Below are 55,765 nucleotides of genomic sequence, written 5' to 3'. Positions count from 1 at the left end.
GCAAGGGCGAGTTGATCCATTCGAAACGTCAACTTATATTTTTGCAGATAAAAATATATTTCTATTTTGTATAGCATGCAAATTATTAAAATCGAATTATTTGTTAGCAGATACATCTTATGTTGGGCGTAAGCAAAATGCACATGTCGATCTTTCGACATTTTAATCAGGAAGGGGGGGGTTTCCCCCCCCCCCCCCGTGATTTGGATGAGAAAAATGTTTCGCGAAAAGCTAGTTTCACGAAAAAAGTGAAGACCTTTTTTTTTTTTTTAGCTCATCAATGTAGAAAATTGAGGAGAATTCTTTCAATTTGCTAGGGTTTTTCGCGGAGAAAATTCTTTCGATTTGCTAGGGATTTTCGCCTCAAAAAGTGACTTCCAAAAAAAAAAAAAAAAAAAACGAAAATTTGTCTGATTTGCTAGAGAATTTTTTGTTTTTGAAAAATCACTCCCCCTGTAAAATGTAGCTCGCACATTACTGATTTTAATATAACTACTAATTTTTAGCGAATGAAAAACATTTAACGGTATTAATATTTTACATTTTACATCACTAAATTATTAAAACGATTTGAAAATCCATTTTAATTACAACGATACACTCCCTTTCATTATTTATGATAAAATAAGATTTAAAGGGTGAATATTCAAATCCAAATGATGGATTGAAATGGCCAGTGAACAACGTTCTTTATACATTTTTACGTTGTAAATTTAACGCGTTTGCCCATTCTGTTTGTTATTTTTGTCAATTTTTTTAAACAAAGATCCACATAATCCCATGGAATGTATATGTTTTTACAAATGCATAGTGTCAAATGGATAAGTTTTGTGTTTCAAATCTAACAGCAATTCATTTGTAGCATAACTAAAAAAAAAAAACAATTCATTTGCAAAGCGATTTGGGTTGATTAAAATTTCCTCCATTCATTTTTTCATTTATTTTACAATTTCGAATTTTCTAAATGAATTTGAATTGAATTTGGCATATAACGATTGTCTACTCGTCATGAAATATAAAACTTGCCAATCCAAATTGTCCCCAAATCAATTAAAAATATCTACAAAAACTGATAACCAATTAAAGATTTGTCATGAATTAATCATGAATTATTGTCGGCTTTTTCTTGATAACGAGTTAATACATTTGAGTCGTTGATAATATCTTGTTATAAGAATCCACGGAAATATTCAAAACATCGCCAACTTGGTAGCAGCCTAAAATCCAAATAATTGTTCGTTCTTTTTATTTTCATTAATTTCCACCTGAATGTTACGCTAAGGCAATCGTAAAATAACTCAAATCAAAAATGGATTTGCAATAACAATTGTTCCTGAAGATGTTAAACAAGCAAAAAAGTATAAAATGCATTCTTTAAGTCATTTAACTTTGATTTGACGTTCTCACCATCGAATACAATCCTTTTTATTGCTTTTAAAAGTCTTATTTCAGCTCAACTAATATTAAGAAAAATTGAAATGAAACAGTTACAATTACTACAAGGCTCGAGCCACAGTCAACATAAATTATTTTCTTTTTTAAGGTGGCTATCGAACTCCCCAGGCGCCGCCAATTATTATGTGTGTGTTATTTGAGTTTGGTTAGAATTTTATTCATTCGACGACGATAGTTCAATAAAATAAATAACTGAAAAGAACATATGCTGATCAAAAGAATTATCTTATTGATCGGTTTTCAAGATATTGAATAAACTCATGCGAAATTTTGCAATATAACTATTTGATTGAATACTTGTGAATTTCCTAAGGCAATCCCTATAAATTATCGTCTGAAATTATTCATTGCTGAATGGAAAAACGAACTCAAAACATTTACTGGTTCTACTATAATAGCATCATTCAATGCTTTCCAATATGTGATATCGGTTGTATAAATGCAGTTCACTAATATTAAAATGCACAATATTTTTAATGGTTGAATTTTAAAAAATGAAAAAAGTAAACAGTTTAATGGACAATGTTCAAAAAATCAATTGAAAAGTTTCAGTTTACACTTGTCCCCTTTTTTCAAACCATGTCAAAATGTTGTAAATTATTTTCAATTAATGAAAAGAATCTCTTTCTAACCAGTATTTTTTTAAATTTCAGTAGTAATAATAGTACTTATTATCAATAGGAGTTCTAACAGGTTGTCACTTTTTTTTAAGATAAGTAAATATTTCTTAACATAAAGACAAGAGAACACGATTTTGAATAAAAAGTCGATTTACTCATCTGCAGTTTAAAAAATAAATTACATACATATTAAAAATGGTGAACTATGTAATTAATGAAGATCATGTATATTCATTCAAATTACGTTGGGTTTTAGTCAAATAAAAGAAAGTATATATGCCGACAAGTCTTAGATTAATTATTGATGGAGAATGAAACGCTACATAAATTATTTGATGTAGTGCCTAAGGTATCACGATTCTATTAAAAACATAGATAACCTTTAAGTTAGAAGATAGAGAGACGAGTTTTAATCAGAAAATGCCGCTTTTTGTCATTCACATTCATGAATGCATGTTTGATTCAAATATTGAATACGTTAGAAATTTATCAATTTTGGGTTTTTCTTGTCTCCTTCATTTTCCTAAATTCTTTGTACAATTCAACATGCTTGTTTTGCGTCTTCAAAATACTTCATGTTTGTGTCGGCATTTGCTTTTCATGCATGAATTGAATTTATTAAAGTAGTTAGCTTTCAATTCGGTATTTTCTCTGATGTCTCCCTTTTCGTATTTTGTGATAAATGTTCAACAATGTTGAATAAACTTCACTCAGAAACAACATTACAACTGTATGTTATGAAACAGCATAAGCTTAAGCTGTAAGTGAATCTTGTGAATCTGACCAAGGATGATACCTTGTGTAAACAAAAAAAAAATAGAAAACAAGTATTAAAACAATCATATTTTCCTTGATTTTATATGAAATTCCTCACTTACTCAATGGGTTTTTAATCTGCCTGACTTTCCCTGCATTTCATTTACCCAATACATAAATAAAAACAGAACTGCTGCTCAGACACACATGTGATATTAATAATAATAACAACTGCAACGAACAGCGTTCCTTCGCCTTGGTGGTTTATTCAAATTAACTTAAATAAATATAATTTAATATTATTTAACAATTCATATACATTTTCAATATTTAGATTAATAATTTCATTTGAGATTTCTGTTTCATTCAGATTTCAATTAAATCAGTATCACAATTAGATATTTTCTTTGTAACATATAATAATCATTGAATGTAATAAGCATATAAATAATAGGGTGGAACATTTTTTTGAATTTCATTTAAAAACTTATTTTCTCAAAAACAAAAAAATCGAAAATTTTGTATGGTAGGCACCTTTATTTTTGGTTGAAATTCATGAAACTTGGTGATATTACTTATTTTGGTCAGAAAATAAGATTCACAAGTTTTCATGGTGATTGGGTCACTGCAATTTTTCATGATTTTCCAGTAGAATGTACCTCCTTTCCTTTCAAGTCGCTGTCTTATATGGAACCGCAAGTTGAAAATTCCTTCATATCTTGAATCTGGGGACTATAAGACATGTTTTCTCAAGTGGCCACCAAATTTTGCTAAAAATGTTCCACTCTAATAAATAATTGGTTCATATTTTGTGTAATCGCTTCTTCTAATTGGAATATCAAAAAGCGGCATTGCACGGGTATTATGCGCTGAATCATAATAATTCAAACTGTTTGATATAAGTAAAAAAAAAAAACACTTCTTTGGAAGTTCTCACTGTGACGCAATACTGCACATTAAATCTGAAAATGATCTGATATAAATTTTCAGTGACTTGCATTTTTATATTGCGTTGCCCCTCTCATTTTTAGAAAAATAAAAATGAAAATATCATTGTGATAATGCCCAAGAGGCAACGCAATATAAAAATTGTTTGTGTATTTGATTGCAAGCGTCACTGAAAATTTATATCAGATCATTTTCAGTTTTGATGTGCAGTATTGCGTCACAGTGAGAACTTCCAAAGAAGTGTTTTTTACGTATATCATTTGTTTTAACATTAAATTTAATTTTTCTGTTTGTAATCAACAAAATTTTTTGACTCGCTACGCTCGCCTTAATTTTTCATATTCTTTTATTATATTCAAATATATTGATATTCATCACATTGCAAATCAAAAATATTTTTATTTATCGATTTCTTGCAATGCACGCCAATTTTTTTTTGCTTTCTGCCATACTTTTATCATTTGTTTTTACATTAAATTAGGATTTTCTGTTTGCTCTCGAAATGTTTTTTGCATTTTCAATTGTTTTTGTAAAATTTTGAAACAAAAGGAGAAATTTCTAGGAGTATGTATGGTCACCAAATCTATTCAAAACTAATTGTACCAATGTTTTTATTCATTTTCTTCAATTATCTCAAAAAAATCAAAACAATTTCTCAAAAAGATTGCCCCCATTGGATTCCTTGGGTCCGAATTATGTGATATCAGTTGTTATAATGAACAAAATTTATAAAATCCAAGCATGTTGTAGTTGGTTATTTAAAAAATCTTAAAAAGTTGGCCAAATACACGCTTTTTCGAAGTTTGACCAATTTTGAAAAATAATGGTTTTAAAAAGTGTGCACATTGGTTTAAAATTGGGTGGATTGAACCATCTCCACTGAATTTTTTTCAAAATTTCTTCGTCGTATGCTCAAGGGAGCTCAATATCTTGCCAAAGAGCCAAAAATGACGTATTATTGTTGAAAAATACTCGGTATACCATAATCTGAAAATTCTTCAAAAATCGAAAATTTTCGGAAAAAAAATTAATTTTGAACAAAAATATTTTTTTTACGAACTTTCCCAGACATGAAACATACACCAAAACATCTCAATATTGGTCCCCAACAAACGCTCAGTTTTCCACCAGAAAACTATGTGTGTAATTTTTTTAATTTTGATTGGTGTGAAAAAAGTCATGGTCATGTTTCCAAAAAAAACAACACATGCAGCGCCATCTAGTGATCATTTTCGAAAATTTTTACAATCTGACTTCAGATCTGGATAGCTGAGGTTCGTACCTTTCCAACGACATATAGATCATTACCCAACCTTTCATATGCACAGAAAGTGGGCCATTCGATGAAAAACTGAAAAAGTGCATTCCACTTTTTTTCGAACCGAGACCTCAGACACTTGCGTGACGAAATCGAAAAATTCGAAGAGACATGTATGCTCAGTTTTCCATCTACTTTCGAATAAAATCGGTCTCCGGCGATTTTTCAAAAACTGCGGAAAAAAATTTGCGGACACACAAACATATCATTTCAAAAATTTCGTGTTTTTCGTAAGATTTTTTGACATGATCATATCTCGGACACTTTTCGATCGACTCCAACAATTTTTTTTTTCAACACTATCTACCCGAACTCCAGTTTCCGAATATGCCATTTTTCGGAAATTTGTTTCTGGTTTGGGTGGTCAAAAATGGAAAAAACCAAAAATTTACTTTTTTTTGAAACGCCACCAAGCTATTTTTGAAGCGGTCAAATTTTGAAATTTTTTAATTTTTTTTGCGGATTCTTAATTTGGTGCCCGAGCACTACTAAAATATGCAAAAACCTTTTTCCAAAAGTCAGCGGTATCGATTTTCATTTCTTTACAGTATATATAGAGTGACGCAAAAATATACATATCACATATAAATATGATTTGCTGAGAATAAAAGTGGGAATAGCTGAAACCGCGCTTTCGAACACATGCCTTTTGTGAATGTATGACAAGAGATAGGAGGGAAGGGTCTTCAGCAATATTTTGGACCTTCAAATCCTCAAACATTTCCAAAGACACTTCCCTCTATCTCTTGCCATACATTCACTAAAGGCATGTGTTCGAAAGCGCGGTTTCGGCTATTCCCACTTTTATTCTCAGCAAATCATATTTATATGTGATATGTATATTTTTGCGTCACTCTATATATACTGTAAAGAAATGAAAATCGATACCGCTGACTTTTGGAAAAAGGTTTTTGCATATTTTAGTAGTGCTCGGGCACCAAATTAAGAATCCGCAAAAAAAATTAAAAAATTTCAAAATTTGACCGCTTCAAAAATAGCTTAAGTGTTTTTAGTGCGTCACTTGGTATATGTTGGTATTGCGTCACTTGGGGGACTGCCGTCCCCCGTGATATGACTGAACATCATATCTCCATGAATAATTTTGAAGATGAAAGACACTTGCGCCATCTTGCGTCTCTCCTCAAGCGTAATCATTTGTAGAAACAGCAGTCTATGCTCATATTTTGGAAGTCTATAACCGTCCCAGTTCATCCTCCTGTCGTAGTGTGGATTCAATATTTCCGATCCATATTCGATAATTGGAAATACGAATGTAAAATAAAGGCGCTTAATTATCCATGGGTCGATAAAATTCTTGCTGTAGAACTTTAACCAAGCCAGTCTTGATTTGGCTTTTGCTGTGACATGCTCAATGTGTGATTTGAAATTCATTTGCACATCAAGCAACACCTCCAAGTCCTTTATTACAAATACTCTTTCAATTTGAATGCCACCTATATTGTATTCGTATTCATATTGTGGTGATCCCCGATGATATGATATGATCTTAGTTCTGTTGACATTTAATTTTAATAAATTGTGTCCATAATCATCCGCTACACGATCCAAGCCAATTTAAACATTAATGCAGTCATCTGTTGAGGTGATACATTTTGAAAGTTTTGTATCATCAGCGAATGAAAGTATGCAAGAATTGGTCACGACGAAAGGAAGATCAAAAAAAATATAAATGGTGGATAATTTTTCTATGTTTTGTGAATCAAATAAAAAACCTCTATCGAGGTGACGAAACCAAAATTTGAAACATAAAATTTCTGATATCAATTTTGTGATGAAAATAGTTGGTAGATACTTTTTCTGTGTACTGTGAATAAAAACTTAATATAGTACATTATTTCCTAGTACAATTTTACGTTTCAGATACATACAAAAATTTGCTCATTTTACATAAAGGCCATATTTAAGTAGCTCCAGGTAATATTTCAGTATTTCATGATATTCTATTGATTTCAGCTCAAAAATAATAGTTTGAAAACAATTGAGTATCAAGTTCGTGCTCCCAAAAAATGCTCATGGTCAATATAAATTGAGACTTGAAAACATACCTTGACGCCGGTAAGTCTAAGTTGCACAAATCAAGTCAGAATGCTTTTCGCCCTCATATAAGTTGAATCGAATGCGAATGTTGAATTTGATCGGGGAATCGGGGGATCATGTACATTAGGGTGTTTCCACATGAAAAATATTAAAAAGTGGCTATTATCATTTTGAAGAGCGTTAAATTCTGTATAAGATGATTTGATTTTTGATACTGATTGGTTGCCGATGCCACTTCCTGGACTAAAAACACATTTGTAAATTGATTTCATGTCGCATTCACGCCAAAATCTGTAATTGATGAAAATATAAGATTGAACTAAATTAAAAACGCTCAAAATAATTTTAATATCAAAATAATTGCCTAAATATTAATAAAAGTAACACAAAAACTCACAATTTTACCACAATAAACCAAAACAATGCAAATTCGCCAATTCTCTTCAAAATGATAATAGCCACTTTTTAATATTTTTCATGTGGAAACACCCTAATGTACATACACTTTTTTATCACTGTTCGACCCGACGTTCATTTTTCTTAGTTTTCTTATGATCATTTTGGTATTCAAGCCATACAGTCGTTCGAATGGCTATACTTCCAAGGTGAGTTTTGTTTAATTTTGTCCATAAAAGCATATTAGATCGAAATAACTCATAGTAGCTTTGGTAAAAAATTTGATTTTTCGCCCCGAGATTCAAAATCTTATATGGGAAGTGTGTTTCATTTTCATGCGAATTGCTTGAAACTTCACCAATAGCTAATTTATGATGATTCATTATAATAGCCATTCATTTTTTGTCAATACAATGGAAATGTACTTTTATGTGAACTTCTCAATATTTGGTTAAAAAATCAAAAAAAATTGTTGGGAGGTATGCTTAGTTTTTATCCAAATCGCGCCAAACTTGATCAGTAGCTATTTTATGGTCATAATTATGCCGACAATGACAAAATAAAACTATTAAGAGCATTTACAGCCAATTTAAACCCGTTTTACTTTTCCGAAATTTCATCAAACTTGGTGATATTAAGTATTTTGGTCAGAAAATAAGATTCACAAGTTTTCACGGTGATTATAGGCTACCGCAATTTTTTATGATTTTACAGTTAAATGGTCCTCTTGTATTTTCAAGTCGCTAAATCAAATAAAAAGTTTAAAATTCTTTCATATCTTGAAACCGGAGACCGTAAGACATGTTTTTCCAAGTGGTCACAATGTTATGTTGAAAATGTTCCACTCTAATATACACTTTTATATAAATATTCACTTGTTTTCTTCCATTATTTAAATTTTCTTCGTTTTTACTTTTTCAGTAATTTCCAATGTCTTCGAAAGACAAGAAATCTGCTTTGGTCACACCTAATCCGATGGACATCACTACTCTTTTGCAAAAAGGAGAAGAAGGGAGTCAGCCAAATTCTGATTTTCTCTCCTCTGGCCCGCAAAACATTTCTAACCCAATCGCAAAAGGTCAAATGGGTGTCAGGTGAAGGGGGACCATCAGTCATGGGGCGAATCACGCTAGTGAATACTAGAAAAACTAGTAAATCTAGTGCGAAGAATGACGTCACAAACGAAGCCAACTTCACACCAAAGGCCATATAATTTATATGAAAAACTACTGAGAGCCAACTTCACGCACTAGAATTTTCTACTTTTCTAGAATTTTGTGATTGACCCCATGCCATCAGTCCTGTCTCCGCAAGTAGCACAGGTTACAGGCGGAACCTACGGCTCTGACCGAATCCGGCGTTTGTAATTGAAATATAATCAAGTTTTAATAGAGTTTCTTTGAAAAAATTTAAAAAAAAAATAAATTTTTGTATGGCACCCATGCCTATATGATATTGTAATGACGTGAAACTTTGCACAGGCTATTTTCTCTCAATAGAAATCTTAGGTTTTTAATTTACTAACAACTTTAGTGATAGTAGCAGAAGTTGAAAGAAAAATATCACGAAAGAACAGAAAAACATTTTTTTTTATTTTTAATGCATACAAGAGAATAAGTATTGATTTGCACTAATTTCCTCTGGTGATTTCTAAAATTTATAAATTAATTGCAGATGGACGATTAAGTTTTATTCTAGCTTGAAAACTCTAATATAATAACAAAGCATTTTTGGTCACTTTTTATGTTATACTTTTTGAATCATGCACATGTGAGTGATACGTCTTTTTTGTACGTCTCATCTCAATGAATTCAATGAATTAGCATCCCGCTGTGCGTAAGGTGTTAACTGAATTAAAATGAACGGAAATTGTGTGATGGTGTTGTAGTAACAACGTCATCAGCAATCATCACAGCAACAGCAGCAGCACATGTAAATGAAATGTTTCTACTTCGGTGCACCTTTAGAAAAGGGACAAAGAGTAAAAAAGATCAGATCAAACCCAACACATATTAGCCACTCATGCATGTTTAGTATTCATATTCATACAAATGCATTAGCCATCTATTGATGGACTGAAGCAAATATGGTATCGTGTGTTTTGTAAGCTTGCTCTCTCCATGAAATTGATCTTTATCTGTTCAAGTAAAAGAGTCAAATTCTGTTTCAATGACTTTTGGAGGTATCTTCTTTTTTCATTGGCGGTTTTTTGTGGACATTCCAAGAAATTAAACGTCAATCGCTTATTTATAAATGCATAGTGTATGTGACAATTGCCATAACATTTCAAACAGCATAGACGATTTTTGACTAATCTCCTATTTCCGGAATTCTCTCGTTAGGGGCTGATATTTGGACAAGTCTATTCGAATCATGGGATGCATAAATCCATTCATATGCTGAAGCAAGTTCAACCAAAATTGAACTGAAATGCCTAAAAACTAATAATGAAAAGGCAGAAGAGAAAAAAAAACAAATATACGCATTTAATTTAAATTTATTCACAAAAGCAGATGCGGTTTCATTACGATGCTATATTTGAGTAGTGTCGGTGTTTTCCTTTGATTAAAATCCAATTAAAACAAAAGCACTTTTGTCAAAACCCATAAAACTGCTCGAAAAGTATTAAAATTCATTTACAATAAAAGATTTCAATTAGTGACAATGTGAACGAATAAAAAACATGTCAAGAACAAAATAAAAAAATAGCTGAAAAAAACGAAAGGCATAGAATGGAAGTAAAGAAAATAATGGCCAGTGGCCTGGCCCATACACAAATTTAAAAAAGAAATAAGATAAAACTGCGGGATAAAAGCTTTTTATAATATATAATTTATAACAAGTTATAAAACAAGCAACAAACAAAATTCCAAATGAACACTGACATGAAGAAGAAGATTCTATAAAACAAAGCACACGGAACAGAATACAAATGTCTAATTAATAAATATAATGATTTTCTCTGTATTCGAATCTTCTTGTAATCAGCAAGAATAAAGGAACAACGTGACAAAAAACAAAAGTTCGAACTATAAAAATCAATGAATATCAGAAGCCACATTTTTATCATTACAATATAAGTTCTTAGTTTAAACGATAAATAACTTGTTAGTTGATAATTTGAATTAAATAAATGCATAAAAAATGTTTATACAACTCTCTGAACTGAGAATTAAGATGTATGTATATATTACATAGTAAATTTTACTTTTTTCAACAGAAATATTTTATATAAATATTTCTGTTCCGAAAAAGTAGAATATAATAGATTTTTTACATTATTTTGAAATTTTTCTTTGGTAAATTTATATGTATTTTAAACGTGACAATAGATGTCAGACGCTCTATGTGACTTCAAACAGTCTTTTCATATATATATTATTATATATTGACATCTTCTGCTCTGTCAGAAAAATTACACCGAGGCGCCAATTTATATCTGTCATCATTGGGTTTCCGAATTGTTGTTTGTTTTAGATAATAATTGTATTTTATGATGACCGAATAGAACTGTTATTAGCGCAGTGATGGTACAGTAGTGATGGATTCAGTAGTTCAAACCAATCGCACATAAAAGATATAGTTAAAGTTTCGATATATTTTAGTTCAATACTCCAACATTGAATTGACAAAAGTTTTTTTCATGAGAAACTAACTATACGAGAATTTTGTTAATGCACAAAAACAATGTAATTATATTTGGAACAAATATTTGTTTTGAAGCACAATAAATACAACACATAATTTTGTAATTGAAGAGAATTGAACCCACAATAAAAATTAAGCGAGATCATTTCGTTTTCAAATTTTATGCATTTTGATTTGGAGCTATATAGCTTGGATTGGAGAGTTTTAAAATTTTCAATATAAGTAAAAATTTGATTCTTAAAAAATATTTGAGATAAAAAGGTGAAAAAAGAATACCAGTAAAGGCGATATACATAGGCGATTTGACCAAATAAGGCGTGGTTTCCTACATATTCCCTGGCGAGCAGAAGTTTTCGTGTTTTGTTTTATGTGTTATTTTTTTTCAGTATATGTTTATGTGTTATGTTTTGTACTTTATCATTTGACAATTTATTCTACATTATAGCAGACTTGTCAATGAATACATTTAACACTTTTCCTTGGAATGTATCAGTGTATCCCCGCGAATACTAAATTAATTGTTATTATAAATTCTGTATAATTTTAATAATTATTATTTTTACAAAAACTAAATACCAAAAGTTCTCAGAGACTGGGATATAATAACTAATAACAAAAAAAAGAAGGATAAAAAAAATAAAAATAAGAAGTGCCAATGCAACCGCTAACATCATCTACTTGTTATAGTATTCCAGGGCACCTCATGGGTCAATTGAAAACATATAAATGAATATAATTGTTGAAAAATGTTGAATCGCATATAATGACTGTGTATTTGTGTGCGATTGTGTAAAATGCTAATATTGATCCATTGAAGAGCAAGCAGAGCACGCTGATGGAATGAAGAGCTGGAAAATTGATGTTTTTTCTGTTATGCCATGTATGTTATGTTTTATTTTTGTGGCGGTTGGTATTCATATAGTTTTCTGCTTTATTTTACGTTCCGCTTTGTACAGTGTTACTCTTATGTCTATGCTGGCTTCAGGTCCGCCTTTTTTCCACGAATGCTTGTACACACGATGAAACCGCTCAAATAGCGATTACATTTACATTCGTTCATTTAGATGTGGCATCGACGAGTGAGGCCAATAACTTGTACTTGTTCTGTTTTATTTGAAATATTCAGTTTGCTATTGACGGCTTTTCTTGAGTGAAAGAGAAAGCATCTCCTGTGAAAAAGTGGGGAACAAATTTGTATCATATTCTTTTATTAAATGGAAGGAGAACACGGTTGTTGGTTGCCAAAATAAATGAAAACATTTTTGTATAAGCTTAGCATACAGAAACATGTAATCTCCGCCTGGGGGAAAGAAAATGTGTTGAATGAATTTTCGGTAGCATACAACGAATTCAACATTTTTTATTTGCTCTTCTGAGCCGACCACAAAGCGTGTTGCCTAGTATATGATCATCATTCATTTCACAATGTTTATAACATTAAACTAACATCAAAATTGTTTTATTAATTTTTTTTTGCATCCGTTATTGAGATTGGAATAAATTATTATTCAGTTATTATACACCAAAAAACTAGACTATTTCCTCAAAAATAAAATCAAAATAGTTTATATTTAAAAAAAATGGTTTACTGATTCTCGGTATTTTAATCGAACAGTATGTAAAAAAAATCAGTTTTTCAATAAAAGGGCATGACGAATTCATCAAAACAACTGAATAGCTTTTTGAGTATGTCATACGAACTGAATAGGCTTCACATTAGACGCGTGAACAGCAGCTATACATGCTGCATTTTTGCTCAAAAATAATAATCATGCGCAACACTCACATATGCACAAAACGAAATACTCAAGAAAACGATGAAAACACGAATAACGCGAATGATTATAAGATACATGTAAAGTTCAAAACGCGTGATTACATCATTTGATTGTAGTTGTGGAAGCGACGAACATCATTTTTCACATACGAATAGAGAAGTGTATGTATTTGTGTACTTTTTTTATTAAAAGAAAAGGAGGTGTCAACTGTTCCTCCTATTTACGTGAACGAACTGTCCGCACGTTAAACCAGAGCGTTTGAGTTAGTTGAGTATGCTAAACGTTCGTATAAAGTGCCGCTAATCATCGTATTCTTTGATTGGTAATAACATTCAGTACGGCGTTCAAACGTGTGTTTTCTTCAATTTGTTACAAAAATAAAAAGAATCGTTTGAAGATACTATAGATTGGCAGATTCAATATTTCGTACAAGTTTTGAACGATTTGAATATGTTCTTTTTCTTCTTTTTTCTTCTTTCCAAAACTTCCCTTTATTTTTTTCTGACGCGACATACATATAAACGTTCAGGCTTACATGCGCGCATGAAAATATCCGTGATCGATAAATCGCGCAGCAAAATTATTCATTCGTTTCTGTTTATGTTGTAAACATTGTTGGTTGTGGTACTAACCATACAATTGAATTACCGACACATAGCGTCGAAACGAAGTCGTGACGTGCATTGTTCAGTACATCGTTTAAGCTGTTTCGTATCCTTTGTGTACATCACAGCCAATGTGTGTGTGTTGCGTGCCATGGTTGGTTTTCGCGTTTTGATTGAATTCTAGTTTTGTTAGTGTTTACGTCATCGGCGTCGTCGTTTGCGGTGCATGCTGTGTATCGTATTTTTGAGTTTGTGGCAATTATCTACCAGGTGACATACAACGCAAGCAGTGAAGCTTTGGCTACTGCACCACACTTGTGCTGTTCCCTATTTAATTTTAATCTGTTTCGCCGGATTTTTTATTCTATTGGTGAATGTTACATAATAAAAATTCTTCATTCAAATACTTTCTTGAATTTTTTGAAGTAAGCTAAAAATTTAAAAATAATATGTTATGATGAATATAATGAATTATATGTGATTGAAATATTCGAAATTAGTAAAGTATTTTAAAAAAGAACTACAAATTATATAGACTGAAAATCGAAATTTATTTCCTTGCATTTAATGAACGGTATTGTGCAAAAAAAACCATTAATGACAAAAAAATTCTAAGTGATTTGTAAGATGAAATAATAGCAAAATATTATTTGTGGCTATTCTTTAAAAAAAAACGACTAATATTAGAAACAGGCAATAGAATTTTGAATGTGTGTGTTAAACTTTACAATATTGTACTATTTATTTGGATAGCAGCACATCGATATTATTGAAGGAGCTAAAAAGTGGATGATTGAAACGCTTAATCGAGATCGGCGATCTTTTATTGCCGGCGAAAAAATAATGTCACATTTTCCGTTTCGAGGATCACCTTTACAGGCACAGGTAATTTGTTTATATGATATTGAACATTTATTGTAACAGAAATACTTGAAAGAGCATTCCTCAAAATTATAATTCGTTCCCGTCGGCACTTTTGAATTCAATAATATTTATTCTTGTTGGTTTAACCATAACAAAACTGTGATCAAATTCTAAGTTTAATTTGGTCATTATTTCTCTCTAAAATAAAGATTTTTTAAGCTTAAAATAAACTATGTATTGATCAAAATATTGAAATTCCCCTATTTACATACTATGTTGACATATCAACGCCAATAACCAATAAATAAATAAATTGGAAAAAAAAAAACACTATTAAGTTTGAGTTAAATACCACACACAAGAGATAAACCCCACAAATTATTTTAGGATTCCTATTAAAAAATGAATTTGTTAGGTTTCCTTATAAAATCGCAATATTTTAACAGGAATCCTGATAAATTGGCGCGCTTAAACGTCAAAGCCAACTTCACTGTGTTGAAACAAAACATGTTTTATTATTTAAAGGTTTCCTAATAAAATGTTGCCATATTATAAGGAAACCTTACAAATTAATATTTTAATAGGAATCCTAAAATGATTTGTCAGGTTTATTTTTTGTGTGCATAAAATGTGAGTTGAGATATATATAAAATATATAATATATGAATTTTTTTATAGTTTATAATCTATAATTTTTACTAATTTTGATCTAAATATGCATATCAAATGATTTAATATATCATGAACCTATTAGCTCACATAGACAACAAACAACATGAAAGAACAAAGCGAATACAAATATTAATTAGTTTCAAATTCATCTACATAAGATATAGATACAATAACTGACCAAATCTTTTGAAAGTATTTTTCACCCAAACTGTAGTAATACATATATTCGAAAATTTGGTTTTAACGTTGCAGTTTTTATTTGATCCTTGTTTCAGCTAAAAATCCGAAACATATAAAAAAGAAATTGATATCCAATAAAAGTGTGTAAGTGTTTTTATTTGGCAGTTACAAAATTCCATAGTATATATAAATGTTTGCGTCTGCACAATAAATCTTGATTCAGCTAAAATACAATCAAATAGGCCAATGTTAAGAAGTGTACATTTTTCAAAAAATATCTCAAAACTGAAATCAACATCCGCCCAATAAATAACATCATTTTATTTGTTGTTTCGCTTTCCTCTACGTAGTTGACTGTAGCGTGAAATTGTGAACGAATATTTTTTTATAGTACAGCAAAGATGTTGATGTTGTTTTTATTTCTGTTTCGTTTTTCTGTGAAAAAAAAGTCATATCATTCAATAAAAGAAAACATTATTTTCAGTGGTGAGCAATTTTTGTGGATACGTTCTCGGTAAAATTCGAATATTTTCAGCAGAGTTTCACTCAGCGCTTCTGCCATCCAGAGTATAAAATATATCTTGTTGAGAAAAATATATGCTTGCTGAGAATGGGACATTCCGATTGTGTGACAAAAACAATTTTGATTTTTGAAAATAAGATAAAAACAATAGAAAATATTCTCTGAATAATTTACTCTCGATGAAGATTTGGTTGAATCGTAAAGATCACTTAATTTGTACAATTAATCGTAAATACTTCAATTTTTGTTACCTAGCCTACCAAAATATGTTTAAAATAATGACGAAGCACTAAAAACTATTACCGCATTATAAAATGCGGGATAATAAAGTTCCTATTAGAAAGTTAGATCTTCACGACACTGATGGTGGTCGACATTGGTGTCGGTGGCGTTGACGGGTAAAAGTGAGATATTTTCGCAACGTTTTGATTATATAGAGTTCAGTGGTTTTTGGGGAGATATTTATTTGCAGGCTAGAAAATGCGTATAATCGTATGATGTGAAAAAAATAATTATTCTCTCAACTCACAGAATTTTTGAATAATTTTTAAAAGTAATTTATCCTTATTGTCAGATATATGTTTTTTAGTATTTTTCTAGTCATTGTTGCAAAAAATATGATTAATGCTTGGCTCTACCTTTAGGCGAGGTATTGTTTTTCTCACAACAATATCAACTGGATAATGAGTCCCAGCTCTAGATCAATTTAATGCATTAGATGGTTAATTATGTATTCATGGAATTTAAATATGTCAAATTCTTCCACTTAGATCGTAGTTGAGTCAGTTAAAATTATTGTAGTCAGAGGAATTCTATTACGAATTTCATCACAATCTCAAAAATAAGATGAATTTTTGGAAAGAAATATATCGCTTGCTATTATATTTATAGGGAAATTCAATATAATGATCTTGAAATTTTAACTCACGTTCAATTCCCATTCAAAATGATTATACTTACAAACTGGATCTAGTTTTTGACTACTCTCATGATGCTTTGTTAGAATGCTTTTGTTTTTCGGTTGTTCATGTTATTATTAACTTGTTTCGTAGATATGTCAAAACATATGAAGCTAGGTATTAATTCTGTTGGTGTGCACATTTACTGCACATATATTAAAGACACACCTAAATATATATTCGCTATTCAAATCGATATGATTTTAGTGTTGTTTGGGTTTGTAATACTGCTCGATGTTTGACTAGAAATATACTAGTTGCTTGGATGTAACATGTGAATGAATGAATTCATGTACCGTAAAATTCTTGCATCCCATTCTATGAAGGCCGCTTCAAAAGCATGCCAATTGTTGAGAAGCGGTGGAAGCTTTTGTCGATTATGTTTTGCATAACATTCATAGCTAACCACTGTTTCAAAACCGAGTTTTATGTACAGCACTACATCTAGGTGTATCATATCAAATCGTAGTGCATGTATGTGTATAACTTTACAACGGACACTCACACATTTTGGTAAAACATCATCAACATCAACGACAACAGCAAAAGCAATGGCAACGTCAAATATAAATAATATTAAATATTTTATCATGTCTTACATGGTGATAAAATTTTATTCACATTTTGTAACCGTGCCTGCGCTTGTGAGCTCGTTCTCGTATCTGCACGCGCACATATTTTTTACCATGCCGCATTAAAATGTTTAAGAAAGCGGTGAACGTAAGCTGTTGCAGAGATCGAAAAGAAAACATTATAATTGTACTCGTATTCATGCAGACTTTGGATTTACAAGCAATGTGTTGAGAATTTGAAATTGTTGACGCGCGAAAGTGAAGGAGCGAAATATTTTTTGCGTTGAAAGAATGAGTTTCGCCTTTTGCCGACACTATATAGATCTCAAACTACTCCACAAATCTCCATCTGTATATTTTAGTTATATTCTCATGTGTTTTGGAATCATCCAACTTAAGCATATCGTGAAATGCTCTAGCCTTGTGTTATTTCTCTTAAAGCATTTGCCTTTATTGCTTTTGTCGTAGCCGTTTAAAATGTTGTGCGGATTATTTTTGCACTTATCATAACTAATTATACATTTGAACGTTACATAATTTTTTTTTACATAGGACTCATTTATACCGTAAAACGATAGTCAACAACCAAAATCATCTGTTCAGAGGTACATCAAAAAAAAAGTATAATTGTTGGAAAAATATATTGGGTGTATGCATTAAAAAAGGAAAAATTTTTGCTGAAAAGATACATTTATTTAAAAACAACTGTACAATATTTTTTAACCAATGTATTGCCCATCGTTAGCTATGACTTCGGCCCATCTTCTTGGTAGCTTGTCGATTCCGCGTCGAAAGAATTCCTCATCTTTTGAGGCTATCCATTCATCGATCCATTTTCGCACTCCTTCAGGATTTCGAAACGATATCTCGGACAAACCCATTTGCATCGATCCAAACAAGTGGTAGTCAGAAGGAGCAAGGTCTGGAGAGTTCGCGGGTTGATCAAGCCGATCCCAACCGAAGTCTTGTACTTTTTTTTAACGATGTCTACTCGATGTGGCCTGGCATTATCATCGTGAAACACAACTTTGTCTTGTTTAGACGCTATCCGTGGCCGTTAAATCTTCAATGCATGCTCCATTTTGATTAATTGCATGCGGTAGCGTTGGGCTGTAACCGTTTCACCTGGTTTTAGCAGCTCATAATACACGACACCTTTTTGATCCCACCAAATGCACAGCATGACCTTCTTGCAATGAATGTCTCGTTTTGACTGCGATGGTCCTGGTTGGCCTGGATCAACATACGGTCCTTTACGTTTGGGGTTGTCGTAATAGACCCACTTTTCATCGCCCGTGACAATTCGACTCAAAAAACTATGTTTCTTGTGCTCGGCAAGATGTTTTTGGCATGCTGTGATTTGTGCTTTCAATTGATTTTCATTGAGTTGATGTGGCACCCATTTGCCCAGTTTTCGGATCTTTCCCATTGCATGTAGACGTTTAGAAATGGTTGCCTGCTCGACATTCAACGCCATTGCAAGTTCTTTCTGCGTTTGACATGGATCATCGTCCAATAATGCTTGCAAATCCTCATCTTCCAACTTTTTTGGCTGACCTGGTCGTTCTTTGTCACGAACATCAAAGTCACCACTTTTGAAGCGTTGAAACCAGTCGTAACATTTTGATTTTACGAGAGCATGTTTTCTTTGCAAAAAATAGCTTTACAAAACTTCTCGCAAATGCTGTTTCTTTCTCCAACTTTCAAAATTTTCCATCGCTGAAAAAAAATATGATACGCATAAACAAATGGAACACTTTTTGACTGATTTTGACAGCATTTGAATAGGCCTTTCAAATGACGTATCTGTCATTGATCTACTACAACGCACAAACAAGTGGTGACATCTACCGTGAAATTCCCTTTTTTAATGCATACACCCAATACATTTTTGGGGATTTTTTTGTACTAAATAAGTTTTTCCCGAAATTGAAATTTAAAAATTAACGTCTATCATAATCTGAGATAAACTGGATTGCTCCCGAGAAATTCAAATGCAGATGAGAAAAAAAAAACATTATGGGCTTCTAGAGGATATTTAACATACATACGAAAAACCCGCGGTGGTAGTTAAGAACTTTTTGTAGGTTAGAATTGTTATGAAATGAAAATCATATTTTCTGTTCGTCATAATGAATTTTAGTGGAGATTGCTCTATTTTTTGTTTCTTCAGCTTCATTTTTTTTATTTCAAAAAAGTGAATAATTAAACGGAGGTGAGATACAAGAGATTTTTAACTATCCCAAGAAACGATTGTTTTAATTTTTTCATCTCATAGCAATAGTCAATAATGTCATAAATAATTTGGGATTTTACACATAATAATATAGTGATATTCACTTGATCTACTTCATTGAACATGTTAAGGTATTAAACATTTAAAACTCACTTTGCATTCGATCCTGTTATAGTGTCCTTAATTGAAGCTAATTGCCTCATTACAAATTTTTTGCATAAATGCAGTAAACGCACATATTTTGCCATATGTTAAAACTTCCATTGTGCCACACTTCTGCTGAAAAATAAAAATAATCACATTAAAAAATGCATCTCAAAGTAGATTAATGGTTTCATATGAAATATTATCATAGTTTTTTTCGGAAAATTGGCTCATACAAAAGTCAATTAAAATGATTTAGTTTAATTATCGGGCAATAGAATAACCATTACCAGACATTGGTACAGCATTTAACACGTAATTACGTGGTTATTTTATCTAGATCGTTGTAAAAACATGTTTGCTGTTCCGGTGCGTAGACTTAAATAGAAATGAAAGGTTATATACCAACATTGAACAATCATCTATTGGTAATATTATATGTTTATAATGAAATTTCAATTAAAATACATCCCGCGAATAAATTCAATGTGTATGTCCAGACTGTTCTTCCATTTAAAATGTATGGACAAGAACTTGATAGGTTGTATACTTACCATGGATACTTGAGAATTGTATTAGTTCAAAATATCGCTTAATCTACTGAATACCAAAAATAAAGCGGCATTTATAACGCTTATATATAAAACAAATAACCGATAGAAACCGTTTAAGATTTATTCGAGAAGTATGTCCAAAGAAGAAAAAACAATTGGAATTTCCGATTCATACTACGGAAGACATAAAATAAATTATACATATTGGTCGGTTGGAATTTTATATTGTTTGCGTATCCACTCTTATTTTGTACATATTATGTTAATGTAACATTAAGTGGCGTTTTTGTGGACACAAAAAGCAATATAAAACCACGTGATTCTCAAATATGATGTGCGTTTCGTTATTAGATCGTATATGAATGATCAACTATGCTCACTAAATGGAAGCGTGACAGTTTAATTGATACACGTATTCCACACACCCAATATTAATGCAATAAATATTCGTAGAACATCGTTTATGTTGCAAATTCAATATCAGTATTTTGAAACAGAACCAATCACACTAGTAAAGCTGTTAACACGAATATGGACGTGGTTATATTTGTTTTGCACTCATACTTGTTGTTGCTGTATTTTTTGCTTGTTTCTTTTCTCTTTTCGGTAATTGAAAATATCGCGTTAATTGTATTATGTATAAACAATATTAATATGCAGGCTGTTGAACGGATATTTTTGTCGTTGTAAAAAACGAAGTACATCGTTTATACACTTTTTAATGTTTAAATACCGACGCCAGATCATATCAAATGAATTCAAACACTTTTGAATTTCATAATGTCACCTTTCTGGCCACCAACGTTGCATTAACCCTCTAGTGCATAGCTCTGCCTTTAGGCGGAGTGTATGATTTATTGTCAGAAATATATTTTTTATTCTAAAGCTTTTTACACATGAACTAAAACACATCCAGAAAGGATCAACCTTTCATTTTATATCCATTTGACAATTGGTTTTTAGGTAGATATTTATGTGCAGGCTCGAAAGTACGAAAAATCGCATGTTATGAAAAAATTAATTATTATACACTCTCACACCATTTTACTTTTCCGCACACATAGTGTAAGGTGAAAAGTATTGTAATCGGTCAAAATTTTGAAAATTTCAGAAACATGTTTTCTACCTATTATTGAGGTCAGAGAACACGAATTTGGCGTTTTTAAACATGTTTTTTGTTAATCTGTACGTCGTACGCAAAATTTGTTAGCAAGATTGCACTCATCGTAGAAACTTAATTCAAAATCTGATTTTACAGGATGATTGGGGGTTGCGAGGAATAGAAATCATTAGATTTTGAGCGACTTTGGTTGATGGAAAAAAACGTCATGTCTGGAGTGATACCTATGAAAAAGAGTCCAATTTTCGTCCAAAAGTCATACTTAATGTAGACTTTAACACTCAAAAATATGTATTGGGGGGTTTTTTGGCACCAGAAAACCGAATCCGAGGTTTGTTTTGAGATAAAATCAATTTTTGATACAGTTTCCTTGAAAAAATCACAAAAAAATTGAATTTTTTTATGGGATCCATGTCTGTATGATATCGTAATGAACTGAAACTTTGCACAGGTCATTCTTTTCACAAAAAAATAACATTCTGAAAGCTTGAAGAGATTTCAATCAAAATTAGGGGTACCTGCCATACGTCAAACATATTTTTTGAATCAATTTTAAACTAATTAATCCGCATTTGCTGGGCTCGGGAATTTTTATTCACATAATTTGAAGTATATTCTTTCGATATTAAAAGAATTAATTCATTTTTTTCTTATGTGAAATGTTGTTGTAATTCATACAAACTATAACAACACATCTATGTAAAAAAAATATCTGTTTTTGCTTTGATATGCGACCATTTGATATGCTGTTTTTATTCTAGAGAAATCAAATAATAAAAAATAATCCGAAATAATGCAAACAACAAGACGAAAGAGCAAAATTAAGCTAAAAATAATTTTTTTTTTGACGGAATCGAACTCAAGACCATACGACTCTTAGCGCATGCATTAATCCACTATACCATGGTCATCTTACAGTAACTATGCACACGAATAGTTGTAATGCCACACGAAACACATTTTATTTCTTGCTGTTTACATTCTTTCAGCTTATTTTTTTATTATTGAAGTTTGAAAGATGTTTCTACAACTGTCACGTTCCGAATTTTCCATTATTATTGTCGTAAACAATGGTTTCATTGTATTCAAAAATATTTTCTAATGCATAGCTCTGCTTTTAGGCGGGGTTGAGTTTTTTGCACTTTTTTTTCGAACCACGCATTTTTTTGGATTAACATTATTTTTCCAATCTTAGTTGCAGCTAAATCAACCAAAAAAAAAAAAAATCCCAGCTCTGGAAAAAATTAATGCACTAGAGGGTTAAATATTAAACACAATTCTGGTTTTATCAAAAATCACAGCAAAAAGAAAAACGTTCAAGAAAAAGCTGTATTGTTTTTGCAAAACAAACATAATTCAATTGGAGGTTATGCGTATGATCTGGTGTCAATTCTTAAAACCACTTTATTTTTTAGAGACGGGCTTGAGAAAGACGACCCTGACCCTGCATTTTCATCGTCCTACAATTTGGTCTATCTTATTCCTATAATACATTCAAACTTATTTTTGATATTATTTCGACCGATTTGAAAAACACTCATTTTTGGGAATAATCCATCCCCCTTCCACCCCTCAAAAAATCAAAAATCCAGTCACAATTTGAGAATTTTTCCCCTCCAGAAAGAGTTTTGCCGAAATTAGGACTCTCAAGTATTGGCCCACTTATTTGAGATATGGTTTACGTTTTTCCTCTTCAATTTTTTATTCAAATATGCCCATTCTTTTATTGTTGTAGCTATAAATCTATAAAGTATTAGTAAAGCAACTGATAGTTTACATTAAACTACAACTTTTATGATAGCATTGCTAATTGCTTCATTTATCTGGGATAGTCTGCTAACTATGACAATGGAATGCAAAATCGTTTTAATTATAAACAAATTAGTATAGATACTATAACAAAAAACAAATAAATATGATTGACATACGATATATTTAATATTAAATTGCACTCATCATTAAAACGTATTTATTAATTAAATACGAATGGAAGAATTACAAAAAATATCATCTCTTTCACAATTATCTCGAAGAAATTCCATAATATTTTCACATTATCATCATGTGTTATTTTTCTTAACACATTTTTTATTAATAATTTTACTGAATACACTTGCTACTGTTTGTAAGAAATGTATTTTTGTAAAATGAAGTTATCTTAATTGTGAAAACTTAAAATCTTTGTGAAGTGAATATAATATTCAAGCTATTATTCAGTTTTTTGATGATTAAATGCTAATAACATATCGCGTCATTTCAGTAGGGCCAGTGCTTGAATGCAGGACCAACATATTAAGACAAGTTTTCAAAAATGCCTATAATTATGTATGGATGAATAACACCCATGAAATACACACTTTTATGGACTGGTGTAATGTGCGGAAATAAAGTATTTGTCTTGATCCCATCTATTACTGTGTGATATGGTCGTTGTGAAATGTATATAAAAATAATATTCATTTCAATATGAACACAAGTTATTACAACTCATCCAAACAAAAGAAGTCACCAAAGGTGTAAAACAGATAGAAAACTAACTTCGCGAATAATAATTAACATTGTTTAAATGTAAATTCAGTTGTTGTTTCCTCTTCTTTAATACAACTTGAAACAATAGTAGAACCAGAGAAGAAAAAAACAGAAACAATTAAAAAACTCAACCCGATTCGAAACTCCAATTTTTTCATTCAACTTATTAAATTCAACACTCTCATTTTATTGTTCAAAATACATATTTACATATGTAAATGGTGAGTTGTTGCAGTAAATATAATTCCGACATTTGATTTCAGATTAATAAATATATATACACTTTCCTTTGCGGTTTTTATTTTGTTTTGTCTTGATGAATTTCATTTCTCATCCGAATGCTATTGAAAAATTGACTTGAAATTTATATTGCCATTATTAGTGTCAGATTTCTTTTAAACTTAGGTCGTCGCAATAGTTTTATTTAATTATCAAAAACAATTCAGTTCCTTTATTTGTATGTATATAAAAATTTGCACAGACATAAATATGTTACACATCATAGTCAAACTATGTCTTCTAACTTTTCTAGCTTGTATGGAACTTTGACAAAACTTTCATAATTTTGATGCATATTGTCTTTCATACTAATGAGATCTTGGTTCTTTCAAACAGTTGCAGCGTGTTTAGTGCTCGTTCATTTCAACGGGCAGATGCACGAAAGAAGCACAAACAAACAAAAACATATAATATAAACTAGACGAATTGGATAAAGAGTATAACTTAGCACCAAGATAAAAAAAAAACAACGGCAATAACAGAGCCACTCGAAACTATGTTAATATATTGTTGATTTCTTGAAGTTGCTTCGGAAGTGTTTTGAATATTTTAAACGGTGTCCATTTAAATTTCTTTAGATCGTTATCATATGAATATCATACACACCGTACCATTCGCGCCCGCTATTATTTTCAATAAGAATTTTATGTGCGACTTGCTTTCTTATACACATACACGTGTACATGGCATAATATATTAACTCAATGTAAAACCCTTACAAAGAAAAGAGAAAAATAAAACAAAATAAAATGTGTGACTTTTTCCGTTTCACGAATTTAACAGAAAAAATTTACAAAAGAGAGGATAAAAAAGAACCGCAGAAAATGTGTTCACTTATTTTCATTTTAGTCGTTCCGTTTTATTGCTTCTCCGACTGAGTTACTTAAAGAATAGAAAATAACAAAGAAAAAGAAAAAGGCATTAAAGAAATAAAAATACCAACGTTTGCTCGCATGGTGATTCGAAATAATATTTCTTCAAGTTAACACGTTACCATAATTGCAGACGGAATTACAATCCGCTTTTTTGGCGTTATGAGTATTTTCGATCTTATGTATTTTTTTAATTTGAGCCAGTGAAATGTGTATGCACATTTCCTTTTGAAATCTCTTTGTTTAATAAAACAAAAAAAATCAGCTTAGTTAATTGCTATTTTCGCTGATTAATTAGATATTTTTTATTTCATGCTCATTGATCCTTGTAATTCTCGGTCTAAATTTACAATTTTATACATTTTGTCATTTATTTGTGCATGGAGTGCAAAAAAGTATCATTTAATTGATTAGACGTTACGAATCAATCAAGTGACCAAGTCAAGTGTATATTACAGTTTATTACACAAATTATTTAATTAAAATGAATGAAAAAATTCAAATGTTGCTACAAAAATTACTGCTTATTACTGAAATTGTAAATATCGTAACAAATCGATAAGAAAGGAGCTATGACCTTGATTTTAAATTTGGCATCTTTTGATACAAAAATCATCATTGTTTTGACAAGAATGGCCAAAGTATGTTTTTTTTTGTATGAAAGCTATGTTTTTCTGCTATCGGAATAGATGTTAATTAGGCATGCATTCAGTTTTTCATGAAATATATGTTTACGCATAAATTTACGATATCAGTGATCGTGTTCGAGGCAAACGAATACATATTAATTTTTTTATTTACAAACGCAATGTCCGCCATATATATGGGTATAAAAAATCTCTTAAAGTTTTTTCAACAAAAAACCAATATTTATAAAATGATAAAAGACTGGAAAAAAACTTTATTCGTTGAAAAGAAAAGTAATTTTCACGTAACACACTAAAGTAAAAATAACAACAAAGATCTTGTTCATGACCGATCAGTTTTATAATGTTTTGGCCACAAACGACGTTGCTTTCAAAATGCAGACGGGCCTCACTAATGCCATATTTTGGTTCTTTCTTTCCGGTTGTTATTCTATTTGTTGTAATACGTATGTAAAGTAATACTATACTTATTTGAAATTCATCGGTGGTGTAATAAAAGTTTGAATGACACGTTAAACATGCATTGATTTTAAGTTAGTGATTTGGTGAAAGGATGTATACTCATTATTTTATTTTCATTGCTGTTGTCTCATAAGAATTGATGAAAAATTGTAAATTGAAAAAATCGAAGAAAATTGTCTCTTTCTTACGTGCATAACCTATATTGCTTTTCGTTCATTAATCGAAAGAGCATCTTATTTTGGACCGATTCAGAATCCAACATTTTGTAAACTGATAGAAATTGCAAAAACCAAAAATATTCGAAGTGGAGCAACCAATTTTAACCTTCTAATTATTATTATATATTTTTTTAATGAAAAATTATTTGATTTAACAACCCGTAATAAAACATAAATCATTGTCCATCGGATTTATTTATTTACTTTTCGGCGGAGTAATGATTTGGACATAAATGAATAGGACGTAATTTAATCACTTGACTTGCGTTCGTTTTACGTTATTTCTCTTAATTCAAAGTATCATATAATGTGATGTAATTAATGCACACACAAAACAGTAATAGTAGAATTGTTTAATTGTATTGGTATATTACTATTGTGATCAAAAAATACAAATCGCCACCATCATTTGAGGTGTGATTGAATAGGTAAGCATATGACTACAAGTGATAATCACATCATGTTGAGACTTGACATAGATGTGGGGCTAGGATGTACCTTTTCAGCCTTAAAAGAAATGATGAAGATCCATTTGCAGTTTCTTCTTTTTCAAACAATTATATGAACTTTTTGATCACAATAGTATAGCAGCGTAGTTCACATTTGGTCCATCGCATCGAAATAAGTGTCAACTATGCTGTTGTAGTGACAATTGCATGAAAATACCAATAGATATTTCAACAACTATTGGTAAATTTGAACAATTCTACTATTGCTGTTTTTTGTGTGTGATATAGACATGTGAAAAATCTCTTACTTGAGAGTAAATACGCTTACCAAGTTGTGGTTTGACTTATGGGCGCGACAAATGGACCAATGAATTGACTTGTATGACTTGAGGTGAATTGATTCGTTGTGAACACAACTTGTTTATACAAAACCTAACCTTAAAATTGAACATCGTAAAACCTAAACTAAATACAATATTTTAAACAGGAAGGACGATGCAAATTCAACGCAAAATGTAGTTATCTGTATTAATCACGCGGATGAACATTAATTTTGAAAATAATTAAATGAAATACAGTCCAATGAGGTGAAACCGAAGACTACGCGTACCAATTACGCTAGTCAAACTACAGAGCAGTTTAATAACATAATTTTAAATGAATCAATGAAATTCATTCAAACTTTGAAGTTAATTACAATTCGGTTTATTGCCAGAAATTTGGAAAAAGTACCAAATATTTAGTCTACTACAGAATACGTATGAATAATTTTACCTCCAGAAATATCAACCCTTCGTGTTCTAGCTTAAAAACAGTTGTATTGAGAGATGTAAAAAAGAAACCCATTTAAAGCAAAAGAGGCAAATCCGATGATTTATGATTTTGCTTATTCATAAAATTGAAAATAGAAATGGAATACAGAAAATGCTACCTACTTTAAAACCAAAAATAAACAATAAAACCGTAGACAAAGAAGCCAAACTATTTTAAATCCTGTACTAAGGGTTAATTTATTTATACTAAGATTATAATTAATGCATAATATTGATGGAATTTAATTGTGTGTAATCAATCTTTTGTGTCTTCCGCAAGAACATTTACGTATTCTTCGCATTATTATGAATGAAAAACAAATTTCGTCCGTTAAATTGTGCAAATTGCATTTTTTTTGCAAGCTAATTTATTTCATGAATATTGATGAAATTCTTGTGTTACGTTCGTCGAATCGGCTCGGTCGAATGTGGCTCTTTCAATTTAACCATTTATATTCTTCTACTTTAACCATTTTTTTGTTATGATCTCTACTTAAAACTTATAAGAGATCTGTCGAATTTCAGTTCTCTCTGGGAAATGCTTCTTCCAATGCCATAATATTGAAATTTCATAAATGCCATAATTATTGGTCTTTCCGACTTCAAAAACTCAAATTACAGATACAGACACACTGATGAGAGAAACGTTATTTTCAAATTATCGGTTCAGTAATACTGCCTTTCTCTCAGCACTAAATCAGAAATCATAGACAATTTTGAACTCTTTTTTATGCTTGAGATCTCTTAACGCTATAGTGAAAGAAATTCACAAAAAATTTCAATTTATGGAATTGAAATGTCTTTAGTATTATGGCATTGGACAAAAAAATTCCCATTGAAAACTGAAATTCTACAAGCTTAGTTAACTCCGAATGAAAAATATTTCTTTTATTCAGTAACACTTCGAATTTTTGTAAATGAATTTGTAGAGAAAATTGGTAAAAAATGTGTATTTGTCCAAAGTGACGCACACGAATGTTTAGCTGTTTTAAAAAGTGACGCACACGAATTATTAGTGCAGTTGGCCAGTGGTTTCGTTATCAATTTTCGAAAAATCACTTTTCTTGATTCAATAACAATAAGCATGAGTATAGAAGTCATATTTTGTTGCAAAGCTGAATTTAGATCTCAATTCGAGTAAAGCGGAGAAACATTTCTGAACCTTTAACAAAACATAATAATCATTGTAGTTTCCATTAACTTAGATCTTAATCTGTATGGAAGCTGTAGGTAGTCGTCACATGAATTCATCACATCGCGCCCATTGCCTTGTTATAATAACTTGGATAACAACAGCGACGACAACAACTAAAGAAGAACAGAGAGAAAAAGCAACAAACGAACAAACATATAACACCCAAATACTGACACGCTTGCGGTGCTCATTTATTTGGTTTCTCCAATTTGACTACCATGAATAAACGTAATACTTTTAGATTTAGATAAATCCATCTGCTTCCTAAATTGGAAATAAATCAATATGCAAAATAAGATGAAAAAAGGTGATAGAAAGAAAAAGAAAATCAAAACTCGCTTTGTATAAAAAAGTGTCTATACTTATTTGTGTGAGGAAGATGATTTTTTTCTCGTGTTTGTTGGTTTACTTAATGGCTGATTGTTTATGAGACTCTGGAGTGCTGCTGTAGAAAAGATGACTACAAGAAAGAGCTAAAGTCAAAACAATATCAAATAAACATACAGATATTGTATAGTTAACACATTTTTTTTCGGTGTATATGAAATGAAGTTTTGGTGAGATGATTTATGATTTTACAACAAAATAAATTAATAATAATCTCTTATAGTAATAACTTTAAATGAAAAATCGTGTATATATTTATAAATATGAACATTACATTGATTTAAAAATGTAGACAATTTCAGTTATTGAATATTTCAATACTTTATATACGATCAATATTTGATACAGTTATAATTTGAACTAATTAATCAGCACCCGTACATACGATCAAAATAAATAATTTATGAGCAATTTTATTTAAAAAATTCAGTATTGTGTAAAACAATTAGCAACATTAATGACATACAAATCGCCAATGACCTCTATTTTTGGAAACTGTTAGAAAGAATTAAATTTTTAGGGCCAGCTCAATATATTTCATAGCATACACTCGATATGTCATCCAAAAATATGATGGGTTACAGCCATTATTTTTTTGTCCATTTTAGTTTTACTTCTTCATCAAATTTTTGTCTGTAATACTATGGAATTTTGCTCTAATACTATGAAATTTTGTCAGCTGTGAAATAAAATTGACAACATTTATTTGTAAGTGGTCACAAAACATACCGCACATCATATTTTCGCGAGTCAAATCAAAGTGTTCGGCAAAAAAAATTGTCAACTGTTTTTTTTAAATATTAGGACGGAACCGGATCGTGTTATCAACTTTTTTCATTCGTATTGACGTTTTCGATATTTCGCAAATAAATAAATGTTCAACAAAAGACGACAAACAAATACATGTATATACGAAATGAATCAATATATAAGTACAGAATTTATTATAGCTTGTATGTGATATAGCATTTTTAGCAATATTGTATATATGAAACATTAGATGTATTTAAAGCATAATCTGTGTTTAAATACGTTGTTATATATAAATAAACATAGGCAATACGAATGGTGCAGCTTAGTAACTTCTTGAATTTTGCGCTACTTCACATTTTCTGATGGATCTTAATCTTCTTGTTTTAACAATTTTGAAATTGTATTAAGTTATATGGTTAGCTATTTAACACAATATATTCGTTTCGTGTGATATTAAACACTGTCCATATTCAAATACACATTTAAAAAAACCGGAATATTTTGCTGAAATAAATACCAGCAGCAAACCAAACTAAAACGAAATCTCTATTAGCATCATCATCTAAAATGTTATAAATAATAAATAATATTTTAAATTAGTCAATCCGAGTATTCAGAATAAATTTATAAAAGAGAATATATAAAGCGTTGCTCAACATATTAATTTTCATACTTTGGTTAGTATTAAAGCCACACGATACATCTCATAAAATTGAGTAACATAGTTCGCATCAACAGAAGCAGCTATAATCCAACACCGTTCCGTTTCTTTCCTTCATTTTGCTGTCAAATGGACGGCGCAACCGAATATGTACGCATACGCATTTTCGATTTATCGCTTCTTCATTTCCAAATAAGCTTTCTCAGTTGTTTCATGCAGTCGGTAGTCTTTCGCTGCCAGTTGTGTGTATCAATAAATTTCCAACATATTATGTCTTTTGTGTTATTTAGTATTTGAAGCAATTGATTTCAAATTATTATTTATATCTCTTTCGCTATAATTCAAGAATTAAACTTAACGTAACACTCTTTCCTCAATTCTTATTATAATTTAATTTTGAGTCAAAGCATTTGAGCCTAGTTAGTTAAAATAAATAATACAAACTTTAAAAATAGAGAGTCTTTTGTGTTCCGTATTTTTGAGAACAATCAACTATCAATGTATTTGATATTTCAAACGGAGGAGGATGGTATGTATAAATATATGATTCCAGCGGTGATAATTCATTAAGAAACAACACTTTTCAAATATACAAACACTGGAATTATATATGTATCATGAAGATTTTTAATGATATACTTTTGAATATTAATGTGATGTTTTAATTCTTATCGAAATTATTGGAATATTCCAAAAAATGAATATAAAACAGAAATTTTTCAAGAAAATTTGGGAAACATGAACATGGAGTTCTTTTGAAATAATCCAGATTTATGTTTTAAATAAATTAGTTTGAACATCTTTAGAAAAGACAGTTAGTTCGAATCCGCTATTTCTTCGATATATTGTAAAATGTGTTACATAGAAATGTACAACTTTTTGATCATTTTTCTAAGTTCGGGGAGAACAAAGAAAGCCAAAAATTAAATAAAAACAAATCGACAGGAATATTTCCTTTAGCTTCGAATTTTAAATATCTTTTTCAATTACAACAATTATTTTTATATCAAGATAAAGTATTAGAGCTCTACCATTGAATCGTCACTGGACGCGTCCGTATTTTCATACATCCATTCTTAACAAGTCGCCTTAATATATCTGTTATTTTTATTGTGTACTCCTGAATGAGGAATAGAAGCTATAACAGTGGCTGTCAATTCTGTGTGTGTCCAAATTTCGATAATAATTTCGGATTATTGATGTGTGTTTTTGGTCATAAGATATATTCTTTATATGCTATTCGAACAATGTATTGTATTAACTTAAAAGAGAAGACAATTGGTTAGTAAATAAACATACCAGAAAAAATCCCGATATTTTATGACCTATTCAAGCATTTGTATAAGATTTTGACCGCTGCTTTTCGATAAAGGTGTGCATCAGTTGAATATTATACAGATGAAGGTTTACTATAAGCAAACACTAGTTTTGGTTGTATCATAATTTATACGATAATAACTTAGATAATATAATATATATATAACGATACAAAACATAATTTTTTTTATTTTATTGATTCTTTTTTTGGTTACTGGTGATGGTGCATTCCCTTGTAGTAGTTGTAGCCAAGTGGCGAATAATACTATCAACATTTAACGTATAATATTATTATTTTCTAATACCTTATTCATATAAATCAAATAAATAGATAATTGCTCAGTGTCAATAAACGACTTTTATATATTATTTTGTGTGAAAGACAATCTTAGATAATGTGCCACTTTCAACAATCAAAACAGACGGGATATCAATGGCTAGATACATTTGGGATACGAATTATATGCTATATAACTTAATTTAAATTATATTCGCTTGCAGAGTCATTTTCCTCCATTCAATGTCTATCAAAGTCAAAGGAACTGTAACGCCTTCGGCATATCTTTAACAAGAATGTGTTTTTACACATCAATCAGATCTAACCGACAATATTTAAAAACTTTATTTACCTTTGCTTGATTTTTTTCTATTCATCCGTGGCGGGTTGCTGCACGAATATTTATTTTCATTAAGATTATCCATTGTGTTCGCAAAACAATTTTAGAGACGTGATATTCAGAAGGAACGTTGTGTAATCAAATTTGAAATGTGATATTTTTCACATACTGAGGACTGTATCTGGATCAGTAAAAAAGAGTTCTTTGAAATATCCATTGTCAATGAGAATGAATTTTGTTTTTCAAAGATTTATCTCTGAAAACAAAGACTATTATGTACTTTCAATCATCATGAACTTAATACAATTGATGTTCATTGCATATTTATGTGATCAAATCCAAAATTTTGAGCATATTAAATATTGATAAAAAAGAGAAATAAATCTCATTTATTAAATGATGTTAAATCAAATGGAATTACCTGCATAACTTAAAGTAGTTGACTATTTCAAATGCATTCTCTCCTGTCACTGTTTACACCGGGGGTTCCGCCATATATTCACCATTATAACTTTTATTTAGTTTTTGTGTTGTGTTTTACCATATTATTATAGACACTTTGGTGCTTTTATGCGTTCAACTAATATTTACTTTAACACTATGACCAATTGCAAATCATTCAAGCCTTAAAACTTTACAAATATTTAAAAGTTCACAGATTTCCTTTGCATTTATTTTCTTTCTTCTTCATCGATTCTAAATCGATTGATTCGTTTTATTTAAATAGAAAAAAATAGCAGACGAAGTAAATGGATGAGTTTGGTTGAACCTTCTATCGGAAATAGTATGTTTTTGTAAACGATATCAAAACCATAGAGAACACAAGATGTTTGAAATAAACGCAAAAACAACACCAATATCAACAAAATGTAATTTTGGAAGAGAAAAGAGAGATAGTTGAGTGTTTGTCATCCTATTTAATAAAAATAACACTAGTTAAGTGGTTGGTCAAACATATAGTATGTTGAACAAACCGTGAAATGTGAAATTTATTGAAGTTGAATATGTACCTAGTACACATGTAAATAAACTTAAATTTGAATTCAGTGCGAAGCAAACCAAGTTAAATCTCGGCTGAAAACATCTGCTAGTATATTATTTTAGGTACCAAACAATGAGGATCAAATCATCATCTGTGCAATCGATGTTCTCTAGCATCGCCCATTCCATTTAATCTATCAAGTATTTGGTAAAAATACCTATCAAAAAAATCATTTTGAAAGAAAATTCGTTGATTGTTAACTGTATTTTTAGAGCATATCTTTTTGTGTAAAAATGGTGTTTATTTTTCTCATCAAATCCTATGAAATTTTGTTCATAAAAGCGCAAAAATCTGTGCTTGAAAGAAGTAATTAACTGTATAAAAACGCCACCAAATGTTACAGGAAATACGCAAAGAAAATAAGATAAAGTGGAGAACACGCTTAATATATTTCTATGATTCAAATAGGTCTTTTCAGTTCAGTTTTTTTTATTACTGCATAAAGCGATTAGAGACAGTTTAACGTTTTGACTACACAATCCTGAATGCAACTCGTTTTTTAGGTATCTAATACTTCAATACATGGCAAATAATATAATATAGGAGACACGAAGGATAATTATAGCATTAAAACTGCTGATCTACCCGAACGTAAATAATAGTATATGAAACACAGTAGCACTAACTACAATGGCAAAGAGCAAAGTACAGAAGTGTTCACAGCAAAAATACCAGAAAGATGAAAAAAAGAGTACACAAAAATATAAAGCGGAAAAAGCCTAATCAGATTAGATGTTATAGTTGCACATTTAACTAAATTTATTATTGCCATCAAAGCACCATATTCGTTAATATTGTTTTTCTTTTGTTGTCGGTATTACATATGTGTTGTGTATTATATGTGTGTTTTGTTAAGTTTTGGCGTTTTTTGTGGCCTCTATCTCTCTCTTTCTCTTGAACTACGTGATTGTATTTTTATGTTTAGTTGCGTTCGAATGTCGGACCGACAACCGACCGACTTCTGACTAATTTTCAATCGACAGCTGTCGTTGTCGATCGGCTTTGGAAATAAACTACTCAGTATCGGTCGGACTCGGATGTGGAAAATATGTCCGTTGAAAACACCATTTGGTAGCTACTATTTTTCTTAAGCATTGTTTTCATTTCATGAATTTATGGTTTAGTTTGTCCACAAAATTAAATATTGAAGTTTTGATATTAAAATGCATGATTATCACATATGGCAATTTCTTTGATATTGCAAAACTGAAATGGAATTTATAATTATATGCCAATAGTGCGTAGATCGTTTGCTATGTCCTTTTGATTATTTGTCGATATTTTTTTTTTGTGATAAATAGACAGTAACGTGACGACAAACTGGCATCGTGTCTATGACAGTTTGTGCATTTTTTGTCATGAATGTACACGCTGTGACCTTTTTTCAATTTGCTTCGAAACGTTTTCATTTATAAATGTTATTGTTATTTTTCATTGACATTATTCGGTTTCCATTCAAATTCGCTCATAATCCGATTAGTGTTTGACATGCTTTTGACGAGGAGTTATAGAAATTATTATTATTTTTTATTCACGCCATTCAATATTGTGTTTCTCTTAACTTTTTGTATATTCGTTGCAGCTATTCTTACACCATTTGTTCACTTTTTCAACTGAATATATCTCTATTTCGCCTTTTCTCATGTTTTCTTATCCATTTTCAATTTGATAAGTTTAGCCTTTTGCTATCGCTTAAATGAATGTCCCAAGAATAAACATAAGAAAGAAAAGTTTATTTTGATTCATTTGCCATGAAATAAATGTTTTACATCGAAATCGTTAATTAAATCAAAAACTCAAATAGACGATTAAATCGTGAAAAGGAATAAAAGAGAAAATATGTATGTTATGAAATAATCCACATCAGACGGCATAGTAACGATTGTGATATTTACAAGTCGCGCTTGGGTCGTATAAAAAGAGCACAAAAGACGTGTACAAAAGATTTAATTGAATCATGCTCTGAATAAAAAAAAATGCATCACACATGTACACAAGCGGTTTAATAAGATCTGGTTTTATTTTGGAAAATCTTTGACGGTGTCTCTTCAAGCTAATAATTGCATGTGAGCATTTTGGATAAACGGGTATATTTTTTTAAATTTCATTGAAAAATATGTCATAAAAGTGATAAAAAACAAACAATTGAAGACACCCTGTACATTCATGTTATCGTCGATAAATTGTTTTTCGATTGTAATTGAAATTCGTCGCGTCCATTCGAAAATAAACAGCTGAATCCATTATTATTAATATCACTTTTCTCACATTATTTAATTAAGATTATTTAACAAATCTGTTCATCGAAATCAAAACAGAATACAGAATTAAACAAAAAGTGTTTAAACAGCTAAACAGCGAAACGACTGACTACAAGTTGATGTACATAGTATGAGATTAATTTTTCTTTAATTTCGTTATTAGTCATTTCATTTTTTGTATCGTATTTAATTCGATGACTAGAGTTACTCAAAACAACTGCACAGCAGATTTGAATAAATAAATTTAAATACAACAATGCACAGAAAACGTTTAGTATCTAGTTGTTAAAATAAATAAAACACGTTAAAGGCTATAATGTTCGGCTTGTAAACATTCGTAAGCTAAATGCGTCACACTATGTGAGTGAATGAAATGGCGAACTAAAAAAGAATTATATCAACAATAACTGCAACAGGAGAATCAGTATGAGATAGTTCACCCATATTCAATATGGATTTGTATTGTAAATGTTATAAATAAATTTCATTCGAATAAAGAAGCGAAAGATAGTAAGGAAGATACAAAGGGGGAGGGCGAGGTGAAAAAAACTAAACCAAACTTAATTAAACTAAGCCGGATGATTCGCATGAGAAGTTATAGAAACCACGCCTCAAACAAACGACAAGATCGAATTAAAAGAGGCACAACAGAAGAAGTACGGCGTTGCCTAGGTGCGTGTATACATGATTACAAACAAAACTATTTTCACAACGGACAGTTCGCGCTTATTTGCTCCTTAAATTAAACCCAAAAAAGAATTTGTTTATATATGTAGTTCTTCGTTTGTGTTAATAATGTCGCTTCATTGTTGATGTGAATAGCTGTTCTTTTTTATTTCCATTTAATGTATGTGCTGAAATTATAAATGGCAGTCGAAAGTACAATTGTACAGTGGAAAAACTGCCTTCAAATCAAGACAAGAGAGATGGAAAGCATCATATATTTTATATATATGCAATATGTGCTTGGTTGTGTAGTCAGGTAAAAGTTATTACTCGTTTTCATACGCGCCTTGTTTACCACAATAAACTTGCTTTGACGTTCCCCGCTTTTCTTTCCACCATTCTTTTATTTAAATTTGCTTTAGCTTGAAATGCATGTTGTGTATTTACGAACGATTGAAGCCAAAATAGCTTTGAAATTGGCTTCATATGAAGTGAAATATTTATGCGCTCTTCATTTGAAAGAGAGGAGAGAAAAAAGAACACATTCAGCTATAGAGAATGAATAAGTGAACACGATTCATTGAAGCGCCAATGCAACTACAGAGTAATAAAAATAGCGCGCATTCTTTTGATAATGATATAAAAAGAACAATAGCACAGCAGCAACTGTATAATATATTTACACATTTGTAATAAATAAACAATATAAGCCATAAATTGAACGAATTCGTATGCAATTTAATTCAATCGAAACGCACCCATTGCTAATCATCGCAAACAAAGTATTAGCTAGCCGTCACATCCATGTGATTTAATTGTAACACATTTGAAGCAACATTATTTTAGATTGTGTCTGCCTAAATATGAAGAATTATTATTTAATATATCAAAATGGTGCAAGGGCCAAACAAATCCAAATACATTATCAATAGAAACAAAATATTTTGTCTTATTTCAATAATCATCAATGACTATGGTGGTGTTATTTTTTTGATAAAAAATGGCGCGCAGAAAACCATTTCACCCCGAATAACATACTTGAATTGGTTTTGTCTGTTTTTATGGTAATGATGATGATCCCTGACTATGTGTGCATCCACAGAAATCAACAATAGAATAGACGACGGTAATTGAGAGCGCTCCGAAAAATAAATAAGTGCACAGTTTAAATGCATGGAAGTGTGCGCTGGTACACAATGAGCATAAAATGACTAATCCAATACTACGTATATATTTTGTGTACATATTTTGTGCTATGTACGCACCAATAGCATATTATTCTGAAAATATGCCAGGTTGCGATGAAAAACAAATTAGAGGAGGGTTGGCTGCTATTTTATTTTGATTGTCATTGTGTGTGACTGTTTATATTTCATGTGTACTCCAACTAAAGCATAACCGCAGTAGTGTGTGGATTTCTCTTGATGACTAGTGGTATATCGTTACTGTTACTATGAAATCATCAACGGTCTTTATATTTCACAAAATAGTAAAAGACATATAAAACAAATGTTAGCATTTTCTGAATGAACTCTTATATTCACTGTTTTTTCTAAGGAAAATTATTTGATGAAACGATTTATTTGAAGTGTCTTTGTAATGGAATTCTCAAAATTCTAAGAGTTCAAGCCAAATCACTACGGCAATTGCCTGAAGGTCCCCAATAATTTTCCTGCCTTAAAGATTCTTTTTCATTCGCTATCTGCCAACAAACCAAACAACAATAACGATGAAAACAGCAACAAAATCACCGTAGCTGCAACCACCGTACATGGCGTGTACTGCTCGTAAACGTAGACGTTGACAATATAATACAAATACATATACACTTACACGCTCAGAATCTCATACACATTGTATGTATATGTAGTTGTTATGTATTCTCATCGTATGGCGGTTGACTGATTCTAAATTGACTGCTTTTGCGTTTACTGATTCAACAACACTGATTCGACGTTGCTTCGTGTTTGTGTGCACAATTCTGTATAGTCTATTATGACTTCTAATAGAGAACAGGGAAAAGAAACACGAAAACATTTTGTGAGACGTTCAGTTTGATTTTGGTCGTTACCGTCGCTGTTCGTGTTTTTGTGTTTTTCTGTGCTGTGTAACAAAATTAAAGACAACTTTTCTGCAGTGAAACGACTCCGACCGAATATTATATGTCGAACGTATTTATGTCGCGATTTTTTTATTGTTTCGAAAATTTTAACTTTTATCGACGGTTTAACACAACTTTCAAACGAAAAAATTTAATTTTTCTGCGACGAAAGTGTCATAGATAAAAGTGAATTTATTTTTAAAACAAAATATTCAATTTATTGTTGAGAATCATTCAATGGAAAAGTATTAAAAAAAAGATTTATATAAAAAATAAATTTAAGTTAAAAAGGTTAGTGAAAAAAAAAAAAAACAAAACAAAAAAGTGCATAAAAAGTCAGTTCAAGTGTATTGGCCAAAATTTGTCTTAAATACTTAAAACGTCGACCATATATTGAAAGCTATTGAAAGAGAAAATGTTTTTCTGAAACGGATGAAATATTATGGTAATTTTTTTTTTGAACTGAAAGCTTAATTTAACTCATTGATGTGAATGCCGGTAAAAGTGCAAAAGTTCCGACTTGCATAAAATATATTTATTGATAACTATAACCCTGCTTCAAATACTATTTCTTTGATATGTGTTTTATTCAGTTAAATTGATACACTGAAAAATTATAAAGAACAAAAACTACTCTCTTTACACTCACGTTTTGGATATTTTGAAGAAAGTTTTGTCTGTATTTGTCACGGACTCATAGTTTTTAATAGAGTTGAATAAGTTGAATGTCCAAGCGAGATAAAATAGATTTCTTTACAGTGTTGTTATTCAGTATTTTTTTTAGTTGAAATGCCCAAGTTTTCGATCAATTATTTGCTTAAAATGTTTATAATCGAAAAACAATAGACCGTGTTTTGATTGATCAAACTTCTTTTGATTTTCTTATAGAATACCGTATCCTCAACACCACCATCACCACCTGTTTCTGTAGCAATGGCAGTAACTACAACTATTCCTCCTGGCGCTCGAAGTTCATCACCGTGTTCAGGTAACAGAATTGCATTCTTTTGAATTTGTATTTTGATATTTCTCATAAAGTAAATCGAAGTGTGAATCATTTTACACATATTGATAATTATCATATTTAGTTTAACGATAGAAGAAAGGAACATTTTCGATCCATAACGCTTCAAATATTTTTTTCACTAACAGCCGCTTCAGGGCCACCACCAACAAATCGCTGCTGCGATTCTGGAAGACCGTTGTTCACAGATCCCACAACTGGACAAACCATTTGCTCATGCCAACATGAACAAATGTTGAATTACCAGCGAATTGCCCAAGCAAGTTTAATGGGACCTGGTGGTATGCCTCTATCGATGTATAATTCAGCTGCATATGCCGAGGGTCTTCCAGCTGCAGCTTACATGCCCGGAGTTGGACCAGAGCAATTTCACTACGTAAGTTGAGACTTGGTTTTAAAAAGTTTTTTTTTTTTTGTATTTTCAATGCGCATACTCTCCGCGTTAGAAAAGAATAAAATGAATAGAAAAAATGGAACGGAAAAATTGAAATAGTATATACATTATACAAGTGTTTAATTTTAATCAAATTCTACGTACGTACAAAGCTGTACGTACATGTTAAACACAAACCAAAATAACACGAAAGCATAACATTCTGGCATGCGAAACAAATTCAATCTACATAACCAGTACAAAGCCACTAGTATAATTGCATAAAAATGTACAGCAAAATAGCACCACATATCAATGGTCGTTGCTTGTTAATTGTTACCATACTTCCAATAGCAGGTATACTCCAAAAACATAAATGCGCAGACAGTGTCACATAAACTCAGAAGCAAGAAAAACCATTCATTGATGGTATAGTGTGTAGCATATAAATAAATTGTCATATTACTTGCTCAAGTACGTACGTACGTATATGTGAGCCAAGTAGGAAAATATCTTATACTCTATACTCTGTTCATTTTTATCACATTTATATCTTTTTGACTTTTTGCTATCTACGAATACCGCCCCTAGCGGAGGAGTAAACTTCCATGTGACTGGTCAAATGTTTTATTTTTACTCACACACTACTCAATATGCTTCGTTATGAATGAAAAATGGAATATTGCCAACATGCTGATATGATTGAATTATCGTATTATTTTTATTTATTCGTAGGCCAGATTTCTGTTGTTTGATTTGATGATTTTGGTACTACTTAGAATTTTCGGTGAATTCTCATTTTGAAATGATTTGTATCTTTTATATAATTTTTATGAATTAAAATAAAAAAAATATTCATTTTTTTGGTATTTAAAAAATTATTTTTGATTTTGTTGTAATTTAAATACAGCATAACACAGTGGAAGTATTTTCTCTGTTCCATTTTGGTGTTCCAAACGGTTGAACAACATTGATTCGCCAACACTTGTGGCTGCTGCCCTTGTGTCATCTCATACAAAATACGTCGACCGCACTAATTTTCTTACATTGCGACGATATTTCTTAAAAATCTTATATAAATTAAATGTAAAAATACGATATTTTCAAGATGTGTTTTTGTGATAAAAAAAATTCTATAAGTTATTGCTCTCAATTTCACCTTATATTGTTTACTCGGAATCAGTATTGTACGTTCTTTCATATGAATAACTAGAACTGATATCAAAAGCAATAAGTAAAATTATTTAAAACAAAAAAGTGAAATTGAATGTAAGTGCCAAAGACAATAAGTTGAACTCTACGAGAAAAAAATATGTATTTCGTTTTTAGCTTTTAGATCTTTGTGAAAAATATGAAATGTTGTAAAAGCCACATGGATAAAATGCACAGATTTCATTCTAGAACAAAAATTCCAAAAGAAGGTGTGTTCTTTTCGTTGTTTATTTTGTATTTTATATTAATTGTGAGGCTTTTTGTGATAAAACCTCTCTGGGGCATTACGCATTTGTTTTTATAAAAACAAGTTAAATTAAGTACGTACTCATGAACAGTTGCAAAAATAAACTTTATTTTGTTTATACTTTGAAACCCTGTTCATTTCGGCATCTCTATGAAAATGTTCAAAATTGTTCAATCAAATGCTGAAAAATATAATAATACACTTGCCGATAACCTTTTTTGGAATTAAGTGTAGTTCATTTCATGTATATTTGATTTGACTGTTTGGAACGCATTGATTTTTGAAGTGAGCAAAATTGTTCAAAAGCAGCAAATCGATTAAGATTATTTTCATTCTACGTAAATAACATCTATTAAAAAGTTCATTATACGTTTTGTTTCAAAAATATTATTACATTAATTTATAGTTAAAATTTAAATGAAAAAATAACAAAAGCACAAATGACATCATTTTCAAATTGAATTAAAAAAAAAAAACTCCAATCAGAACAATTGTAAAACAGCTAATTTGAACAAAAAAAAACCGTTTGCTTCATTTTGCTGGTTATCTGAAAACTGGTTTGATGCACAGTTCTTACAGTATTTTATATTTACATTTTAAAATTAGCTTTCTCAAATATCATTTCACGATTACATGTTAATACTAATTATTCTTGTTGGAATGTGTGAATTAATTATGACATTTGAACTCGATCTTTTTGATTATTTTTCTATTTTTTGTACTACATGAGTATTTTACATATAAAAGCATACTCTTCGTTTTATTTTTTAATATTTTTGTGTGTGCAGGCATTTTTTTTATTGATAACAAACTTAATACTTTCATCATAAAGGGAAATCTGATAATCAAAATGTCCCGAGAGCTAAACTGTTTAGAATTATTAACTTATTTGCACAATTTACCAAATAGATTGAAACAAAAAATGATATTTAAATATGTCATTCAAGTAAGTTACGTTCGCCTCGATATTGAAATATCTCAGTTATTCTAATTTTAATTTTGATTTCTACTTTTTCATTTATGAAATGAATTAAGAATTACATATATCAATGGTCAAATAATAATAATGCTGGTGAAAACTGTACAAAGTTCAACTATATTTGTCAATAGATCCCAAAGTAAAAAGATTGCGAGAATATATTCGTCGGATACGAATAAAAAAATGAAATCACAAGCACTCAGACAGAGTTTCCGAACAATAAGCAAATGTTTGCATTGCCTTTACATTTAAAATGTAACGAATCTCTCATAAAACACGTCTCTTATATAACGTCTAATTTCTACATTTGAAAATATATTTTGTATAAATGTAAAAAAATCTTGCACACTTCCAAAACAAAATGTTTAATAAAAAAAATGCGCAGTGTTATATTCAATCTCCAATTTCGTAAAGTTACAATTGAAAATCTGTAAAAGCGTTTGAATTTCACAAAAAGGTTACATAGTCTAGAATACAAATTCTGGATACTAGAATTTTCGTATTAACTTATTATCAAGTTCTTGTACATATAAATATTATGAAGATTTTAATATTTACTTCAGAATTATGAAGGGCTTGTCAATAGGTCATAACAAAATAAAGAGACACATGCGCATGATAATGTTTGTTTTCGTCGTATTGCTTTTGACCATCTGTACGGAGTACGATATGCAAAACACTCATTTTTTCCTTTAAAAAATTATTTTTCATATTGTATGAAAAAGTAAATATGTTTTAATAGTAAAATGAATAATTTCATTTCTAATTACAGACTGGATTGGAGTTGAAAGAAAATTTGGCGACTGGTGCACCCTGGGCTTATCCATATCCATATCCCTATGATCCATCTTTAGGACCATACGCATTTAATGGGTAAGTTTTATTTATTTTCTTATTGGATCAAACGTATTCAAAATGAATTGGAAGAACAAATGCAAAATGAAGAATAGTGCAAATAAAGTAAATTTTAATACAAATTAATGTCCTTGTATGTGTCTTTCTTCTGTAGTCTCAGTTTTTAAAGAACACCGCATTAATATCTCATTTTTTCTATCGAAACACTTGATTTCAAAATGTATATACGAAGTATTTCATAGTAACGTCAAATTTTATTAGTGTAAATCAACTTCTCTATAATGTAGAGCATAAAAAGTTTAACTTTACTTAGAAATTGATATGAGAAATGAAGGTGTAAGGCAATGTGATGCGCGTTCAATACTATGTCTTATTAATACGTTGTTATAACGATACTATTGAAACATCACTTAATTTATTATAGGTATATAGGTTTTGTACCAAATATATACACTCATATGTATAAAAGTAATTTAAATCATACATTTTGGTTTTATCCCGTCGGAGTAGGAGATTTACATCGATACATTAATATATTTTGTCTGGGTGATATATTTTCTTTCTTACAGCATTTCTGACAAGTATGGTCGTAAACGTGTGATCTTTGTTTTGATTTTCAAAATGTTTCGATAAATACTAGACCATCAATTATTATTTAATATTATTCTATATCAGAAAAATGCTTATCTACTCATATGATTATACTGTTATACTCTCTTATTTTTGTTGATTTTAAGAACTGCTCTGAAAAATACATAATTCAGAAAAAGTTATTCGCTGTACTATTTCGATATACAATAATAGAAAAACGTGGAATGGTTTTCAACACCCAACTTAATAAAAGAATAATTATTGTGATAATCATTGCATTATGAACTTTTTGATCGACTAAAAAAGACGACTTAATTTCTAAAATGAAAATCATTTAAAAATTGTCTAGTTATAAATAAAAACATAAGCATTTAACCAAACACAAAAATGGAAATAAAAAGGAAAAAAGCGATAAATAATAAATGAATAAAATTAGCATTTTTTTATGAATCAACTGGACGACATCCATGTAATTGTCACGTGCCTTCGTATGTTATCAGTTCGAGTATAATATATGCATGTCTTTTAATTAACATTTCAACTCTTTTTGTTCTCTATTACTCGCACAAATTTTCGATAGAATCAAAGTACGCATGGCATATTAATTATAACTCATTCACAATGGAAAAGTGGGCATATGAATGTTACTGACTAATGCAAATTCATGATATGAAAAAGAGTGCGTTGTACATTTTAAAAATGATACGAATAAATTTCATTTTCATTTTAGAAGAACAATACGCTGCCTTTCACATTTGGAGTAGATATTTATTTCCAATTACAATCAATGTTTACAATTGCATGTTACCATTAAACTGGTATGACTCGATGACGATGTGACTATTGATAACATTCTTGGTTGTTCAAATTATTTGTTCTAGGTGTAAGAAGGAAAAACGTTATAATCGATTGCATGTGGCACTATCAAAATTCTTTGCAAAATAATATGTGCACCTTTATTTATTTTGAGAGAAAAATTTATTATAAACTATTAACTCATACGCCACACGTTTTAATGGGTGCACTTTTATATTGTAAATTTATAATGTCCAAAATTGTTAAAATATATCGAAGGACTATGAAAATCCTCATTCGAAAGGAAAAAAATAATGAATCAAAACTTCGTTATACTGAATTTTATTACAGTTTTACATATGTAAATAAAATCAATGAGACGGCATTTTATGACTATTGATTGAATAAAGAGCAGTGTCATTCTGATGGATCGAGTTCATTTGCAAGAAAAAACACATCAATAATAAATTCCAATGTATTGTCACATTAGTTTTTGGTTACTGCGCTAATTTGCTTTGTGTGTACTATGGCAACAATATCGATAACACACACCAAAGCAGAAAACAAGAAATCGAAGAAGATTTAATCAAAAGAAAAGTGGTTAAAATGAAAATGAAACACCAAAAAATAATATATCTATATATAAGCATAACCATTCAGCATAGGCTTATCAACGCTTGAACTTTTAAAGTAATAAATGATTTAGCTTTCTTATTTTAAAACGCATTTTGCTGTTATCATCATGACACGAATTTTAATTTTATGTATTTCTTCGCCGATATTTCCTTCCATTCACACAACAATGTTATAATGCGACGCCGTATGTTTATAAACGTATAACAAATAAAATCAACCAACCTTTCAGTTTGAATCGAGATTTTTATCGACAACATATAAATGCTTGTAAATAAAAAATGTGGGCAAGTTCGTTTAAAAAACGAATTCTGCAACAATTTTTTTAGCAAAATACTATCATTAGAAATCGTCAAAATAAAAGTGTATAGCTTCGCACGAAACTAAATTCATTTCATTGTTGGAAGATTATACCTTTTATGTGTTTAATTTATATGAAATGTATGTAAGATAATTCTAATTAAAATCAAGCAATCATTCGAAGATATCCCCAGGACATTGAATAATGCGCTTAAGTTTGTATACGTGTTTTACAATTTATACCTTCTCTCCTTCACATTTCTACGGATTCGTCATCAAATTGCATCATTCAGAAATTCTTGTATTGCTGGACCGTTTATTAAATATATTTCCTATAATGATGATGTACTGTACGAAATGTACTGATTCAATCATATTGATTATATAAAGATGTAGAGATAGAAAAACTTACAACAGAACATTTTATCTTTTCAACGCAATTTTATATTTCGTTCCTTATATGAAATCATGTCGAATTTAATAAAAAAAATTAAAAAATACTATTTCAATGAGATTAAAACAATGAAAAGCATTCTGAACTGAAAAAAAAAACAAGACACGAGATTTCATTTATGATTTGTGTTTGGAAAAATCCGAGTGATAAAAAATCGTATACTATTCCATAGTTTTGTGCAGCACAGGCAAATTGTGGTAAAATTAAATGTTTATCCGTTCATTCCATACATCTGCTTTGACATTTTTCAATTCAATTGTACACTGAGGTAAACTGAATAAAAAACAGCGATTTTATGTCATCGAAACATCCAGCTAAACATCGTAACAACTGTTTTCTTGTTATTCGAGATTTTGTTTCATAGTTAGCAGTTATATTTATTACACATTTTTATTAGTTCAGAAATGTGAATTCATTTTTTAATTCGAATAATTGGAGTGTCAAACAATATACAATTAAATTTATAATATTTTTTCAAAATTTGTAATAATTTGTGTTCTTAATAGATATGGAATGGAATTGAATGGAGCACGCCGGAAAAATGCCACCCGTGAAACAACCAGCGTACTTAAAGCATGGCTAAGTGAACATAAAAAAAATCCATATCCCACCAAAGGTGAAAAAATTATGCTGGCGATTATAACAAAGATGACCCTTACCCAAGTTTCTACTTGGTTTGCAAATGCTCGCCGACGGTTAAAGAAAGAAAATAAAATGACATGGGAGCCAAAGAATCGGGTCGACGATGATGACGCCAACGTGGTAGACGATGATGATGATGACGACGATGATGACGAAAATGAACAAGACGGAAAAAGCAGAAACGGTGAGTATCATTTGAAATTATAGTTAAATCTCAGGTTATCTGCTCTTTGAAAACCAACGAAGATTGATCTCCATATTCAAATTAATAAAATATCTTTTTTTTTTGTTTATTAAGTATTTTAAAGCAATTATTGTTTGTTTTAACATTTTACAATAATTTTGGAGGGATTGATTTTCAAAGTGAAGATTTTTTTTGCTCATCAAAAGTGAGGGGGAGAAAAATATATGCATGGAAAATAGTCATATAGGGTTAATTCCAAAACAGTTCATTTTTATTCTACTACTCTGACCAGGGACCGGGTCGCATATAGGATAATACAAGATATTTATACACGGTCACATGCACACACGAACATGTATTCGCATGCTTCATACATAGCGAACAGCGATGGATATGTTGCGTTTGCGTTTATACTTTGTATATTTATGCTGCCTGCGTTTTTTATGCTAGTATAAAATTATACGCGACCCGGTCCCTGACTCTGACCAGAATCTATAATTTTTTAGTAATTATCGGAGAAAGATATCACTTAAACGCTCAGTTATATAAGGAGATATATTTCAAAACGTTATATTTGGTGTGCAAATAAGTTTTCAACTAGTTTTGTGAGGGTATACTATAGGTTTATATATGTTAATTTAGACTATTTTTACCAAAAACTTGAAATTGTTTACCATTTACTTTAGATTTAAAAGACAGCGGAACTGTTTCAAGTGAAGAAGGTGACATGAATAAAATGCAACGCCTTAATGAATCTAGACCTGGTAGTACATCGCCGGATATTCGATCATCAGGTGCTGGAAATTATCCACTTTATCATCCAGCTGGTTTATATTATCGACAGCCAGTAGATATGAAACATACATCTGGTGGCAGTACAAATCATAGTCTTAATAGTAAGCCACGAATATGGTCATTAGCTGATATGGCAAGCAAAGAAGAAAAACAGCCAAATGATATCAAGCAAACCCCACCGAATGCAACATTGCCGGGATTGTATCCATCCTCTACCGGAAAAATTATATCACCACTTCCAAGTCGCATGCATTACGCGCCATTTTTTAAACCAGACATGGGTAAAGATATTTATCGAAATTTTAATCCACCGCATTTACCTGTGCGGCATGAATATGGAGCGTTTTTAGAGTCATATCAGCGAGCTCTAGAATCCGTACATCCACTCTCATCAGTCATTTCAAAATCCATAGAGAATAATAATCAATCATTTGCTCCACTGAGTCTCACAACAAATAACAATAACTCAAACAGTAATAATAATCATACAGCTGCCCTGGCTGGTGTATCCCCATCAGCCTCAAGTACATCATCGAGACCAGAAAACTCCACACCCGTATCAACGTTACCATCAACCATTGAAACAAACGTAGTCATTCATTAGTATAGTTTCTATTAAATCGTGTTCAGAAACTGACAGATCAAAAAGAAGTGGAAACCTCTATAAAATGTACGTTGTTTTCAAATATTCAACGAAACCTAAGTATTGAATGGATGAGCTGAGGATCATTCCTAGATCTCAAACTCCTTTTAAAATATTGTTTAAAAATTATAAACCGGACTGTAATCTCTTAGTTTATGTGAGTTCACAACCAGTGCAAAGTGTGAAAGAGTAATAAAATACAAATATCTGGCACAATCTAATTTTTAAAAAAAGATTATATTATATAAACATTTCATCAAAGAATTAACTTTAATCAAAAAAATGTCAACTTTCAGTGAAAGAAGTCGAAAAGATTCCTCAATTATCTTAAACGCAACCGAAATATAAAAAAATACAAAAAAAAATGCCTAAGTACACTCATACATATTTTCTTTTAAATGCGTTTTAATTTGCACAAAAATTGGTGGATGAGAACTTGAAAAATGATTGTATTATGGAATCACATATTCCTACATACTAAAACTGTAATCCCAAATCTTTTGGACAATAATTTAAATGTGATTTATTTGTATAAAATATAAAAGAAGAAAAAACAACAATAAAACATATAAAAATATGTTGAAGCGATTCGAGCGCCAAAAAAATTATTCTACACGTAATTTAACATAATAACGACGTTAAAACACACATTACACATGACGTTTTATGGAAACATGTACATAAGCAAAAGAAAACCGTAAAAAACGCAGTTGAATATAGCAAAGAATAAACATGTCATAAATGATATGATGAAAAACAGTGCAAATCAGGGTATGAAGAAATGACCACACAGAAGTAAAATAACTAAAATTCTCCCTATCAAAATAATAATGGTGAGTAGAAAACTAGCGCGAATGTTTAAGATGAGCAATGAAATTATATGAATAAATTGTCTTCAAGGTGTCTCGCATCTTGAGTTGAGTAATTTATTGATTTATTTTTCACGCATAATAATCACAACGACAAATTTCATTTTATAACCGGACCATTTTATATCAAAATTATATCAAAAATTCAAATAGTTTAAGTTTCGATCAATCAACGGCATCAAAAAAATTACATCAATTTCACTAATCCTAATGTTACATTCAGTGGTTCATTTTTTTACGTGTGTTTAGCGAAAAGGTGAAAAATTGAAAAGGACTTGAAAATCGTAGTTGATATGTAATAGTGATTGTGAATATATATTTAAAACGTGTAAATATTAGCATTAATTAGTAACTAATTTAGAAAAACGGGGAGTTGAGAGAATCTGTTTGCTTTGAATAATATGGATAAAGTTCAGTATCTAGAATATTCTTCGATGAATGTGTAATCGAGAAAATTGTATAACAAGTGAACGTGAAAGTGTAAATGTGTGCCAATGATACACAAGAGATCAACATTCTATTGTATTTTGATGGCTTGCTTACATGTGTTCAAAGTTGGCTTAGAAGTGAAATTTGATGTTCGTTAATACACACAGTTTGTCTGCACAATCTAAGTGAGTTATAGGAAATTAAAAAAAGATGTGGAAGCATTTTCGAATAACAAGCCATTTTTTATATATATTTTTTTTTGTAAAAGTTTCTCTGGAAAGAAAATTAATATCTAAGAATGGATGTTTTGATACAGGCCGTAATAATTACAAAACAATATTTAAAATATGTGTGTAAAATGTCAATTAAAAGGTAAAAAAACCTGCGACTAGTTTTACGCATATATCCAGTCACATTCAATAAATTGCCAGAGTTTTAAATTCAACCGTAAATCCGTTCTCATCGATTTATCAGTCAGTCCTTTTAAAACTATTCTTTTCAGTTATTTTGAACTTTTCTTCAAAACCCAATAATATCTCTTATAATTCGGATTCGGAATTTCATTCGTATTAGTTCAAACAGATTAGAAAGTAATTACCGTGTATCCGTTGTAAGTAATCAACGTTATTGACAGTATATGGATATATGCACTGAAAATTTAAAGATGAATGGATCAATATTTAATTTATGTTCAAGTGATAAACTTGATCTAATTCTTAATTTATTAAAAAATTCAAAACGAGAAACGTTGAAAAACACGCACTTACTTGCAGACATGCACATTTACCGAATTTAAGTTGGCGACTGATTCAAATTTGTTTATTTAACTTATTGACCAGCTATCCATATCACCCGTACACACGAAAAAATGCAAAGAAATCAATCATCAAGTAGTAAATTTGTAAATGATATGAATATTTTACCAACTAAATTTAATTGATTAATGACAAAATCACATGATAACGACAAAAACCATCACTGAAAAATTGAAATGATTTGATGAAACAACTAAAGAATCTTTAGTAAAGATTACTGCCAACAATATATGTTGGTGTGTTATCATAAGCCATATAAAAAAAATAAGAAGAATGAAAGGATAAATTAAGTAAAAAAAACTTACTCGAGAAATTAGTAGCGATTGAATAATTTAAATTTGACCGTGAATGCAGCTGAGATGTATTCATATTTAATAATAAAAATTATTAACAATATATACACAATATTATATATCATTTAAAAATAAGAAAAACTGTATGTTAAATTGAATAGTTGCAATAAAAATTATTATTATGAATTAAAAAAACAAAAGTACGAGATAAATACTTTTTACTGCATAATTTGAACTACTTGGAATTATCGCATTTTAAATTGGATATTGTTTTTTTGATATTTGGGTTTGTATTTGGATTTTCTTTTTTACAGCTTCCTCACGTTAAATGGATTTTGTTTATACATGAAGTGTAATTAAAAAAACCAGATCAACATTCACATAATTTTTGCAATAACAGTTTACATATGCTCAATTCATCGACTTCGACCAAATGTCTTCGATAATGCGTTGCGTCTGGTCATAATAAAATATATCGCTTTATGAAATAAACTTCAGACATATTTATCGCAAGAAAAAAAAAACAAGAAAAAAGTCATTACGAAGCAAAATTGCATGAATTCAAATAAGAGAGTCGAATGAATTCCAACATCTTAGTCATTAATGTTCAAATTTTATAAACAAGATCCTCATTGTGAAAGAGAAAATAAACAAACTTCTATATCATTGTTTTCAATTGCCTATTAGCTTGATCAGCTTGTTTTATTGTGCATGCTTAGACTGTTTAATAAAACAATAACAAGCGTCTCAAATTCAGTAAACTACGTTCATAATGAAATGACACACACGACGACGACAAAGAACAACTTACAATCAAGAAATATGCAATTGTTTAGGAGAAGAAATATCATTTCGAATCTATGTTGTTGAACAATGCAGCTTCAATCTTGTGATTAAATAAATATTAAACTAGCTCTTCGACATCACTTATCCCAATCGTTGAAAACAATTGCAAAATGCTAAACAGAAATGTTGTCACAATAATACTGTGATTTCAAATGAAAAAATAAATTGCATTTCATACGTGATTATTATGAATATTCCGCATTTTGGAACGAAATTATTTATAAATCTTCGTAAAAGCATGAAAAAATAGTTTCATAGAAAATGTATATAACAGAAGTTATATGAACATGTTCTGCTACAGATTTCGGATAAAATCTGGCATGTTAGGAATAACGAATTGAATGAAAGAAAAAGTCAGGTATTTAAAAACACACGACTACATTTCGCTCTTTTGTGTGGTACAAAATTAGTACTTATGCGTGGGCTTATTAAAATACATCTTTGATGAAATGCACATGTTCTGTCCAACTTGTGCCAAACATTTACATGGCCAACATTTCTTTGAAAAATATAGAAAAAACACATCAAATGTTGATCGCATTATTATAAATTGTATCTTTTCAAAAAAGTTTATGATTTTCAAGCAGACCTGTAAAGTGGCGTTTACAAAATAGTGACAGCTGCATTCATAGATTTTTTTTCGAACATTGTATTCTCGCCAATTGTTTAAAAGCTATATCCGTTTCTTTGTTCTGATTTTACCGTGATTTTATTGCATGAATGTCAAATGCCTTAATTCTACTCTAAGAAATATAGACAGAGATAGTGATCACAGTTGTCATTGGTCAAACTTATACTGCAACCACAAGGCACCAATTTTAAGAAACAACCAATTTTAGGCAAACTGTCAAAAGGGCAATGTAATTTTGAGTGAAATTGATCAGAAATTCTTCTTATTTACATAATTTCTTAATTTTCGCACATTTCATTTTACATAATGTACCAAAAATGTACGCTTTCATATTTTACGATTGTCTACTTTTCAAGATCTCTGTTTGGCGCACACAGGATTATATATTTAATGGAATTAAAACAGATGCACGCCGTAGAGAGAAAACGAGAATATGAAAATAGCATCTGTTAAGTGTTTTAAAAACCAAAATAATTAAACAAAATGTTTGAGTTCAAATGTGTCTTATTACCCTCGTGTTGCCACACGTTATCTATACCTCATATCTTTGTTCGACTGTTACCAAAGATGATTGTCGAACAGAAACGCTTAGTTGACTGAACGATATTGATCAATTTGTCGCCGAAACGCGTATATTTGACAGTATTGAGTCGTGCATGGTATACTATTGAAAAAGCTATTGGTACTGTGCTGGGGAAATTTGACCGAAAGTGTACTTGTTAATTATAACAATTCGCAAAATTTAAAATTCGCTTTCACACAAAAAACTAGAATTTTTACCAATCTTATTGAATGATTCATTTGAATAGAAATAATTAAAAGCATACATATAAATGTATTCTTTGCAAACTCACAGTAGTAAGTAAGCCAGAAAAAAACGGGCAAACAATGAATCGTAGATTTTACTTTTTTATATCAATGCATATACTACTTTAAAAGATCATTAATCAGTTTCAAAATGTCATAAGAATGTGTTCTAACCAGTAAACCTCTCCAGTAAAAAATTGCGGTAGCCTAATCACCGTGAAAACTTGTGAATCTTATTTTCTGACCAAAATACATAACACAGTTCTCAACGGGCCACATTTTTGTGATCCGAGTCCGCCCGTATCCCGACAATTGTCTATTAGAATCCGAACGTCGACCGAGTTTTACGGTCGGACATCGGTCGGACTCGGAATTTTGTTAAGAATTAAAAATCTATCGAAAATATCGATAGGAGAGTATGTTTTTCGGAATTGTAGTACGATAAACGAGAGCATGTTTTTTCATGGTAAAAATGGTTAAAGGAGAGCACGTATTTCGAGCAATTTAGTCTGTCATAAAAGGAAGTAAGTTTTTGTTCATTTTAATTTTACGAAAGGAGTGGATGTGAATTTTGGCCAAATTGGTTGGAAATAAAGGAGAGTACGTTACTAAATTATTCTGGTTGAAATAAAAGTGAGTATGTGCGAAAATAGTTAATATATTTAACATTTTTCGATCCCAATGTAACAGGCGCGCAGAATCAGCAACATTAAATCTCTTCGTATATAAATACACAATCATATTTCACAACAGCACATAAACGGCAACGGGTGAGTGAAGCGAACGGAGTCTTTGTTGTCGTCACAGGCGCACATAAACAATCATACGTATCAAACACGAATGAACATGATCTGTGCGCTTGATAAGCCACACAGAGACGGCATTTGCTATTGTGATTTGTTAGTTTATGTGTATTTTGACTCACGCAACTGTGTAGCTGCTTCTGCGAGCCTATTACATGCGATTGATATTTCATCCAAAAATATTAATTAATTTAACTATTTTCATACTTTTTTTTAAATGTGAGTTGACAAATACTAACTCTTCTTTATTATGAACAAATTCAGTTAAATTACATACTCCCCTTTTGCTAAATTCATATGGCCAACAACTTACTCTCTTTTAAGCCAATCTAAATACCTCAAACGACATACTCTCTTTTATAAATTTTTAAATGCGATGCGACTTACTCCCTTTTTGCTATTAACACAATCGACAAAAGACATACTCTCGTTTTGAAATATTTTCAGCTCAAAAATGACATACTCTCTTCTCGATATTTTCAATAGAAATATAAATATCCAAAAAAAAAAGTCATTCAATTCAAAATTTTATAATTCTTTGTTTTTATTCAAAAAAATTAACTCTTCAACAGCATCCGTATGCAAGCGATTTCTTTTTGTCGTTAAGCCACTGACCACATTTTCAACATTATTTAATTAATTAATTTTTTGACCAAAAATTCCAATTTTCTGACCAAAAATGAAGTTTTTGTACCAAAGGTACGACAAGACTCCACAAATTAATCTCATTTGAAGTTAGAATACTTTCAGAACAAAACTAAAGTGATTCCACTTTGGTATACACCAAGGAGCGAAGCAGTACTAGATTCAGATCTATCAATTCCATTCAATTCCACTGAATTCTGTTCAATTCCAAATTAAATTCTAGTCCGTGTGTTTCAACTCATTTACTTCAGCAAATTTTAGGTATTACAAGGAGAGTTTTATATATAGTCGCCATATAGCAGCAAAATGACACTTGCGTGTATTATTCGCCAAGCGTGATTTGGATGATAAAGAATGTGAATTTTTGATTCTGATTGAACCAGGCGATACAAAAAATTGACCAGAATTTGAAAATTGAAGAAAAAAAATTATTTATTTTTTTTGTCATTTTTTACGATTTTTCATGAACGATTCATCGTATGAAAAACACGGAAGACCGCTGAAATGGCACGTCTTACGTACGTACATATTTTGTATTTGCCATTTCAGCGGTCTTCCTTGTTTTTCATATAAGTCTCCCATCAGATGGTGAAAAATCATGAAAAACGAAAAAAATAATAATTTTTTTTTTTTTAAAGTAAATTATGAAAGATCAATATCAAATCTCTTTATTATAATCCAAATTTTAATCAAAAATCTATTATTGCTTTCACAAATTACGTTCAAAAAAAATTCGGCATTTTTATCACTTTTTCACGTCAAAAGTTAAACTATGTCATTTTGAGACAAGCCGGTAAAATGCGTTTTTTTATATGAAAAAATAACTAGTTTGGAAAAAAATTTATATCGGCGAATTGTAGATAGTTTAATTTAATTATTGAACAGAAATTTTGAAAATATAAAGAAAAACAATTATATTTATTTTTCATTTTTCACTGTAATATTATTCCGGAATAAATCGTCCAATTGCCGACACATAAAGCACCGAAGTTTCAAGTAAAACACTTTGGATTTGACAGATGTGACAGTTAAAGTCGTATTTGGATCATTGTGAAATTCAAACCAAAAATATTCTAGATCAGTGAAATAACGTAATATTTTTAAATATTTTTGCCACTTTACTATAGAAAAATAAGTAAAATAAAATATGGAGCAAAAATATATCAATCTAATAATTTTAACTCCAATATTTTGTATTGTTTACCTCAATGTAAATAGTGCGTTCA

The 55,765-nt window shown here is 30.4% G+C and overlaps 1 protein-coding gene across 2 annotated transcripts; it reads left to right on the top strand.

Annotated features, from left to right (window-relative positions):
- The first annotated feature begins 14,254 nt into the window (after positions 1–14,254).
- On the top strand, positions 14,255–50,914 carry LOC116347900 (homeobox protein araucan). Of its 2 annotated transcripts, none has more exons than XM_031778704.1 (6): positions 14,255–14,467; positions 39,563–39,662; positions 39,827–40,074; positions 43,282–43,382; positions 46,644–46,963; positions 47,650–50,914. In XM_031778704.1, exons 1-6 carry the CDS (start codon positions 14,372–14,374, stop codon positions 48,360–48,362), a joined length of 1,578 nt encoding a protein of 525 aa, XP_031634564.1. In that variant the 5' UTR covers positions 14,255–14,371; the 3' UTR covers positions 48,363–50,914. The 2 variants fall into 2 exon arrangements, with proteins under 2 accessions (XP_031634564.1, XP_031634565.1); XM_031778705.1 differs by lacking the exon at positions 14,255–14,467 and adding an exon at positions 38,942–39,119.
- Positions 50,915–55,765: the final 4,851 nt, after the last annotated feature.

The sequence above is a fragment of the Contarinia nasturtii genome, unplaced genomic scaffold (genome assembly GCF_009176525.2).
Source record: "Contarinia nasturtii isolate CC-2019 unplaced genomic scaffold, AAFC_CNas_1.1 Cnas_scaffold_2166, whole genome shotgun sequence".
NCBI lineage: Eukaryota > Metazoa > Arthropoda > Insecta > Diptera > Cecidomyiidae > Contarinia > Contarinia nasturtii.
This window is presented reverse-complemented; position numbering and strand designations above follow the sequence as displayed.

What these genes read in the sequence shown, in the direction of transcription:
- LOC116347900 (XM_031778704.1), top strand. Translation starts at nt 14,372, where the DNA reads ATGATTGAAACGCTTAATCGAGATCGGCGATCTTTTATTGCCGGCGAA. An exon ending in GACCAGAGCAATTTCACTAC is followed by an intron (nt 40,075 to 43,281) that starts GTAAGTTGAGAC and finishes TTCTAATTACAG; the next exon opens with ACTGGATTGGAGTTGAAAGA. An exon ending in GGACCATACGCATTTAATGG is followed by an intron (nt 43,383 to 46,643) that starts GTAAGTTTTATT and finishes TGTTCTTAATAG; the next exon opens with ATATGGAATGGAATTGAATG.